The 72,089-nt window shown below is 39.4% G+C and overlaps 2 long non-coding RNA genes across 2 annotated transcripts; one reads left to right on the top strand and one right to left on the bottom strand.

Moving 5' to 3' along the window:
* Positions 1-14,313: 14,313 nt before the first annotated feature.
* On the bottom strand, positions 14,314-40,224 carry LOC118154520 (uncharacterized). Its single transcript, XR_004744511.3, has 7 exons — positions 39,643-40,224; positions 38,861-39,042; positions 32,124-32,205; positions 27,185-27,315; positions 18,311-18,439; positions 15,845-17,847; positions 14,314-14,697 (listed from the first exon to the last, which is right to left on the bottom strand). It is a non-coding gene; the product is annotated as an uncharacterized LOC118154520 (long non-coding RNA).
* Positions 40,225-40,325: 101 nt separating this feature from the next.
* LOC118154519 (uncharacterized) lies at positions 40,326-68,109 on the top strand. The gene is made up of 4 exons (XR_013519302.1): positions 40,326-40,448; positions 46,714-46,791; positions 60,392-60,558; positions 61,993-68,109. It is a non-coding gene; the product is annotated as an uncharacterized LOC118154519 (long non-coding RNA).
* Positions 68,110-72,089: the final 3,980 nt, after the last annotated feature.

Genomic DNA, 72,089 nt, shown 5'->3' with positions numbered 1-72,089 from the left:
CATGCACACAATCTAGAAAACCTAGGTGAAATTAAAAGTTTTCTAAAAAATATACAAGCTCTCAAGATTGAACCAGGAAGAAATTGAATCCCTGAACAGACCAAAAATGAGTTCTGGAATTAATTCTGTAATGAAAAGCCTACCAACAAGAAAAGGCCTAGGACCAGATAGTATCACTACTAAATTTTACCAGGTATATGAAGAAACGCTGGTATTATTCCTACTGAAACTAGTCCAAAAAATTGAGAAGAAGAAATTCTTCCCTAACTCATTCTATAAGGCCAGCATCACCCTGATACCAAAACTTGGCAGAGACACAACAAAAAAAGAAAACCTTGGGCCAGTATCCTTGATAAACATAGATACAAAAATCCTCAACAAAATACAATTTTATCATGTATTTATAGCATGCACACCCAGAATCAGATACTGAGCAGTTTTCCTATCACAAAGATCCTTCATGTTTCCTTTTTATAACCATAGTTACCCCACAGCTAATCCCAGTCAACCAATAACCTGTTGTCTATTTCAAAAAATGTTGTCATTTCAAAAGTTATATAAATAGAATCATACGATATTTAACTCTTTGGATTAGCTCATTTCACTTGGCATAACTTCCTGAAGATTCATCTAAATCTTAGTGTAAATCAATTGTTTAATTTCTTTTAATGCTTTTATTATATGGTATGTGTGTTCCATGATTTTTTGAACATTTACCTGCTGAGACGCTTCTGTACTGATATCAATGTTTTGCCTATTATAAATAAAGCTGCTATAAACATTCATATTCAGTTTTTTTGTGAATATAAATTTTCATTTATCTAGAAAATATCCAAAAGGGCAATTGTAGAGTGATATGGTAACTGCAAGTTTAGTTGAAATTTAAAAAACTCTAAACTTTTTCTAGAGTAGCTGTACAATTTTATATTCCAAGCAGCAAATATATGAGTAACCCAGATCTTTTATTTTCTCACCAGTATTTCTTGTTGCTGCTATTTTTTACTTTGGCTATGCTGATAGTTATTCAGTTATATCTTGTGATTTTTAACTTGAATTGCTGATCACTAAATGATGTTGAACACTTTTTCATGTGCTTATCTGTTATCTGTATACCCTATTTGGTGAAATGTTAGTTAATATATTTTACCGATTATCTAATTTGATTGCCTCTTTTGTTACATTTTGAGTTTTGAGTGTAATTTTTAATATATTCTAGATACCAGTTAATTACTGAGTATATGCTTTGAAAAATGTCTTCTCCCACTCTTTATTTTGATTTTTATACTTTTTAAATATGTTTCAAACACTGAAAGTTTATAATTTTAATGTGACAAATATACCTATTTTCTCTGTATGGATTGGGTTATGATATCAAGTCTACAAACTCTTTGTCTAGACCTAGATGTTAAATATTTACTATTCTTTTACCAAAAAAAATGTGTTTTATGTTTAATTATGTGATGGTCATATTTATGTGACAAATTGAATGGACTATGGAGTGTCCAGATATTTGATTAAACATTATTCTGCATATGTCTGTGGGAGTGTTTTTGTGTGAAATCAACATTTGAATCTGTAGCCTGAGTAAATCAGGGTGCCCTCCCTAATGTGTGTGAATCTAATTCAATCCACTAGAGACTTGAATAGAACAAAAACGTAGAAGAAGGAAAGATTCTCTTTCTCTGACTTTCTTTGAGCTGAGACATCAGTCTTCTCCTGCCCTCAGACTTCAACTCAGAGTGGAACTTACACCATTGATTCTTCTGTTTCTTGAACCTTCAGATTCAAACTGGAATTTATCACTGGCTTTGTACATCTGTATGTGTATGGAAAAGTATATATGTATGTATATATCTTATGTATCTATTATACATACATAAATACAATATTCTCCTGTTTGTTTTTGTGGAGAATACTGTCCAGTGTAAATTTCAAAATTCAATTTGAATTTACTTTTGTGTAAGGTGTGATATAGTTTAGATTGAGGTTTGTATGTTTCTTTATTATTTATTTATTTTGCTTACATATATCAATTGCTTAAGCACCACTTGTTGAAAAGGTAATTAATAATATTTGACATTGCTTACTCATCTTCGTTAAAAATCATTTGAAGTGACATCAAAGGTACTCCACAAAATGTGATTCTAAATAAAAGAAATGAGAACACTGGCCAAAAATAAGGTAAATATCAATATTTTAAGAACTCTGAAAATCATCCAAAAGCTTGCAAAAATCCAGGGACTGTTTATTCAAGGAAATATTTAAACTCAGTAAGAACATTAAGTTTTATGGCATTTTAACTTCTTATATTCCAAATACTCTGTCTCTAGCTCTGCAATTGCCTTCTAAATAACAGCTCTACAATCATGGGGAAAAAAATCAGCAACCTCTAAGCCATTGGAGGGGAAAAAATAAGTTCAGAGCTTCCCCAAAAGCAACATTCTCAAAAAATAGTCATAATTTGATCTTTCTGGAAGTTCTCTGAAAACTCTTCCTTACGGGTAGAGACTCAAATGGCCACAAATGACAGAGAATACAAACCTTACAAAATCAGTTCGATAAAGTCACTAAACAAACAGCAACAATAAAAACAACAACATCAAAGCCTGAGCAATAGAGGAATCTGAATTCTAGAACTGCCAAATGATTGTTTTTAAATATCCAGTTTTCAAAAACAAATTGCAACATATACAGAGAAACAAGAGCAGGAAAAAACAGTGAATGGAAAATATCCTTAAGGATGTAGACTTACTAGAGAGACATTAAATCAGCTGTTTTAAATATATTTAAGGAACTTTAAAAAAAGTATAAATATATTTAAACAGACTGTGATACCAATTTCCCAACAAATGAGAATATCAGTACACAAAAGTTATATTTTTTTAAAGAACCAAATATGAATTTTTGAGTTAAAAAGTACATCAATTGGATGGAAAAATTTACTGGAGTTGCTCAACCGTGAATTTGAGCTAAAAAAACATAGTGAATTTTAAGACAGATCCATTGAGATTTAGTAGAAATGACAGAAAAAAATAATAATGAAGACAAATTAATAGGGCCTCAGAGACCTGTCAGACATTAGCAAGCACATCGAGAAATATAAAATGAGAATCACAGAAGAAAAGAAGAGAAGGAAAAGGGAAGAAAAAAATTTAATGAAATAATGGATTGAAACTACACAAAGTTATGGTAAACATCCATCCACATATTCAAGAAGTTCAATAAACTCCCAACTAGGATAAAATTAAACTTTCACAGCTAGCCATATCAAAATCCAACTGTCAAGAAACAAAGACAAAGATTTCATCTTGAAAGTAGCAAGAGAAAAGCAGCTCATCACAAACACAGAACTTTAAATAAGATTAACGGCTGATATTTTCAGCAAAAATAATGTAAGCCAGAGGTCAGTGATATAACATATTCAAAGTGATGGAAGAAAATGAATGTTAACCAAGAATCCTAAATCTGAAATATTATCCTGAAAAAGTTAAGGAAAAGTTGAGATATTCCTAGATTAAATATAAGCCAACAAACTTATTGCTGTTAGAAGTGCCCCACAAGAGCTACTAATGGAAGTCCTTGGGATTTAAATGAAAGGACACCTGATAGTAACTCAAACCTACATACAGAAATAAAGAGCACCATTAAAGGTACCTACATAGGCAAATATAAAGAAAATAATTGTATAATTTTTAAAGTCTCTTTTTTCTGATTTAAAAGACAACTGCATAAAGAAGGCAGTGTAAAAATGTTTATGGGCATATAATGTATAAAGATGTAATTTGTATAAGCATCATAGCACAAAGTAATGAGGAAGAAATAAAAGCATAATAGCAAAGTCTATATTGATTAAATATATTATTTTAAATTCGTATCCAAATTGTGAATTTAATTTGTTATTGATTATATATATAACTTTAAATATATATAGTTTTAAGTTAAGATGTTGATTGGAATGCATAGGGAAAGTACTTTTTAAAAACCTCAAAAGTATATTAAAAAAAGAAGGTCCACCACATAACATCACAAAAGAAATAGCAATAAGTGAATAAAGAAAGGAAAAGCTATGACATATAGAAACAAATAATAAAATTGCTATTTACCTTAGTTATCAGTAATAACTTTACACTGAAAATGGATTAAACACACGATTAAAAAGAAGAGATTGACAATATGGATTAAAAACTGTGATCTAATAACATGTCTATAAGAAACACAGTTTAGACTTAAAGACACAATAGATTGAAAGGAAAAGAGTGATAATGATATACTATGTAAATGCTAAACAAAAGAGAGATGGAGTGGTGAACACTAATAAATAAAATACTCTTTAAACAAAAATTGTTACTAAAAACAAAGAAGGATCTTTTATAATGACAAAAAAGGTCAATCAACAAGAGTAAATAACATATATAAACATATATACACCTAAAAACAAAGCCCCCAAGCCCATGAAATAAAGACTGACCAAATTTTAAAAAGAAGTACACAATTCAACAATAGGTGGTGATATTGATATCCCATTTTAAATCCAAAACTGTACAGAAGATAAAGGGAAAGATTTGAGCAACACTCTAAACCAACTAGACTTGGCAGACATGTATAGAAAACTCCACCCAACAATAATAAAATACCCATATTTCTCAAGTCCACATGGAATGCTCTCAGAATGGACTGTATATTAGGAAATAAAACAAGTTCCCTATACATTTGAAAAAACATTGAAAGCATATAAATGTGCTCTCTGACCAGAGCAGAACAAATTAGAAATAAATAAAGAAGGACATTTGTAGAAACTAAGCAATATACTCTTTAATAGCTAATGGGACCAAGAAAGAAACCTCTAAGAAAATTAGAAAATGCTTTGAGATGAATGAAAACAAAAATACAACATGCCAAATTCTACTAGATGCAGCTAAAAAGCAGTGTTAAAGTGAAATTTTCAGTTGTAAATACCTACATTGAAAAATAAAATAGTGCCTCCAGTCAATAACCTAATTATCTATCTCAGAAAACTATAAAAGGAAACAAACAAAAGCAAGCTAAATGAGGGGAATTAAAAATGAAGAATAAGGATCTAATAAATGAAACAGAGAACAGGAAAACAGTAAAGAAACTCAATGAACACAAAAGTTGTGTTTTTTTTTAAAAGATTAACCAATATGACAAAACTTTACCTAGTAAAAAGGAAAAGAGCTAAAAAGAAAAAGTAGGGGAAAAAAAGAAGATTCAGTTACTAATACCAGGAAAGAAAGAGGAAACATGACTACTGACTTTATAGGAATAAAAAAGGATTATAAGGGAATACTGCAAAGAACCATATGTCAAATATTAAACAACCTAGATAAAATAGACAAATTTATAAAAATAAACTTTAAAAACTGACTCAAGAAGAAATAGAAAGTCTGAATATAACTACAGGAAATAAAGTTAATAATTTCAAAACTTCTCACAAAGGAAAGGCCAGGCCCAGGTAGCTTCACTGGTGAATTCTACCAAACACACAAAAAAGAATTATTATCAGTATATTACAATACCTTCCAAAAAAGAGAATAAGCAATATGTTTCAAAGTATTGTATGAGGCCAACATATACTGATACTAAAACCAAATTAAAAAGTTATAAGAAAAAAATAAATATTAATATCACTGAAGAATATAGATGCAAAACAATTCGATAAGACATTCATAAACTCCATCAATGGATATATGAAAAGTATTATAAACCTGAACCAGTGATATCTTTGTCAAGTATGCACAGTTTATTTAACATTTAAAAAGCAATGTAATCAAATACATAGTCATACTATAAACAGAGGTTTATATTCACATGTCTAAGGAATACATTTAAAGCTATTAGACTTAATAAAAGACTTTAGCATAGGGACATGAGCAAAATGGCACCCTAGGGATCTCCAAGCTCTCATTCCCTGAAAAAAAAAAATCAACAAAACAACCAGAAGCTGTTAGAACCAACATCATAAGAGCTCTTAAAAACAATCAGGGCTTAGAGCACCCAGGCAAACTCCCAATCAGGAAAAAGCTATGTCCAAAATGCCAAAAAAAAAATGTGTGTGGTGTCTTCACTGTCCCTTGTCTCACTATCTCCCCAGCAGCAGCAGCCACTAGGTTTCCAGTTCCCCTTGAAGTGGAGGGAACAGAGCAGACCTTATTTGCCAATTATTATGTACATCTGTTCAAACCTTGATGGCAGATACTTGAAGGACTGATTCATTCATCTCTGTCTCATTTAACTAGGAACACAGATGGGGAAAGTGGCAGGCACTACTTAAAAAGATACCAGGGGACAACAAAACACAGATGCCTGGGGCAAGAGATTCTGGGTAGAGATATACAGTAGACCATCTAAGGCATGAAGAATAAGCTGAGGTGATACTTTTTTGGGAACTTAGGACATTCAAAAGTAGCTGCATATGTGGGCTAATTTAGAAAGCCACATGTATGCCACAGCAAAAATGCATGGTCAGAAAATGCTGAGAAGCCTTCAGCCTTCACCTTAGGCTAATCGCTAGGAAGGAAGCTGAGCTAATTGGTGAAGAATTGACCCAGCACAGAGCCAGTGTGCAGTCTGGGAGGCAAAGTCTGGGAGAGATAGTTTTCGTGTGTGTGTGTGTGTGTGTGTGTGTTTCGGCTTCTGTTATCCAAGGAAATCTCTGTAAAAACATTAACTGAACATAAGCTAAAGAAGTGGAGATTTCAGTAAGCATGCATAACAAGAAATAGTCTTTGCATAAGTAGTTTAGAACAGTTTCAAAACAAACCACTACAGCCTTCAACGATTTCTAAAAATCTAGCAAATCCTGGGGTCATGAACTGAATGTTTGCAGCCGCCAAAATTCACATGTTAAAGCCCTACCCACAGTGTTATGTTGTTGGGAGATGGGACCTCTGGAAGGTGACTAGGTTTAGATAAGGTCATGACTTCATATGGGATTAGTGGCCTCAGAAAAAGAGAACAAGAGAGAGACACTGCTCAATGAGCATTCACCAAGTAAAGGCCGTGGGAGGACACAGCAAAAAAGCTGCTGTCTGCAACCCGAGGAAACAGACCCCTCCCTAGACTCTGATCCTTCTAGTACCTCGAACTTGGACTTCCTAGCTTCCAGAACTGAAATAAATTCCTGCTGTTTAAGGAACTCAGTCTATGATATTTTGTGGTGGCAGACCCAGCGACTAAGACACCTGGAAAAAGGGAAAATCTAATTGCCGTAATTGCCACATTACAATAACAAAATGCCTGATTTTGAAGAACAAAAGAATCACAGAGCATGCAAAGAAACGGGAAAATTTTAAATAAGGTAAATTGATAGGCAAAACCCCTAAAGCGCAGACACTGGATTTACTAGACCAAGAGTTTAAAGGGAAAACACAGAGTATTGTCCTCTGCTGCTCGGATATTTTTCTTAAACGCATATGCTGATAAATGCGCAGTTAAATACTCAGGGGACTTTTCTGGAGGGTTGTAGAGGTTGCTCTCTCTCTCTGTGGAGTCTCATATCCATTTTGGTGCTCTGCCCTGCTACTTCTCACCTCCTTGGACTCCCTGTAATTTTGACCCTGTCTCCTTAACTCAGGAAGGCCACTGGGCTTTCCCTGGCTTTCCCCTTCTTAAGCTGTGGCCTGAAAATGCCTGTCCGGGAAGTAAGCCCAAGCAACCCCAGTCATGCCGTGATTCCTGAGGTCTGCTAGACAAACACCCTTGTCCGTCTGGTTTGTGCTGTTTGTTCAAGTAGGAGAGTAAATCCAATCCTTATCTTTTTATCTTGACCAGAAGTGAAACTTTATGTCTTATCTTTTAATTTTATTTATGATACTTTATATGGAAAGTTTATCAATCTTTTACTCTATAGCTTTTTATGAGGCTTTATGTCAATTTAAGGATATGTATCTATTTAATTTAAGAAATGCATCTATTTAAGAAGACCTTCTCCAATGCTATGAATATATTTGCATATATTTTATTTAATAGCTTTAGAGTGCACATGGGCACAATATAAATAAAATAGTTTTGTTAGAGAGTTTTTTATCCTTCTTGGTTTTATTTTTTATAACTCTTTTGAGGTTATGAACCCCAAAATAGTCAATTGTCCTCAAATTTTGTGTTGTATAGATTTTTTCCCATTAATTTTAAATGCTACATTTGTTATAAACTGAATGTCCATATTTTTATTTTTGAAATGTTCTGTTTTGTTGAACTATTTGTCTAATCCAGTCATTCCTTTTTGTCTGTATTCAATAATTCTTGAGCATTATATTTTCCAGATCAATTCCATAAATATTTTCTTCAGTTGATCAAAGCTTTTTTAGAATTTTGATTGAGATAGCATTAAATTTATAGGCCAAGTTGGGTAGATTCAACATCTTTAAAATAGTGAATTTTTCCATCCAAGAATGTGCCATATGTCCATTTATTTGGGTCTTCTTTTATGCTTTTTAGAAATGTTTTATAGGCTTCTTATTAAGCATTGTGAGTTTCATGTGAAGTTTATTTCAGCTCTTTTTATAGATATTGTTGCTGCTATAATTGAGTTTTTTTCTATTTCATTTTCTAATTGTGTATTATTGGTAATAGTGTAGAAAAGTCATCACTTTTTCTACTCCTGGATTTTGTTGGATTGGTCATATTTTCTTTGTCCTACTTCCCCCTGTAGTGTGTGTGTGTGTGTGTGTGTGTGTGTGTGTGTGTGTGTTCGGAGGGCCTTAGCCATGTGCTCACCTGTGACTGTGAGGCTCCTTGCCAGCCTGTCTTCAAAGCACTTCTGTGTGCTGTCCCGTGCGCAGGAAGGGCAGGCTATGTCAGCAGCAGAGGTGGCACCTCAGGATGACAGCTTGATTCTGGGCAGGTCCACCCCTGGCTCCTGCCCCAAGATGAAAGCTCTAAGGATTCCGGTTGGCGTGAGAGAGAAGAGAAGTAGGTGAAAATGGCCTTTCAGTGGCAGAACCCCCTCATGTGTGCTGTAGGCACCCGTCACCCAGCACACACCCATCTCTGTGCTGGCAGCCCATGGGTTCTGGGCCACCTTTTCTATACATTTTTCTTCGTTCATGTTTTAGGAAGTGGCTTCTTCCTTCTGCGCTATTCCATCTATCTCTTGTTTGTCATGCATTCCTCATCATTTTTGATCCACAGAAAGTGCCCCTCTTGTTTTCTAGCATTACCAAATTCATTTTCTATTAATGGCATTTCTAGGGAATTGGAATGGGAGCAAGTAGGTAAAGGATGTTCTCAACCCCATTCACTGGATTACTTTTTAATAAGATCCCACCTGGTGCTCTGGCTCCAAATTTCATCCCATTGCCTACCTGTTCGTACCCACACCTGGGCCATGCTTACTGTCCACTCCACACCTCCTCTCCCACTCAAGTGCCCAGAGTTAGGAAAGAACATCCCCTGAGCTCAGAACCTTGTTCTCTCAAAGCTTCTCTGCCTTCTTTCCTTTTTGGCTCGGGCTTGTGATTTTCAACCTGCTGTGCATGTTATGTACTTTTTGAGGAGATGTGTAAAAGATGTTTCTAGCTGCTTAAATAAATCGAGATGGTGTCCTCTGTCCTGAGTGCTGTGCTCTGATCTACTTTCTACTACACAGTTAGATCCAAAAAAGGGCTAGTTCCAGATGACAGTTAAATTTTTTAATGAAAATCTTCACATTAAGTGTGTGTATTAGTCCATCTCACACTACTGCAAAGAAATACTTGAGGCTGAGCAATTTATAAAGAGATTTAATTGGCTCAGTGTTCCAGACACCATATAGGAAGCATAGCAGCATCTGCTTCTGGGGAGGCCTCAAGGAGCTTTTACTAATGGTGGAAGGCAAAGTGGGAGCAGGTCTCTTACATGGCAGGAGAGCTGGGAGGTGCCACATATTTTTAAACAACAAGATCTCATGAGAACTCACTCACTGTACAGTGCCAATTGGGAAGGTGCTAAACCCTTCATGAGAACTCCACTCCAGTGACCCGATCACCTCCCACCAGGCCCCACCTCCAACAGTGGGGATTACAGTTGGACATGAGATTTGGGTGGGGACACAGATCCAAACAATATCAGTGTTTTCGCCTGTTTTTGTTTTGCTGTAAAGGAATACCTGAGACTGGTAATTTATAAATAAAAGAGGTTGATTTTTCTCATGGTTCTATAGGCTTTACAGGAGGTATGGTGCCAGCATCTGCTAAGCTTCTGGTGAAGCCTCAGAAACCTTCCAATCATGGCAGAAGGCAAAGCAGGAGCAAGCACATCACATGGCAAGAGCAAGAGCAAGAGTCAGGGTACGGGGAGGTCCTGGGCTCTTTTAAACAACCAGAGCTTGCAAGAACTCAGAGCAGGAACTCACTCATTACCGCAAGGAGGGCAACAAGCTATTCATGAGGAATCTGCCCCCATGACACAAACACCTCCCACCAGGCCCCACCTTCAACACTGGGGATACATTTCAACATGAGATTTCGAGGGAACTCACATCTCAACCCTATCACTGAGAAATTAAACAAAATTGTATAATAAATCCTTATGTATTCATCACTCATCTTCATCAATTAACATTTTGCCTTTCTTATTTCATCTATACCCTCTCCCACTCCCATCTCTTCACTCAATGTGTTAATTATTATTACAGTTTTTTTTTACTTTATGTAAAATGGATATATATGTGCAAACCTTAGCCTTAAAATTTTGACACAGACATATACCTGTGTAACCCACACCCCTCACAATTTAGAACATTACATTCTTTATAGAAAGTTTTCTCCTGTCCCTCTGTACTTAATCCCCCAATCTCACAAGGCAATCACTGTTCCAATTATTAGTTTTGCCTGTTCTTGAGCTTCATATGCTTCTTTTGACCATCAGTCTGTGAGATTCATCTATGTCAGTGTGTCAGTAACTTGTTTCTCTTTGTTTCTGAGAAGTCTGTGTGAATATACTGTAATTTTTCTACCTTCCTTTAATGGACATGTTTTTTCCATGTTTTGGCTATTACATTTATCTACTCATCTTTGTATGGACACAAATTCTTATTTCTCTTAGATGAACATGCAGGAATGAGGTGACAAGGCCAAAGAGTGGGTGCATGTTTAAATGATATAAAGTGTAAGCCATTGTCTTACACTGTAGGATTTTCTTATAAATCATATCATTTCAGATTCCCATGAGGGAAAAGACTGACAGCACTAAATGTTGGCAAGAACGTGGAGTAGCCAGAACCCTTATGGTTCTTGCCAACATTTAGTGCTGTCAGTCTTTTTGGTTTTAGACATTCTAGTGCTTTAAACTGTGCTACCTTGAGGTTTTATTTTAAATTTCCCTGATGACTAATGAAGTTGAGAAACTTTCCATGTGTTTATTGATCATTCATATATCTTCATTTGTAGAGTGTCTGTTCAAATATTTTGCCATTTTTAATGTGACAGCTGTTATCTTACAGAATTGTTCGAGTTCCTTATATATTCTTGAATTCCTTGTCAGAGATATGTTTTGTGAATATTTTACCTCTTAGGCTTGTCATTTCATTTTCCTAATGGTATCATTTCTGTGAAGGCCAATTAATCGTCTTTTTTCTTTCATGGTTGTCAATTTCTAAGACTACTTAAAAAATCTTTGCTTATCCCAAGCCACCAAGATATCTTCTCTTGCTTTCTTCTAAAATCTTTATAGTTTTAGCTTTTATGTTTAGGCCTATGACCCCTCTTGATTTTTGTATATGTTATGGGGATGAAGGTGGAAATGTTTTTTCTCTTTCTTATATTCAGTTGTTATAGCACCAATTGTTTAAAAGATTTTACTTATTGACTTGCTTTCATGAATCTGTTGAAAATCAATTGACTCTATTGACATGGGTCTCTGGCCTTTGTATGCCCCACCGATCTTTTCATCTGTCCTTATCCCAATACCACACTGTATCTAATACTTCAGCTTTCTAAGAAGTCTTGAGGTCAGGTAACATCAGTTCTAACAACTTACATTTGAGGCTTACACCGTACTCCACCCTGCTGTCCATTTCCTAGTATCTATCATTCCTTCCTTCTTTTCTTCATTTACTTAACACTTATGGGGTGTCTAATATATGCAAGGAGTTTTGAATACATCCATAGTGAACAAAACAGATGAAATCTTCATCTTCTTGGAACTTACATTTCAACATCATCTTCTGTTGTTGCCTCACACTTACACTCAGGCTAAGCTGGGAGCAGTGACTGACAGTGCTCTTCTGCCTCACTCAACCTCTTTGGCAGGCCATAGTTTGTGTGTGCTGACAACCCCTCTGACATATACACGTACACATGCACACAGCCAGCTCTCCTCAGCCTGAACACACATAGGCTCTAGCAGACACCCAGTCCGGGCAGGGCCCCTGGTTTCCTCCAGCCCAGCATCATGACAACTATGCTCCATCTTAGCTGAGCCACCATTGCCTTCCCCCAGTGGCTGCTCTAGGCCCATTCACACTTCCAGAGCCCAACTTCAGCCTTCTTCACAGGACTCTTAGTACAAAAGCCGTCCTTATTGAGGAGCTCTGGCTCTCCCAGGTGAAATTTCTCAAGCTCTGCAGCTATGGACTTGGGTCAGCTGGAAAGAAACCACCAGAAAACTCTGCCAAATTAACAATTTTTCAACTGCCAGCCCTCACTGTGATCTCACCTGGGGTGTGAAACCTCCAGCCGAAGTGACATTGTCCGCACAGTAGGGAACTCTGATAGAGGCCTGACTGCGGGGTGGGGGACTCCACAGCTCTAAGGAATAAGACAGTCCCTCTCCTCATTTCCAAGTAGGACCACAGGAATCTTTGTGGCAGGGTTTTTAACACTTTTCAATTTTTTGCAGCATGAGCTCCAGCAATTCTTTTTGATACTAATCCCCAAACCTGGTATTACTGCTTAGATGCTTTTCTATTGCTTGGTATTTATTGGAATTAAGAAATATCATTTACTATCCTCCCTATAGAAAGCACTTAAAATTATATGAAGATCATTTTTGAAAAAATAATTATACATGCTTATTGTGAAAGGCATTTAAAATACATGAAAGTATAAGGAAGAAAAATGAAAATGTCCCCCAATTCCTCCCCTGCCTCCAGGATAAGCACTGTTGGCAGATAGAGAGAGTGTTTCCCCTGCTCTGCACCTGGCTGTATCTGGCACAGGTCTCAGGAGCCGCACCCTCATCTGTGCTATGCGGCTTACTGACCTGCCTGTGACGTCAGCTTTCTTCCACCAACACTCCCTGACAGATACATCAAGATGCAAGTACCACTTGGCAATTGGAGAAGGCTATTAAATCCTCCAATATGGGTTTTATTCTAACATACTTTTATGCCTGAAGGTGTCTTATAGAGAGAATTACCCAATGCTGAGCTTTTTATGATTCCATTTTCAATCTGGTCCTCAGGTTTGTTTTATACCAAGAATATCCTTTGAACTAACTGTAGGTTACCAATTAGGGGTATGTCAGAAAGCTGCAACTCAAGATCTTATATCAGACATGCCTGCCAATGAAAATAAGACAAGTGGTTTTTTGTTTGTTTGTTTGTTTTCATTTTGCCTCCTCAACCTCAAAGCCTGTGCAGAAAGCACAGATAAAAGGAAGGAAGGAGAGGGGAGAGAGAAAGGGAGAGAGAGAAAATGTGTGAGTCCCCAGAGTCTTGCAAAGACTCACCCTTCTGATTCCCCACAGTGCTTTATTGTGCACAGGAGCATCTGTAACAGGGCTGGGACTGTAATGACACAAGTAAATTCCTAGCCTGGGGAAGACACCCAAAAATTAATGAATAGTATTCTCATGTAATATTTTTTAAAATCAAGAATAGTACAAAATCCACAATGAACAAAATATCAAAATCTTAAGTAACAAAACCAGAAACAATGTTATGCCAAGCCCTATGAAACTTGAGGCAAAGGGGGAAAAAAGTTATACCACTTTTTATTTATTCTGATTTTCTGAATACTAAATTATGTGGTATTTATCTCAATTACTGAGTTTTTGGTGTCCCCTTCAATGTTGCACCCAAGCAAGTCTGTCCCTCCCCTCACCAGATCTCACCTTGTCTGTAACTCAGGTTAAAAGCATTGCCTGCTTGAACCCAGGGATCCATTTTCTCCAGGCTCAGAGCCTGACCCCTGAGAGATCTGAAAGAGGCCTTGGAGAGCAGTGATGGGCAGGGTTGGAGGACAGTTACATCTCCTCCAGCTGAATCACTGACTCTCTACAGCCACAAGAACCTTCTCTGGGACCACGTCTGCAAACAGCCATGCACAGAGCAAAAGTTCACTTTGTTTTAAATGAACAGTGTGGTATGGAAGCCTTATGCAATACTCTCAATATTTATTTAAAGAGTCAGAAATTAAAGCCTTCTCACAATATAATCTGCACTCTTGCTTTTGCTCAATGTTGGGGATAATTCCAGAAACCTGAGAATTTGGTGTTACTAGCATCATATCATGTTGTTTGCAATTATTCGGGTGTGCCGCACACACAAGCACTTCAGGGCCCCTTTATGGCACGTCGAAGGTGGCAATAACGGCAGCTCCCAGGTGCCTGCAAAGGTCCTTCCAGCTTCCACAGTTTGCTCTTCTTGCATCCTCTGGGGGCTGCCCACACCTGCGCTGGCCCTTGGCTGCCCAAAGGTGCAGGAGTCAGCGTCGTCTTTGAAAGATTCTCAGCGGCAAATTGCAGCACTATTGTTTCCTGATGAACACAGGTGTGTTTCAGAGTTAAAGTAGTAAAGTTTGTCAATTATTTTTATCACTCAGAGTTGAGGATTCAGTGTTATCCTTATAACATGAACATGACAAAACCAATTCCCTTTTTTTATTAGTGTTTTTTTCTGAATAATGGCATAAAAGGCTGAGGCAAGGTTTATGCACAGTCCTGGAGGCCAGTGAAGAGCTGAGGCTGTGGCCAATTACTGTGCCACATCCCTTCCTAGAAAGCATTTCCCCAACTCTGGCCCCACCTCTGGGAGTGCTACTTCTCAGGCTGCCCAAACTTGCACCCCCAGGTCATAGAGAAAATAGGTTGGAGCTGAGGGGAATATTTGCTTTATTACTGGAAGTCAGCAGGTATGAAAAAGAGTCTATAGTCAGAATAATCCTGCCTCTGCCACATTGAGGCATCAAACAATCATTGCATTTTTCTTTAGAAAACATAAATGGATAAACTAATGCTGCATATGGGAGTTCATATTTAGCAGGATCAGCGAAGAAGGCAGGACTGTAAGCTGGGAGGAAACAATGGCCTCACCAGCTGAGGAAGTTAAGAATGGGGAGAAACAAAGGAGTACATTTGCAGGGCAAGAAGTGTTTTTGGGACTGTGGAAATGCAGTTGACCGTGGAACAGTGGATCACGCTGCCTCTTCTTCCTCCTATCCTCCCTGAAATCTGCCATACCAACATTCTAGAGCCTAAAGCCTCCCCTGGCTCCCCACCAACCTGGGAACGTTGTTCCATCTCCGCATCTGACAGGGACCTCCCTCTCTCCAGCTGTCTGCTCTGCACTAGCTACAGCTACAGTGGCCTGCACTGCAGTCAGTCTAGATAATTTCAAAACTTCTGGACTTGCCATCCTCTTTTTAACAGTTATTTTGAATTTTGATTAACATACCACACAACTTACCTATTTAAACTGTATAATTCAGTGGGTTCTAACATACTCACAGATGTGTGCAATCATCACCCCAGGCAATTACAGAATATTTTTCTCAAAACCCTGTGCTTTTAGCTATTGTTTCCTTAGGTGGTCTGCACTCCACTGCCGGCCCTGTGCAACCACTAATCTACTCTCTGTCCCTATACATTTCCCTGTTCTGTACATTTTGTAAAAATAGAATAGTACCTTATGTGGTCTCTGGTGACTGGCTGTTTCCATTTAGCAAGTTTCAAGGTTCATTCATGTAGCATGTATCAGAGTTACATTCCTTTTTATAGAGAAATAATATTCCATTGTATGAATATACCAAATTTTGTCTCTTCATCCATCAGTCGATGGATTGCTTCTGACTTTTGGCTATTATGAATAACGTTACTATGAACAGTCATGTACAAGGCTTTGTGTGAACATATTTTCTCTCTGTTGGATATATACCTAAAAGTGGAATTTCTGGGCTCCATGGTAATTCTATGCTTACTCATTTGAGGGACTGCAAAACCATTTTCCAAGTTGACCGCACAATTTTTATCTTTGTGCTAGCAGGATATGAGGGTTCTGATTTTTCCACATCATCGCCAACACTTATTACTATCTAATTTGTTCTAGTCATGCCAGTGGATGAAGTGGTATCTCACTGTAACTTTTTTTTTTTAATGTTCATTTCTCTGATGACTAATGAAGCTGAGCAACTTCTAATGTGCTCACTAGTCGTTTGTACATATTCCCTGCAGAAATGTCTACTCAGATCCTTTGCCCATTCCTTAATTAGATTACTTGTTGCTTTATTACTGAGAACTGAACTGCCAAATCCAAGGTCATAAAGATTTAATCCTTTTTTTTCCTTCCAAGATTTCTATGGCTTTGCTTTTTTATTTAGGCCTTTTCTCCTTTTAAAGTTAACTTTTGAATGGAGTGAGGTCAGGATTCTACTTCATTCTTTTGTGTCTGGCTGTGTACATTTGTCCCAGTACCATTTGTTGAAAAGATTATTCTTTACTCACTGAGTGGTCTTGACACCATTGTCAAAAATCAGTTGACTATTAAATGTGTGGATTTATTTTTGGATGCTTTTCATGACATTTCATTGATCTCTATGCCTGTTCTTAATGCCAGTATCACATTGTCTTGATTTCTGTTGCTTTGTAGTGAGTTGTGAAATCAGGAAGTATGAGTACACTACTTTATTTTTTGTTTCAAGAATACATTGCCTCTTCTGGGTCCCTTGCAAGTTCATTTGAATTTTAGAATTGGCTTCTCAATCTCTATATAGAATTTAGCTGAGATTCTCATGGGGACCGACTTGAATCTGTAGGTCAGTTGAAAAGCATTGTAATCTAAACAACACTAGTCTCCTGATCCATGAACATAGACTGCTTCTCCAGCTATTTTAATGTCCTCTAATGATGTACTACACTTACAGTTCTCAGTGGAGGTCTCACCATTTCCTGCTTGTGCTGCTTGAGAGTATAAAGAAGCTTCCCCAGCCTGGCTGCCTGTTGCCTCTCAGTGAGGAGAATGCAGTCTCTGAGGAGCAGAGACAAAGATTCCTTCCCAGGCACATGTCTTGATGAGATTCCCCCACAGGGCACCCCAGGTCTATGTCTGAGTGAGGAAGAGGAATCTCAAGCTGGGGAAGTAGGGCTCTTCCTGGGTAGGATCCACTGGTTGTGGCAGGACCCTCTTCCTCATCCACTTTTGCAATCCTGAGGTGGTTGACAGTAAAAGACCATTTAAGTCCTTTATGGCTGGCATTAAAACTCAAACATTTCCTTCCAAAAATTTGCTTTCTCTCTTAATCCCATCTTCGTGAAGACTCAGAGACAGCGTCTCCTCCTGGACATATGACAAAAGCGAGAGGGGCTCAGTTTTCCTTAACCAATGCCCATCTTGGTCCTGCCCTGTTCCTCACAGGCATTCACAAAGAATTCTATTGGCTGGGCTTTTTTGTGAGTCGGTTATTAGGAAAACTGGCTCTGTTTCCAAGCAGCTTCCCATCTGCCTAGGGTGCCAGGATTAACCACACAGTACCCCGAAGCACCATGGGGGCAGGGCACCTCAGGGGTTCAGTGCAGACAGCTTCTTGGAGCAGGCAGAGTTGCAGCAGCTGCAGGGGCTGGGGAGACTCTGCTCTCAGGGGCTGGGGAGATAAGGATGAAAGCCATGCTTGTTGCCTTCCAGGAGTGCACAGTCTAGTGAGGGAGAAAGACAAAGCAAGTGCTTATAAGACAGCGTGGTCAGAACCTTGAGAGAAATGAACACAGATGACAGGGATCATGATGGAGAAGCCGACTGAGGGTAATCAGACGGTTCCCAAAAGAAGTGCTGTTCCAAGTGAGACTGAAAGACAAGATGCTCTTGTCCTGCAATGACTGGGTGGGGCCTGCAGCATCCCAGCTGAAAGGGCAGCCTGAGGTGAAGCCTGGAGAGACCTGCAGGCTGAGGTGGGAGGGGAGGAGAGGATAAACTGCACTAAATATTGGATGTCGATTGAGCTGGGAGTTTCCACAAGGTCAGGATTGAACCAGAAAAGAGGGGCAACCACCCCACTTTCAGGTACCAAATGTTGTGGGCTTAAATATGGTTCCTCCTGCAGCTGCAACAGAGGTCCCTGGAGAATGCTATTATGAAAACAACAGGAAACCTCTTTCTTACCTCAGACATGCTTCCAATTTTCCCTTCTCTCCATTTTAATTCACGTTTCTTTGTAAGTTCTCATCCTCCTTCAGACCACAGATCTTCTTAGAACCACAGACTCTGTGTATCCAGAACCACAGACTCTCTCTAAGGAGAATTACATAGCATGTAAATATATACGCAAGTTTCATAAAATTTCAGTAGTTTAATGGCTTTGCTGAAATGCATCTGTAGACACCAGAGTCAGCTATTGTGATCCAAAAACTAGACTCTGGAAAGTTTTTGTGCTCAGTGATCCTCTCAGTGGGCCTTGGAAAGGCAGAAAGGCACAGAGATGGTAGAGAAATAGGCGTCCCATTAGATGAAGTGTTCTAGGTGCTACGACCTACATGTAACTCGAGTCATGATGACATCTGAATGAAAAGGAAAATTCAGAAGGCAGAACTTTGATGACCATATTCCTTGCTTTCCATCCAGATGCTTGGTCTATGCACATAAGCGTTTATGTTCTGAAAGCACCATTTGTGAACAAAACCCAATGGGTGTCTCCGCTGAGTGAAGAGTGGTAATGTCTCCTCTAGCTAGCTGGAGTAAGTGTGGTCTCTTGCACAATGTTATTTTACAATTGACTCAGTGCCTGGAATGAAATCAACCTGGAAACAGCTACACTGGTGTGACAACAGGAATATGCATACTTTATTAGTTATCCTAATATCACGGCAGCGGAGGCAGATGATGTCTAAATGGCTCTACATCAAGGCACCTTCTTTCCTATGTTTTAACAAATCTTTTATGTGTCTTGGGAACCTGAGGTTGGGGAGAGCAAATGATTCATTTTTAGATTCAACATGCAGTGAGCATTATTTACATCTACTGCTTTTCTGCTTTGGTATATATCAATATTTATTGCTAATTCAATGTCAAATTTTGACCTTACTTTTTATACTCAATATATGCTTCTTGGAGCAATAAATCTTTATAATTGCTACAGTTTAAATCAATAACTGTTTATTATCTATTTGTTATCTATGAGTCAACCTTTCTACACTTTGGATACTTAGCAACCTGGTCATGAGATTTCTAAGGATGGAGCTCCACTGAAATGACTATCGAAGTACAAAGGATTCATAATATCTGCTTTTAAAGTTGGTTAGAAGAGCTGCAATAAGAGCAATTACAATAAGGAAGACTCAAAAAGTGGTTTGCTGGGCCAAAACAACTGTTGAGTTATAAAATATTTACAATGGAAGAGATCTGTGAATTCATACAAGTATATCCAAGCAGTATATCTTTAGTACTGGGGTAGAATTCTATCTTTCCATGGAAAGCAAGTGACCTAAAAACATACTTAGCAGCAGACAGCACTAAAGCTGGCTTTTCCCATCACAGTGCTCTCAGTTTAGTTGCAGGAGTGAATTTAAAGATAGACTCATGAACCAAATCAGGTAACACCACCTGCCAAGGCCTTCTTCAGGGAGTTGGTTGATGGGGTCAGTGATGGGGCTCAGACCAGTGTCTGTGTTGGGGAAGCCGTGGGTCACCTTGAGGAGGAATGAGTCAGCAGTGGCATCAGGCTGCTGGCTGCAATAGCTCCTCAGTCCTCCCAAGTCTGCTCGGTGCATGCATCCTCCAGAGGACTCTCAGGAGGGACTCACATCAGCTGGAAGTCAGAACGTGCATTACAGCCCAGCTCTGCTTCAGTTCTTGGCTCTCCTCTCCTTACTGGTCAAGAGATAGTACCAGCACCCTCTCACAGCTGCAGAATCCTATAGTTTAGAGAGCCCTTTGTCATCTACAGAGGGGATGAATCCACACATCTGGGTTACGTGCAGGTCCCTCTGGTGCTCTGGATGTTGACACTATGGGACAATGTCACTGGGTAGCCTTTGAACACACCCTTTTTATCACTTGCAGTTCTCAAGAATAACTGTAGAATGTGCTGATAACGCAACGTCCTGAGATGAGGAGAGACTGGCTGGAACAGTACAAGCTCTGTCCCTATTTCTCCTAGAATAGAATGTCCTGCTATGCTTCAGCCCAGTGAGTCCCATTTCCTTAGGGTATAAAACCCAGTATGGGCTGCTTTCCAGGGTCCCTTAGCTGTGGTGTGGGGGGGCACAAGTAGGAAGACTCCATCTGAGCAGCTTTCTTGAGCCTTGGGGGCCCTTGTCATAAATGCTAGGCTTCTGTTACACATTGCTGCCTATGGGTGAGTGATGAACCCACTTCATGTAACTTGTATGTGGATGTTCTATCTCACTGGACTCAGACAGTTGGCAACCAGTGCCCAGTAAACCTGTTACACAGACATCAGGTGCCATGACTGCCCTGAGCAAAGTGCTGGAGGGTAGATATTGTCCTAGACACTCAGAGAGCATTAGCAATCCAAAAACCTAAGGTCTCTACCCATTTTTCTGCAGTAGTTAGAGGTCAGGCAGAGTTTGGCCTGCCTCATGTGGCTAATGGTGAGAGGGTTCTGGTGCCAGAATGGCACACCTCAGCAGCACTTCCTGACCACCCTGCACTCTTCCCTCTTTCTGCCATCTGCCCAACTTGCCCTGGCCAGTGGGTGGTCCTCATTCCTTTAGAACATGAATTATAAACTTGGCAGCAAATACATCCTGGGTACCTATAATGGATGGCAAAAGTGGAGTTCAGAGGTTAAGCACAAGACTTTTGAGTGAGAAAGGGTTCGATCAATCTACTGGAGTGACCCTTGGCAAGTTCACTACTCAGGAGGTGGCGACCTAACTCGTGCAATTGGGATTATAGGTTTCAAGGGTTGGTGAGGTACTGCATGTTAAGTCATTTGCCCAGAATCCAGAGTGGAGTATATCCACAATAAATGTGAATTGTCATTCTTCTCCCACTCCTCCTCCTCTCCCTCCTCCTCCTCCTCCTCTCCCTCCTCCTCTCCCTCCTCCTCCTCCTCCTCCTCCTCCCCCTCCTCCTCCCCCTCCTCCCCCTCCTCCTCTACCTCCTCCTCCCCCTCCTTCTCTGCCTCCTCCTCCCCCTCCTCTTCCTTCACCTCCTCCTCGTCCTCCTTCTCCTGCTTTCCCCTGACCATGTTATGGTTAACACGGTTTTTCACAATTTCATAGCCTTATGCTAGGTACCCAGGGAATGCAATAGGAATTGGTCCCTATCCCTTTAAGGTTTAGTTGGGGAGGTGAAACTAACTTATGTGAAAGAAATGAGGCATAGGTACGTGGTAAACTAGTGATCATGCTGAACAGTCTTGAGAAGGACAGAAGAGGGTACTGCTGTCTGCTGAACACCTGCTCTGGATTAAAAGTGTTACAGTATCTCATGCAAGTTCCCACCAGCTCTCCAAATCAAGTGTCCTTCTCTCCTTTTACAGAGGAGTGAATTGAGCCCTGCTGAGATGAATCACTTGGCCAAGCTGCTAAGTAAATAGGTTCTAGAATTAGGATCTATAATCCTAATTAGGATCTACAGTTGGGAGGGGGTGCCAGGCTGCCTTACTTCTAAGTCAGGGTTTTTTCTTTCCTGCCATGTTTCTCTATGGGAAACAAGGAGATCCAAGCAGGCTGCAGTAATCAAAAAGGTAATTAGAAAATGGAATTTGAATGAGGCCCTAAAATATTACAGAATTTGGCAGTCCCACAGGGACTGGTAAGCTTAGCTCTATCACAAAGCATGTGGTCCCTTTGGTAAATATTTAGGATAATGAAATCTCTTGACCATAATGTGTACTCTGAAGTTGTTGGTAGAATGCTCTACCGGCTGAGCTGCTTCAAGTTCACTAATTGTGTTGTTTAAATATTCTACATTTTTACCACTTTTGTTTATGCATCAAATCAGCAGAGACGTTTGCCAAAATCTTCAAGGATGGTTATTGATTTGCCTACCTGTCCCTTTATTGCTGTAAATTTTTGCTTTGTATCTTTGAGGCTGTGCTCTTAGATCAATACAGATACAAAATGTTTACATATTCCAATTAAATTGCTGCATTTATCATTATGGAATGTCCCTCTTTATCATTATTAATACTTCTTGCTCTAGAGTCTGCTTTGTCTGATATTAGTGTAGGGATAACATCATTGTTTTGGTGTTTGTATGGAATATGCTTTTCCTTCCTTTTACTTTCAGTCTTTCCTTGTCTTTATAGTTAAGGTGTGGCTTTGAATGCAGCCAATAATTGGGTTTTATTTTTTAATTTCTCTGACAATGTTCATCTTTTAAAAAATACTAAAATAGGGTACAAAGTGGCTCCCGCCGGAGGTCATGGCGCTCGCGAAGGCGAGGTCATCAGTTCAAGGCTAACCTGAGCAACCTCATAAGCTCAAACTGATTGGCAAAAAAAAAAAAAAAAAAAAAAAAACTAAAATATAGTTTAGGAATGGGTGTGTATCTTAAACCACTCAGTAAATTTTCATTAAATGAACATCACTGTATAATGAGCACACAGATCAAGAAATAGAATATTTTGGTGATCCAAAATCTCTCACGCCCCTTCCTAGACACTGCCTCTCTGCAGGACCTCTCACTATTCTTACTTTTAACACCATAAACTAGTTTTGCTGGCCTTTGAAATTTATAGAAATGAAATAATGCAATATTCAGTCTTCTGTGACTCTCTCCTTTCACTCAACATATGTTCGTGATATTCATTCACATTATTGCTATATAAGTAGTTTGCTTTTTGTCTTTCTGATAGTGTTCTGTCATATGGTATACAGCAATCTTTATGCATCTTTCTATTCAACTTTTCGTAACATGCAGTTTGAATTTTTACAAATAGGATTGCAATTAAAATTTTTCTACAGATTTATAAACACATGTACACATTTTGTCTCTGTATATATCTCAGAATAAAATTGCTGGGAGTTAAGCTACATTGATGTTCATCTTTGGTAGATAGTACCAAACCATTAGCCACAATGACTGTGTCAATCACCAATCCCACCAGTGGCAGAACAGAGTTCTCGTACCTTCACTTGGCATTGTCTGTCTATTTCACTTTATTCAGAGCAATGGGGCTTCATAGATTTAATCTACATTCGTCTAATGACTAATGAAGTGATGCACCTTACTTTGGCTTGTTTATTATTTGGTTATACTATGCGCCTATTCAAATACTTTTTGCTCATTTTCAGTTAAGATGTCTAACGTTTTCTAATTGGCTTGCAGGAGTTCTGCTTCGTGTGCCGAATGTGTGTTCTTTGTCAGCAGTATCTATTGCAGATCCCTTCCCCACTGTGTAGTTTGTGTTTCTGCATTCACTTAATGATGCCTTTTGATGAGCAAACTATTTTTAACTTTAATAGATTACAGCCTATTGGGTTTTTTTCTTTGTAGCTGGTGCTTTCTGTGCTTGTTTCAGAAATTTTTGCCTACACCAAGATCACAAAGTTATTATTCCATATTGTCTTCTAAAGACTTATTTATTTTTATATACTTACTTCACCTTTCACATTCAGATGACATTACATCTGGAATCATTTCTGAGTATGGTTCAGGGTTAAGTCTTGTTCCATATCAATACCCATTTGATTCAATAGCTCATGTTGAAAAGCTAATCTTTCTTCACTGTGCAGTATTATCACCTTTGTTATAAATCTGTGTTTATATGTGTGAAGATCTTTGACTTTTAATTGGATTAATTTAATTGAATCATTGACACATACAAAATTTATATTTAATGAATATATTTGCATTTAAATTTCCCTTTTTTATTTGTTTCATTCTTTTCTTTATTCTGTATAACGTTTCTGTAATCTTTTCTTAACTCTGTATTAATCAGTATGATATTATTCCATTTTTCTCTTTATTAAGTTTTCCCATTATGTATATGTGTTGACATTTATGAAGTAATATGTTCTTGATTTATTACAGCCTGTCTTAAACCACTGCTTCAATGCCTCCAGAACAATGCAAGAATGTAAAAACAATTTGGTATCATTTGCCTATCTCACACGTGTTGTGTTAATATTGTTGTGTAGTTCTACATACACTTTAACCCCATAAGACATTAGAATTCTTGTTTCAAAAAGTCAATATTCATTTGAAGTTATCCATTTATTTATCATTTCCTGTGCACCTCATTTTTTTCTCTCTACCAGACTTCCATCAGGAGAAATTTCCCTTCTTTGTGAAAAACTCAGACTTAAATTCTAATTTATTTAATGAAGGTCAGCAAAGTCAGTTTTTCGGTTTTTGTTTGTGTGTAAATTCTTTGTTTTTGCCTTCCTTTTTTGAGGAATAACACCAGTAACATGTATTTTGGGTATTTCACCATGTTATATATGTCTCCTAAGCTCTTACTTTAAAAAATATGAAATTCCTCCATGATAAAATCCAGGTCAATAGTCCAATTCATTTTCATCCATTTTCTTGTGCCCAATCTGCTAATATACTAAAAACAGATTTGCCCTTTTAAAAAAAAATTCTAATTTCAGTTATGAGCATTTCATTTTTCAATAAAGCCTAGGTCTCTGGTGGAATTATCCATGATTTTCTCTATTTCCTTGACCACATTAATCATAAAATCCAATATCTGATAACTAGAGTACCTGGACTGTTTCCATTGTCCATCTTTTTCTGTGACTCTTAGTCATTTGGTCTTTTTTCGACGTGCCTAGTAAGTTTTTATGAAAAACCCATATATCACATAAGAAACAAATGTAGGGCCTGTCTTTCCCCAGAGAGGATGTCTCTTTCTTCTGAGAGATAGATGGCAGGTCGTCTCTGGCAGATCATCCTGACCATGTTGAGGCTGTGTTTCGGGCATGGTTGCCTTCCCCGTTGGCCTTATTACTATGGCATAGTTCTCACTCCTAAGGCGTAGTCTTCCCTGCTTCCAATGGGAGTCTTCTGTGTTCACCAGGCCCCTCCACATTCCCTGTTCCCAGGACCATGAGCCTGTGGGAATCTCTGCTCAGGCGTTCATCTCTGCACTGCTCCTTTCATCTTGGACTCTCAGTGTCTTGTTTCATGAACACACAGTTTGGGAGGTAGCCAATACCTCAAAGGGAAGTTGCAAGCAGGAGTTCTGCCTCAATCCTGTATTTCCTACCTCTCCAAGACCTTACCTTCTTAATCCATGCCACTGTGTGGTCTCAGAGTCTGCATAAGCCTTAGGCAGCTGCAGACCCAGCCCTACCTCCCATGCTGTGAATCAGCAGGTGCCCCGAGGTGAGTAGCAAGGCATTTACATGAACTTTCCTGCTTTCATAGACTGCGGTCCCTTAAGTCCTGGCTGCCTTGCTCTGACTCCAATACTTTCACGTTCCATTTTATTTTTAATCCAGATTTTATAGCTGTCTTCAGTGAAAGAGTTACTCCAATCTATGCTACTTGATTACAGCTGGACGTGTAATCCCACTTTCTCTTTCAACATGACACTTTCATTATGGTTGGTCTCATGCTGGGTATTTTCTTAGATGTGTTCTCATTTAATTCTCACCCTTTGAAGTCAACTGTATTCCCATTTTTAAGGATAAAAACATGGGTAATAAATTGCAAAGCTGGGGCTTAAGCCCAGTTCAGAGTGATCTGAAACCCCATTTACTTTCAAATAAACTGGAGTATCTCATAAAACAGTCATACCAAACCCTGCAAATGCAGTCTCATTATTTTGTTTATGGGAATGTCACTTGAGTCTAGTCCCTTTTGATGAAACCCCTGGCAGACAACCTAAGAATTCGTTTTTCACCCTAATGCCCTGTGTCTGTCAAGAAGGAAACCAGAAAGATTTTTTTACTTCCCAGAATATGACACCAAATTTTAAAATGTGTCAGACAGCTCAAGCTGACAAAATTGCCAGGGGGAAAAAACAATGGGGTACTGCCTTTCCTCAAGAACTTTAAGGTGATTTGAAATTATCTTGTGTGAAAAGTACAAAAGAAGTGATGAAAATTACTTAGAACAGCTGTACTTGCCTTCAAGCTCTGAGGATGCTGGAAATTTCAGTGAGTGACTTTTCTGTGTTAATGTGAAGGTGGGAAACAGTGCATTTAATATTGGATGACTTCCAGGGGAATCATCACTTCCAGGTGAATTCAGGAGAATAAGGTAAATCAAGTACAGTGGGTGCACAGCACACCTATTAAACATTTCTTTTTTTTCCAGTGGTCTCCTGATACTCTGTGCATTTCAGCAGCTCCTGAGACTTGTTTACTGTAGGGTTTAAGAATCTTCCAGAGTCACTTCTTAAAGCATGGCAAAATCAGCAAATGTGGGCATCCTATCTTCTATAAGCAGAACTGCTGGATAAAATATACTTTAGAAATAGTATAAATTGAAAGAAATAGAAATCCTCAGGCAGCATTAAGCAGGGAGGGCTACATAACTACCAGTCTAAGCAGGTGAACTAATGCCTCTGAGACCCAGACAACTATAAGTGAGTACAGGCACTAAGGGCAAGGGCCAGGATTTGACCAACCAAAAGAGAATAGAAGAGGCAGCCTTGGGCCGGTGCTAGGCAGGAGCTAACACTAAGAACTCTGCATACAACTGGTACTAGTGCATTATCCATAATGATTATTAACCCTTTATTATGTTCCAGTCATTGTACTAAGTATTTCACATGTATTAACTCATTTAACTCTTATAATAATGATACATGTATAGGCAGGCTGGCCCTATTTCAAAGAGGCCAAATTTTTGTATATATTGTATTATATCATATATTGTGTTATATATATTATATACATTATGCATAAAGGTTCCACCATTGCAGAAGCTGGTTTCTGTCTCCCGTGACAGCATTGGATTGGACAGGTATCTAGGTAAACAGGGTGGTCCTTCTTGCAGTCATCCAGGGACTCTGATGGAAGCTCTGCTGTCCTCAAACTTGTTTTCCAAGATTACTTTGTAAAATTAGACTCTGTTTTAGCCATCAGGATGGAGAAAGGAGGTAGAAAATACCTGAGTAAGGTTTTTAGGGGCCAGGCTGGTGTGGTTCACATCACTTACACCCGTACTCCATTGGCTAAGCTCAGTCATGTGGCTACAACAGACATCAAAGGAAGCTGGGAAGTGTATGCTAGCTGTGTGCCCTAGAAGAAGAAGAAGAAACAGGTTTAGTGAACAACCAGCAGTCTCTGCTATAAACCTACGAGAGGGGTCACATTATTTTCATTATTTTACATATGGGAAATCTGAGTACAGAGCAGATGACTTCTTGAGGTTACAGAAAAATTGGGATTAAAACTCCAGTTGTCTGGCCCCCAAGAGGAAATCAGAACTACAATCACTAGGACCAGGAAAGGGGAAGAAAAATACATAACTGCTCTGGTAGAAAAAGATTCCTATGGGAAAAAAAAATTGAACAATGGACTGTGCCATATGCTACTGACTCATGTGTAAGATTCCAAGCTGATTCCCTAGCATATGATGCGTGATTCTAAGCTAAGAAATTAATGAGCAAACTGGCTCCTGACTCAAGAAGACTCTCAGATGCTCAGCAGAAGCAAACCTAAAATGACTTTGAAGGGCCATGTCCACAACGAAGGCTAATGTAAATAACAAATGGGGAAAGGAAACACCAAGGAGGTATTCACTTGACGCTGCACTTAGACCCACGAATTCATCAGGAGTTACACAATGGTAGCATTCTGATGTTATATGGCTTCTGCATTTATAAGCCAAAATGTTTTATAAAGAGAAATGTTGCTTATCAAGTGGCACACATCACATGAGAAAGTCAGAGGAAATGCTGGGTTCCCTTTCTTTACTCATTTTCTACCAACAAGCTGATTCACTTGCCTTCTCCAATATTAAACAAATGCATGTTTTTTCAATGAGATTTTAAATGCATGGCTTTAATCCCATTTGATGTGTTTAATCCGTTATAGCCAATATCTCCCCTCTTGCTAACGGGACCTATTCAAGATGGCTCCTGGGTTTTTTGCCGTGGCCCTCCTGCTACCCACATGCCTTGACTGACAGCACTCCTTCTTCTAGTTTTCAGGGGCTCTTGTGTTCCCCCAAAGAAGCAAAAAAAAAAAACTAAAACAGAGTAAAATAGGATGGGATGAAATTAGGAGCTCCAGTGATCAGACAAAAGGGAAAGATTAAAGGAGAGTAAGAAGGGTGAGCAGGGGAAGTCTGCTCTGTGAATGTTAAGCAGTGAACCAACATATGGCACCTATTTCATGCATATTTATGCATATGGATTTATGGTAATGGTATGGCCCATATGGAGTAAGCTGTCCACCTGCCAATAGGTGTACTCATCCGAAATGGCCAGATGTCTCTACCTAAACCCAGAGAGCAATTTCAGAGTCATGAAAAGCCAACTCAGGTGGAAGGACACTTGCAAAGAAAGCCATTATAAATACAATTTCAATTTCCTTCTAATTTTATCTTAAAAATACAAAACAATGAGATCAGGAGGTGTTCCAGAAAACACTATGTCATTCTGAAGGCCAGATGCCTACAAGGGCATGAGTGAGCAATTCCTTAACCCCTCATAAAATATTTTTCTACATTTTTAATTTTGAAAAAATTTCAAACATATAGGAATACAAAAAGAATATCATAATGTCCCTCTTGTCCCCACCTCTGGGGGTCAGCAATTACCCAACCCATTTCTCCATTTTCCCCAAATTATTTTGAAGAAAATCCAGGGCATGGTATCATTTTATTCACAAATGTTTCAATATATGTCTTTGGAATATTAGGATTGTTTTAACTTACTGTGCCTAAAAAATTAACAGTAATTTTTTATATCATCATATTGCCAGCCAGTGTTCCTACCTCTAATTGTTCATAAATTTTATTTTCTCAGTGATTTGTTTATATCACTATACAAATCAAGTCCACGTATTGTGATTGGATGATATATTTCTTAAATCTCTTTTGCCTATAGGTATTTTGCCTCCATCTCTTCTTGTTCCATGCAACTTATTCATCAAAGAAATAGGTTGTTTGTCCTACAGATATTTCACAATTTGGAGTTACCTGATTGTATCCCCAGGGTGTTGTTTTATGTGCTTTTTGTCCTCTGTATTTTTCATATATTTGTATCCGAATCTGAAGTTCTGACTAAATTAGTGTTCTTTTTTCCCCTCCTCCTTCTCCTCTGCAAGACTGCTCGAGCAGGAACGTGTGTTCTTCCATTAGGATATTCAGAATGTGTTTGTCTCTCTTTTTGTGATGACAGCAGCCATTGATGATCAGCACTTAGACCCATGAATTTATTAGGAGCTACACAATGGTAGTATTCTGATGACATATGGATTCTTCATTTATAAGCCAAAATGTTTTATAAAGAGAAATGTTGCTTATCAAATGGCACACATCACATGAGAAAGTCAGCAGAAATGCTGGGTTCCCTTTCTTTACTCATTTTCTCCCAACAAGTTGATTCACTTGCCTTCTCCAAGATTAAACATATGTGTGTTTTTTCAATGAGATTGTAAATGGGTTTAAGCCCATTTGATGTGTTTAATCCATTGTAGCCAATATCTCCCTTCTGGCTAACAGGACCCATTCAAGATGGCTGCTGGGTTTTTTGCCATGACTTTGGTAGTACTGGTTAGCATCTGTGCTATCTGCCATAACAAGACATTTCATGCTTATTTTTCATATTCCTTCCCTCAAGCCTGGAATCAGTCATTTCTCCCAGGGGATCTGGTTTCTCTTAATAAGATACAGTATTTCAGGATCACAATCTCAGCTCTAGAGCTCCTCCTCACTTTTGAGTTCATCATTATTTTCCGAGGACACTTTAGTTCACAAAACTAGGAAATATGTGTATTTCTGTGTTTTTAGAAGAACTATAACATATCATGAGTTTATACTAATACTAATTCAAATTCATAATTATAAGGCTTTTATTTATCCTTTTCAGTCTTACATCTGTATCTTTTTTTCTCATACAGTGAATCCCAGCTCTCAATAATACACAAACTGATAGAATTGGAGAATCACATAATTATTCTCAGACTCTGTTTTTGTAGCCACAGTATAACCACAACAGTTTAGAATAGCAATGCCAGCACTCCTCCAACAATATGATTACTGTAAAGAATTTAAGTTTTACTTTTTGTTTTGCAAATAGACTTTATCTAAGAATATATTCCATTATGGATATACAAATTACTGTGTTTTTAAGTAACTTGGAATATTTATGTGTGGTTATGCAACCAAATGGATACATATTTAAAAGCCTCTTTGATTCATTTAATTTTTGAGTTTTAAAGACCATTTTAATTTAAATTTACTTTATAATTGTGTAAAATATGTTTGTGGTGCTAAAATAAAATCTACAAAATCAAGTTCTTAAAAAAGTATAGCTTTTACCCTTGTCCTCTCTATTTCTAAGCCTTCCATAGATAAGCTAACCTCCCATCACTTGTTGTTTGTGTAATACAGATAGAGAGGTGTATAGAACCATATCTCCCCTTCTCAGCTAAATGGCAGCACAGTATACCAGCTTTTCTCCAGCTTGCTTTATTGTTATTTCATACACATATCAGACATAACCAAGTAGAGGTCAATAGAGATATCTCTCATTACTTTTTTGCAGCTACATCATATGCCAGTGTGGAGATATACTACAGTATAGTCAACCTTTTGTATAGATGTTTAGGTAGTTGCTAGTTTTTGCTATTACAGTGTCCTGCATAAATAGCCTTTTGTCTATGTCTTTGTTTTCTTCTGAGACAGGGTCTGGCTCTGTCACCCAAGCTGGTACGCAGTCACATGATCTTGGCTCACTGCAACCTCCACCTCCTGGGCTCAAACCATCCTCCCACCTCTACCTCCCAAGTAGCTGGGACCACAGGCATGCACCACCACACCTGGCTAATTTTTGTGTTTTTTGTAGATATGGGGTTTCACCATGTTGTCCAGGCTGATCTCAAATTCCTGAGCTCAAGTGGACCACCTGCCTTGGCCTCCCAAAGTGCTGAAATTACTGGCATGAGCCACCATGCCCAGCCATCTGTGTCTTTTAGAACCAGTGTAAGTGTGGGATACATTCATATAATCCAATTGTTGCAGAGAAGGATAAAGGCATGTACAATTTTTTTAGGCATTGCTGAATTCCACTCGGGAAATCTGATCTGAAAAATGGATTCTATTTTATCTTTTCCTCACTGATTTGTGGTGGTACACATCGATTATTGCTACTAACAATACACAGGAGTGTCTGTCTCCTCATAGCCTGGCCAAAAGAGTATACTGTTATAATTAGGACTTTGCCAATCTGGTATGTTAAAACTGGAATCTTAATGTAACTTTCATATGGATTTCTTTTATGTCAGCAGCTATGAGCATCTTTTCATGTGGTTTAGAATCATTTGCACTTATTTTTTCTGTGAATGAAACATTACTCTTATATTTCCATAAAGCTCTAAGTTATTTTCTTCTGTAGTATTAGAAGCTCTTTGGATATTCAGAATATAAACCCTTTCTTTGTAATATAAGTTGCAAATATATTTTCCTGGTTTGTCATTTGTCATTAATTTATGGTGTTGCCCTGAAAAGTACTTTTTAAAGTATTTATTAAAACATATCAAATTTTATTCTTATTGTTTCTGAATTTCAAATTGGTTCCAAATTATATAGGGATTTCATGTGTTTTCTTTTACTGTATATGTGATTCCATTTTTTTACATTAAAATCTCTCATCTTTTTGTAATTGATCTGATATGTGAAAACCAATCCAATATCATTTTTTCCCATTGGGTCACTCGGTTATTCAATTTTCCTTTTTAGTTTTTCTTTTCCCCTGTTGATTTGAAATCTCGCCTTCCTATTATAGTAAACTTTTAAATGTAATTGTATCTATTTCTGGATATTCTGTTCTATCAATGTGTCTGCTCTTCATAGACCAATATCACACTGCTTTACTTACAGGCTTTATTGCATATTGAATGTCTCTTAGAACCCCACATCCTTGCTCCTCCAAACAATCTTTATAGGCAAATTGTCTTGATCTAGAAAAAAAATCATGGCTATTATTGTGTTGGGATTTTAAAAGTTAGGATAATGTTAGCTTATCTATTCAAGAATATGATGCCTTTCCATGTCTTCAAATCTATTTTCATGTCCTTTAAAAGTATGTATAGTTTTTCCCCATATGAATTTTGATCTTTTCTTGCTACATTTATGTCTTTGTATTTTTGTTATGTCTATTTTTGTAAATGGGTTCTTCTCTTCCATTATATCTTCACATATATGTGTGTATCAGAATATATATATATAATTGTTTATCAGCCTTTAGGCTAAGATCAAGTACAGCATATATATATTTATTCATATATGTATATTAATAGATATTAGAATATATATTTATATGAATTAATATTAATGTTAATATATAAACAATATGTGTGTGTGTAGAAGCATGCACATATATATATATATACACACACACATTTGTATACATGTGGGTATACACTCATTTTATAAACTGATATTTTCTTTGTATAAACTTAAGAAGTACAAGTGCAGTTTTGTTATATGAATATATTACTGTATTAGGATATTGTTGCATTGCTATAAAGAAATACCTGAGGCTGGGTAATTTATAAAGAAACGAAGTTTAAGTGGCTCACAGTTCTGCCAGCTGTACAAGAAGCATGGGTCTGGTATCTGCTGCTGCTGAGAGCCTCAATAGGCTTCCAATTATGACAGAAGGAAAAGGAGCAGGTGCATCACAGGGCAAAAGTAGGAGCAAGAGAGAGGGGGAGGAGGCGCCATGCTCTTTTACACAACCAGATTTCATATGAATTACCAGTGTTAGAACTCTCTCATTACCAAGAGGAGAGTGCTAAGCCATTCAAGAGGGATCCGTCCCATAACTCAAACACCTCCTACCAGGCCCCACTTCCAACACTGGGGACTACATGTCAACGTGAGTTTGAAGATAACAAATGTACAAACTATCATTCAGCCCCAGGTCCCCCAAATTTCACATCCTTCTGACATTGCAAAACATAATCAATCCTTCACAACAGTCATCAAAAACATTAACTCAAAAATCCCAGTTCCCAAATCCCAAATCCAAAGTACCTGAGCATGAGTTCCTGCCACCTATGACCCTGTAAAATCAAAACATGTTATTTACTTCCAGGATACAATGGTGGCACAGGCATTGAGTAGACATTCCCATTCCAAAAGGTAGAAACTACCCAAAACAAAGGGGCTATAGACCCCACACAAGTCTGACAGTCATTATATCTCAAAGTTCCAAAATAATCTCCTTTGACTCCCTGTCTTGTATCCAGGACACACTGGTGCAACGGATGGGCTCCCAAGGCCTTAGGCAGCACCTCTCAACATGGCTTTGCAGGGTACAGCTGTTCTCACAAGTTGGAATTAAGTGCCTGCAGCTTTTCTAGATGTAGGGGGCAAGCTGCCAGTGAATCACCATTCTAGGGTATGGAAGGCAGAAGCCCCTTCCCACAGATCCACTAGGCAGTGCCCTGGTGGAGACTCTGTGTGAGGGCTCCAGCCCCATATTTCCCCTTGGCACTGCCCTAATAGGGGCTTTCTGTAGGGACCCTGACCCTGTAGCAGGCTTCTGCCTGGGCACCCAGACTTTTCTATACATCCTCTGAATTCTAGGGGCAAGCTGCCAGGCATACTTCACTCTTGCATTCCTCACATCTGCAGACTTAATACCATATGGAAGCCACCAAGGTTATGGCTTGTGACCTCCAGAGTATCCTGAGCTGTGTCTGGGGCCTTTTCAGCCAAGGCTGGAGGCAGAGCTGCTGGAATGCAAGGAACAATGTCTCAAGACTGGGCCCGAGCCTGGCTCTCAAAACCATTCTTTCCTTTTAGGCGTCTGAGGCAGGGATGGAAGGAGCTGTTCCAGAGACTTCCAAAATGCCTTTGAAGCCTTTTTTTCATTGTCTTGAATACTAGCCTTCCTTTTAGTTAGGCTACTCCCTAGCAAGTGACTGTTCCACAGCCTGCCCGAATTTCTTTCTTGAAAATGCTTTCTCTTTCTCTGACACATGGCTAGGCTCCAAATCTTCCAAACTTTTATGCTCTGCTTTTCCTTTTAACAGCAAGTTCCAATGTTAAGTCATTTCTTTGCTCTTGTACCCAATCATAAGCTATTAGAAGCAGCCAGGCTACATTCTAAATGTTTTACTTCTTATAAATTTCTTCCACCAGATACCCTAAGTCATCACTCTTAAGTTCAAATTTCCACAGATCTAGAACATGAACACAACACAGTCAAATTTTCTGCCAGGTTGTAACATGGGTGACTTTTATGCCAGTTCCCAATAACTTCCTCATTTCTATCTGAGACTTCATCAGCCTGGCCTTCACTGTCCATATTTCTATCAGCATTTTGCTTACAACTATTTAACCAGTCTCTAAGATGTTCCAGACTTTCCTCATCTTCCTGTCTTCATCTAAGCCTTCCAAATTCTTCCAACGTCCTCCTGCTATGCAGTTCCAAAGCTGATTCCACATTTTCAAGTATCTTTATAGCAATGCCCCATATTTTGTGCTGATTTTTTATATTAGGCTATGCTTTCATTGCTATGAAGAAAAACCTGAGGCTAACTAATTTGTAAAGAGGTCCAACTAGCCCATAATTCTGCAGGAAAAATGGTGCTGATATCTGCTGCTGATGAGGGCTTCAGGAAGCTTCCAATCATTGCAAAGTGAGTGCAGTTGCATCACATGCTGAGAGCAGAAGCATGAAAGAGACAGAGGAGAGGCTGGGCACAGTGGCTCACACCTGTAATCCCAGCACTTTGGGATACCAAGGCAGGTGGATCACCTGAGGTCAGGAGTTTGAGACCAGCCTGGCCAGCATGGCAAAACTCAGTCTCTACTAAAAATACAAAAATTAGCTGGATGTGGTGGCATGCACCCATAGTCCCAGCTGCTCAGGAGGCTGAGGCAGGAGAATTGCTTGAACCTAGGAGACGGAGGTTGCACTGAGCTGAGATCACACTACTGCACTCCAGCTTGGGTGACAGAGTGAGACTTTCTCTCAAAAAAAGAAAAAGAGAGAGAGAGACAGGGGAGGTGCCGCACTCTTTTAAAGAACCAGATCTTGCATAAACTACCAGAGCAAGAACTCACTCATCATCAAGGGGATGGTGCTAAGCCATTCATGACAAATCCACCCTTATGACCCAAACACCTCCCCATCAGGCCCCACCTCCAACAGTGGGGATTATATTCCAACACAAGATTTGGAGAGTACAAACATCCAAACTGTATTAATTGCATGGTAGCAAAATCTGAGTTTTTAGTGTATCCATTATCCAAATAATGCACCTTACACCCATTAAGTAATTCTTTTATCCCCATCCCTCTTCCACTGCTCCACCCTTCTGAGTCTCCAATGTCTATCAGTCCATACTCTGTATATGTGTATACATTATTTAAATTTCACTTATAAATAAAAACATGCAGTATTTGTTTTCCTGTTTCTGAGTTGTTTGACTTAAGATACATTTTACTCAATTGTCATGTTATTTGCAGTTTTTCCACTGATTTGGTTGAGGAAGGACTTGTAGATATATGATCATGTTATTTGCAAAGAAAAATGGCATTACTTCTTGCTTTGCATTATTGTGCCTCTAGTTTTTTTCTCTTATCTACTAGCTTTGATTAATATCTGTAATACAATATTCAACAGTACTGCAGGTGGTGGGCATCCCGCATTAGTGACACAGTCTCTAGTTTTCCCATTAAGCAAATCAACTTTTGGGCTGGCACATGCACAGATGCATGCTCGTGTATATATTCACGTTAAGAACATACCTATATATTTAAATTTCACTTCTGTTTTTAAGGATTTTTTCAAATACTTTTATGCATCTATGGAGATTCACATGTTTTTCTTATCTCTATAAATATGATGGATTGTATTAATGAATTACCTAATATTGAATAACCTTTATATTCCTGGAATAAATTCAGCTTGATGATAATGCATTATTTTTAAAGTGTTATTAAATTTTGCTTGCTAATATTATAATTTATTTGAAATAATATATTTCAATTAATATAATAATATATATTTACTACAATTATTTGTCAGCTTTAGTTTTGATGTAATACTTGCTTCATAAACCAATTTATAAGGTTCTTTTCTTTCTCCATGCTCAGAAACTTTATAAGTACTTTTAGAATTTACCTGATTGGTAGAATTCCTGTCACTCCATCTGGGATTGATGCCTTCATTATGAAGGAACTCTTCAACTACATTCTTTATTTCTTCTATTATAATTGGTCTGTCAGACTTTGACTATGGTAAATTTTGGCAAATTCTATTTTTCTTAATAATTATCTATTACATCTAGAATTAAAGTGCATCTGCAAATACATGATCTGAATAGGCCTATACCTATTAAATAAATTTAATCAATAATAACTTTCCAAAGAAAGCACCGGGCCTCTATGGATTCACTTGCAAACATTTCCAAAGATAGAAGCAGAAGAAATAATTCCTAACTCATTCTATCAGGCCAGTAATATCAAAGCCAGACAAGAATATAACAAGAAAATAAAACTACAGAACAGCATTTCTCATGAATATTGATGCAAAAATTCTCTACAAAACATTAGCAAATGAAATCCAACAATGTATAAACAAACTTATACACCATAACCAAATGGGACTTATCACAGGTATACAAACCTGATTCAATATTAGAAAATCAATGTAATCCACCACATTAACAGGCAATGAAAAAAATCACACATTCATATTAATTCATACAGTTAAAGCATTTAACAAGACCCAACACCCATTCATGATAAAACCTCTCAGTCAACTAGGGATAGAAAAAAATTTCCTCAACTTCATGAAGAACATGTATGAAAAAAATCCACAACTAAAATCACACTTAAGTAAGAAACTTGAAGCTTTCTTAATAAGATCAAGAACAAGGCAAGGATGTCCCCTTTCCCCACTGATCTTCAACATTGTATTGGGAGTACTAGTAATTCAATAAGACAAGAAAAGGAGATAAAACATATACTTATTTGGAAGAAATACATAAAACTGTCTTTGCTTCCAGATAACATGATTGTTTATGTAGAAAAACAAAACAAATCAACAAAAAAAATTTCTGGGAACTAATAAGTGATTATAACAAGGTTGCATTATACAAAAAAAAAAAAAGGTTGACATACAAAAATCAATCACTTTCCTATACACTAGCAATGAAAAAGTAGAATTTGAAATTAAAAACACATTACCATTGACATTGGCACTCCAAAAATAAAATAGATATAAATTCAACAACATACACATATGATCTATATAAAGAAAACTATAAAACTGTAGAAAAAGACACCAAATAACTAAATAAATGGAAAGATACTCCATGCTAATGGATAGGAAGACTCAATATTGTCAAAATGGCAGTTTTTCCTACTGATTCTATAGATTCAACACAATTCCCATAAAATCCTAGCACATTATTTTATGGGTATTAACAAATTGATTCTAAAGTTTATAATGGAGAGACAAAAGACCCAAAATAGCCAATTTAATATTAAATGAGAAGAACAAAGTTGAAGGTCTGACACTACCCAGCTTCAAGACTTACTATAAAACTACAGTAATCAAGAAAGCAAGGTATTGGCAAAAGAATTGACAAATAGATCAATGGAACAGAATAGACAGCCCAGAAAAAGACTCAAATAGATACAGCAGATATTTGACAAATGAGTAAAGAAAACACAAAAGCACAAAAGTAAGTGTCTTCAACAAGTAGTGCTAGAACAACTGGATGGACACATGTAAAAAAAAATGAACTTAGATAAGATCTTATACCCTTCACAAAAAATTAACTCAAATTGGATCACAGACCTAAACATAAAATGTAAGACTATGCAACTCCTAGAAGATGACAAAAGACAATGCCTTTTTAGATACACCACCAAAATTTAAAACTTCTGCTCTGCAAAAGACTGTCAAAAGAATGAGAAGACAAGCCACAGACTAGCAGAAAATATTTATAAAAGACATGTCTGATAAAAGACTGCTGTCAAAAACATACAAATAGCTCTTAAAATTCAACAATGAGAAAACAAGCCATCTAACTGAAAATGGGTAAAAGCCCTGAACAGACACCTAGCCAAAAAAGCCATGTATGTGGCAACTAAGCATATGAAAAGATGCACAACATCATACATCATTACTGAATTGCAAATTAAAACAATAAGAAGATACCACTATACATCTAATAGAATGGCCAAAATCTAAACAACATCAAATGCTGGCAAGGATGTGAAGCAACAAGAACAGGACATGAAAGAAGCTAATCTGAAAAGTCTACATACTGTGTGACTCCAACTATAAGACATATGGGGAAAAGCAAAACCATAGAGATAGTAAAAAGATTAGTGATTGCATAGGCAGCTGGGAGAGAGGTATAAACAGACAATGCATAGAGGATCTTTAGGGCAATGAAACTGTTCTGTACAATATTGTAAGGGTGTATAGATGTCATTCTACCTTTGTCAAAACCCATGGAATATATCACACCAAGAGTGAACACTTCTTTAAACTCTTTGCAATCACCTGTGAATAAAAATAAAAAATGTTTTTCCTATTTTATCTGTTGTTTACAAATAAGCCCACTATTGTCCAGTACTTACCTAGAAGTGCTTTGAGTCTTCTGTTCTCAGATCCATAAAATATTGTGTTGCTGGTGCCACATGGACCTAGCTATAGGGGATTTGTCCCCAGTGGCATTTATCTTGAGACTTGTGAATAAAACATATTACCTAGTTTTATTACAGATGTTGTCCATTTTGCTCTACCTGTTTGTATGGAGTACCTGAAGAGATTAAAAAATTACACTTAAAAATTACACTCAGACTATTACAGTCATCCTAGAATTAATTACCCCTTCTCATTTTTATTCAAGCAAACAAACATTCTAGAATATTGAAAATATTTGAGCCCACTTGCCTGGGCTCAAATGGACTCCCTGCCCCTCTCTTAGAGTACATACATAAAGTTTCTGTTTGTTTATTGAGTGCTTGTCCACTTCTTTTCTCATTTTTAATTTAAATTCTCAGACTCCATCCTCACAATCGTTTTTTAAGATAGACATTGATGGCCCTGAATAGATCCTTTGCTCTTCCTCAAGTCGCTTTAATGACACAGTGTCGCACTGTTGCCCAGGCTGGAGTGAGGTAGCCTGACCATAGCTCACTGCAGCCTGCACCTCCCAGGCTCAAGGGATCCTCCCACCTCAGGCTCCCGAGTAGCTGGGACCACAGGCCTGTGCCACACTGGCTAATGTTTGTATTATTTGTAGAGATGGGGTCTCACTTTGTTCCCTGGGCTGTCTGTGCTATTCTTACATCCATCCCTGGCTACAGATGTTTCTTTCCACTTTATGAATGTTTACTCTTCCATGGCGGGGATTTACCTTCAAGCACTGACTAACCAGAGTGCTTTCTGGGACTCCCCTGCCCCTCTGCTCCCTCACTGGCAAGTCAGGCCTGTGTTTTCCTCCACAGTTCCCCCATGGAAGTGTGCAGGCCCTCTTCCGAGGCTGTTCCAGCCTCAGGGGAGACGCCACGAGCTGAGATCTGGACAGGTGGAGGTGCGTGATTGCAGCTGGGTGTCTTCCTTCCGCAGGGATGGATGAAACTCCGGCCAGGGAATATAGAGGGGCAGTCTGTTGCTGACTCCCACTCCTCTGCCTCTGCACAGGCTACTTTCTGCCACTCCTGCTCACTTGCAGGGCTCCTGGAAAGGGGACAGTGCATTCCTGAAAACGCAAAGCCTCCTCTATACCGGTTACTCTGTTCTTCCCTGGGCTCCACACAGGCCGGCGTGCGCTCTGCTCGGTGCCTGCGGCTGGGGCTGGCCCCTGTGAGCCGCGCCTCTGCGGTTTCGCTGGCCCTGCAGATAGGGGGCGCGAAAGGGAGACCCCGGGTCTGGAGGAGGGCGGGCTTGCTCCGGTCTCCGCCCCGTGAGCTTCCCGGCGCCTTCGCATCCCTAGCCCGCGCTGCTGAGACCTGCAAGTGCGGAAGCGACCTCTTTGTGACGTCAGCGTGACGGAAGCGACCTTTTTGTGACGTTGGCCTCTCTGGTGCCCCGCACAGTAGTCAGCACCTCCCAGTTCAGGCAGGAGGTGGGGCACCGTCCTCTCCGCGGTTTTCTGAGGCCTAAGAGCTCCAAGCCCTGCCCTTCATGCCCTCTGCGCTAGACGTGTGGCCGCAGCCCACAGTGAGTACCTCGTGGCGACTCAAAGTCCTGTCTTTACCCTCTCGGCTGCATTCTTCACATGACGTTTTCTGGGTAAAATAAGCAGTGTGGCTCCCCTCTCCTGACCGGGCTGTATCCCGGGGCAGAGCTGGCTGGAAATGCCCCACTTGACTGGGGACCATTGCCGTGGCTGTAGCCGGAGCCCCTTTCACGGGAGCTGATGGTTAAAACAAAAATTATATGACTACCTGGTATGGTTCTCTATGTAGTGAAGACAGTTAAGATCACTGTAAAAAAGTGGGAAGAATAAAAAGACCTGAATGGCAGTAAGGTTTCTAAACTTCACTCAAAGTGGCAGACATTGATACCAATAGACTATGAAAGGTTGCATACATGTATTGTAAAACCTAAAGCAACAACTAAGAAAACTATGCAATCAACACTACAAATAAGATGGAATCCTTAAAAAACATGTAAATTACCCACAACTAGGTAAGGAAAGAGAAACAGAATAAAAAATCGAGAAAACAGAAAGCAAACAATAAAATGTCAGATGTATGTTCTAACATATTACTTAAATGTAAACAGTCTAAATATGACAATTAAAAGATGGAGACTGGCAGAGTAGATAAAAACACAGACTCCAACAATATGCTATCCATAAGAAACTCACTTTGAATTCAACACCACAGGTAAGATGAAAGTAGAAGGAAGGAAAAAGATGTATTGTGCAGACATTGATTAAAATAGGAATGGCTATTTTAATATCAAATAGACTTCAGAGGAAAGAAAACTGTAAGTCAAAGGCAACATTAAATAATGTAAAAGAATCAATCCATGAGGAAAAAGCATTGTGATCCTAAACGTGCATGCTGCAGACAACAGAACCCTAAAATATATGAAGCAAAAACAGAGTTGATAGAAGAGAGAAACAATTCCACAGTTATACGTGGGAACTTTAGCATCTGACTCTCACAGCTGCTAGAACTACTAGACAATCAGCAAGAATACAGAAGACCGAGCAAGGCCTTCTTGCTACTGAGAGAACACTCACACTAACAGCAACAGAGTACACATTTTCCAAGTGCCATGGAACATTCACCAAGCCATATCCTCAGTGATTAAACAAACCTCAAGCAGTTTAAAATAATTGAAACCATACAGAGTGAATTCTCTAACCATAATGAAATCAAATTAGAAATTAATAACATAAAAGCAACAGAAAATGTCCAAAATACTTGAAAATTAAAAGACTTCTAAATAATTTATATATCAAAGAGGAAGTCTCAAAGGAAATTTTTAAAATGCACAGAATGGGAAGAAAATGAAATATAATGTCTCAAAATATGTGGTGGGGGGGAACTAGTGCTGTGAGGAAATTTATAGCACTAAAAACAGAATTTTTCTCAAGTCAGTAACCTAAGTAACTATTTCAAGTAACTAGAAGTAAAAAGAGCAAAGGAAGGAAATCATAAAGATTAAAACAGAAATTATTTTTTAAAATGAAAAGATAACCAAGCAGCTTAACTCCATAGTGATTTTAAAACATTTTTTCCTCTTTATCTTTAGTCTCAAGATGTAACCTTGAATCAAACTGCAAAAGCCTTTTCCCTTAACCTTAAAATAGACTGCATGTCTCTTCAGTTCACGGTATACTCCCTTCACATTTACCTAACTATGCCAGTATCTAAGTATGTGCTTACTTAGAACTTCAAGGCTAATCTTCAGACAGACAGACTGAGCCTGGAAACTAAGCAGAATTCCAGAGATAACCTCAAGGCAGCTAGTTAACAACCTGGCCATTGTTCAGATGATGCCAGCCCACACTCCAGGTGTATGGAGACCCAAGATAGTCAGGGAATAACGACACATATGTCTTGCACTCAGCACAACTGCATGTGTCCCATACCAAGTTTCTGTTTATAAACCCTTGCCTTCACCCTACAAATTCAATGTGATTGCTTTGCATGGGAATACAGCCACTTCACTATTGCTAGTTTTGGTTAATGAAGTCGCTTTCTTTCTACCAGACCTCATTCTTCTTAATAAGATTCTGCAAGCAGCAAACGGCTGGACCATTTATTTTAAAAAAATAGAAAAAAAGCGAATGAGGCAAAACACTGTCTGTTTGAAAGAAAATCAATAAAATGCATAAATCTCTAGCAACATTGACAAAAAAAGACACATAAAAATTAGGAATGAAAAAGAGGAAATCACTCTGAACGCTTTGGCCATTTAGAAGAAAAATAAAGGATACAATAAATAGCTTTACACTAATATAGTCAACAACTTAAACAAGTTCTTAAAAATCAAAAACTACCAAAACCTCAATCAAGATAAAACAGACAATCTGGACAGTTCTGTACTCTTCAAAGAAATTGAATTTGTAAATAAAAGTTTCTACAGAAGGAGCTCTCCAGGTCCAGATGGTTGCATTGAGGATTTCTATCATAAATTTAAAGAATTAACACTAATTTTACACATTCTCCTACAGAAATAGAAGAAGCAAAAACACTTCCCTACTAATTTTTTGAGGTTAGTATTACCCTTATAACAAATCTAGAAAACACAATACAATTATTTATATCACTCATGAGTTTAGAAGCAAATATTCTCAACAAAACATTAGGAAATTGAATTCAGCAATGTATACAACGAATTGTACACCATAACCGAGTGGAGTTTATTCCAGGTATGTAAAGCTTGTTCAGCATTTGAAATCAATCAATGTGATCTATCATAGGTTAATTTAAAAATTTGTATGATCTTAACAATTGACACACAAAGTATTTGCAAAGATCCATGATTAAAAAAAAAAAAGAAGAAGAAGAGTAGAAAGGAACTTCCTTGGCTTAATAAAGAGCATCTACAAAAAAACCCAGCTAATATACTTAGTGTTAAAGGAATGCTTGCTTTTCCTTTAAGATTGGGAGCAAAGCAACAATGTCCACTGTTATTACTTTATTCATCATATTACTGGAAGTTTTAGCCACTGCAATATGCAAGGAAAATAAATAACACCTGCAGATCAAAAAGGAAGAACTAAAACTGGACCTGCTTCTAGGTAGATAGCATTATTGTCTACATAGATGTAGGAAAATAAAAAAAAAATCCTAGAATTAGTAAGCATGAGGGAGTTCTCAAATTCAGATCAATGTATAAAAATCAACTTTAATTCTGTATACTGACAATGAACGTGTAGAAACCAAATCAACCATTTACAGTTATTTCAAATAACATGAAATACTTAGGGATACATCTAACAAATTGTGTACAGAATCTGTATGCTGAAAACTTTGCAATGCTGATGAAAGGAATTTTTTAAAAACCTAAATAAATGGGGAAACATACTGTGTCCATGAGTTGAGTGACTCAACATAGAGAAGTTGTCAGTTCTTCCCAAATTGATCTACAGATATAATTCAGTTTATATCAAAATCCCAGCAAGGGTTTTTATAGACATAGAAAACTGTATCCCAAAATGTATCTGGAAAGTACCAGGCCCTAGAATAGCAAAGAAAGAGAAGGAGAAGGAGGAGGGGGAGGGGGAGGAGGAGGAAGGGGAGGGGGAGGGGGAGAGGGAGAGGGAGAGGGAGGGGGGAGAGGAAGAAGAAAAAAATCTGGACTAAGAATAGAATGGGAGGAATTATTCTACCTGGTATTAAATTTACTATGTAATTGTAGCAATCAAGACAGTGCAACATTGACAATCAAATAGACATTGATAAATGGAATAAGATAGAGAACCCAGAAATAGACCTACACAAATATGGCCAACTGAGTTTTTTATAAAGATACAAAAGCAATTCAATGGAAGAAGGAAATCTTTTCAACAACAGTGCTGGAGAAATTGAACAGCGATAGGCACAAAAATGATCACAACCTAAGTCTTATAGCTCATAAAAAATTAATCAAAATAAATACAAACATAAATGTGAGCCATAAACTTTAAAACTTTTAGAGAAAAATAGAAAAAAAAAATCTTCAGGATCTAAGATTTCTTAAACTACACCAAAAGTATAATCCATAAGAAGAAACACTAATAAATTTAACTATCAAAATTTTTAAAATGTACTTAAAGATTCCATTATGAAAATGAAAGGACTAGCTATAGACTGGGGAAAATGCTTGCAAATGCCACTATCAATGAAGAATTAGTATCTAGAATTTAAAAAAAAAGTCTTAAAATTTAACAGTAAAAGCAAATCTGGGTTACGTGAGCAAAAGACATCCACAGAAATTTCGCTGACGAGGAGATACAGATGATGGAAAATAAACACATGAAAAAATGTTCAACACCACTAGCTATTAGAAAAATGAAAATTAAAATCATAATGAGATATCACTACACATCAGTCAACATGACTAAAATTTATAGATAGCAACATCACCAAATGCAGTCATGAATATGAAAAATATGGATCATTTATATGTCACTGGTGGAAATAAAAAATGGTACAGCCAGGCTGGAAAACAGTTTGACAGTCTCTTAGAAAATTATGTATGCCATTACTATACAACTTAGGAATTGTACCCTTTAGTATTAATTCCAAAGAAAGAAAAACCCATATCTACACAAAATCTGTACAGGAATGTTCACAGCAGCTTCACTTGTAATAGGCAAAGACTGTAATCAGTTCAGTCATCCTTCAACAGGTAGATAATTAAACAAAACTATGAATTATCCATTCCCTGGAAAACTAACCTGCAACAGAAAAGAACAAAATGTTGATAGATACAACTTAGATAAATACCTAGGGAATTCTGCTAATTGTTAAGCCAATTTTGACTGAGCATGGTGGCTCATGCCTGTAATCCCAGCACTTTAAGAGTCCAAGGCAGGTAGATCATGAGGTCAGGAGTTCAAGACCAGCCTGACTAAGATGGTGAAACCCTGTATCTACTAAAAATACAAAAATTAGCCAGCATGGTGGCATACGCCTGTAATCTCAGCTACTCAGGAGGCTGAGGCAGGAGAATCACTTGAACCCAAGAGGTGGAGGTTGCAGTGAGTGGATATGGTGCCATTGCACTCCAGCCTAGGTGACAGAGCAAGACCATCTCAAAAAAAAAAACGAAAGCCAATTTCAAAAGGTTCTGTATTCTATTATTTCCTGTATATAATATTTTTGAAAGGATGAAACATTAAAAATTGAGAAATTATTGGATGGTTTCCAAGAACTATGGATGATGTGGGAAGAGGGACGTGGAAGAAAGGAAAGGACTGTGAATGTGCTTATAAGAGTGCAACATGGACCAGGTGCGGTGGCTTATGCCTGCAATCTTAGCACTTTGGGAGGCCATGGCAGGCAGATCACTTGAGGTCAGAAATTTGAGACCAGCCTGGCCAATACAATGAAATCCCATCTCTACTAAAAGTACAAAAATTAGCCAAATGTGCTGGTGCACACATGCAGTCCTAGGTACAAGGAGGCTGAGGCAGAGGGATTACTTGAACCCAGGAGGCAGAAGGATTACTTGAACCCAGGAGGCAGAAGTTGCAGTGAGCCTAGATCATGCCATTGCATTCCAGCCTGGGCAATAGAGCAAGAAACCACCCCAAAAAAAAGTGTAACACAGAATCCTTGTAATGATGAGGGGTGGAATTGTCCTATTATCTTTGCTACAGTGAAGTAAATATACATCAACAGGCATATATATACATGAATCTACACATGTGATAAATTGTATAGAACCAAATACCCAAACACACAAGAAATGAATGTAATAAAATGAGTGGAAACTAAGAAGAAAAGTATATTGTCTCAATGCCACTTTCCTGGCTATAATATTGTGCTGTAACTTCGTAAGACGTCATCATTGGACAAACGGGGTAAAGAGTGCATGGGATCTCTGTATTATTTCTCCTTTATATTTATTTAACTTATTATAATTTATTTTAATTTTTGATCCAGAGTTTCACTCTATCACCCAGGCTGGAAGGCAGTGGTGTGATCATAGCTCACTATGTCTTTGGCTTTCTGAGCTCAAACAATGCTCCTGCTTCAACCTCCCAAGTAGCTGGAATTACAGGTGAACACCACCACATTTGGCAGTTTGTTTTTTTTTTTTTTTTTCATAGAGACGGGGTTGCCTAAGATGGTCTCTTAACTCCTGGGCCCAAGTGATCCTCCTGCTTCCATGCCCCGCCCAGGTTGCACTCTTCCCACATCATCCATAGTTCTTGGAAACCATCCAATCAAGATGATGGGGGGGGCGTGCATAATGAAAACCCACAACTTGCAACATTGGAAACAATGAAAGATTGAAAACTTTTTCCCCTTAGGGAAGGAATAAGACAAAGATGCCTGCTTTTGCCACTTCTACTTAGAATCATTCTAGAAATTCTAGCCAGACCAATGAGGTAAGAATAATAAATAGAATAATACAAGTTGGGAAAAAAGAAGTAAAATTATCTCTGTTCACAGATGACATGATCTGTATTATTTCTTACAACTTCATGTGAATTTATAATTATTTCAAAATAAAAAATTGTGTTTTTAAAAGGTCTATGGGGCCATGTGAGCCTCCAGTAAAAACAGAAACAGGCTTTTCTGTTAAAAATAAAATTAAAGAGGACTATGGCTTGAAAATGGCAAGGTCTAATTATCCATGGGTCAAACCAGCAAGGATTGAGGGGTGGATAAGAATGTCTATCAGGTTAGAGAGGTCTGCTTTAAATTACAAACAAAACAAACCAGTGCACCTTTGCCCTTTCTACTGTATGCTGGTTGTTTTTTCTGATAACAATAATCCTAATCCTATCCTATTAATATGTTATTTTCTTGATAACATATTAATGTTTGTTTTCTTTGTTTGTTTTCATTTGGGAGCCAGCTAAGCCAAAGGATCCTTGCCACACCCACCACCCTTTTCCAACCCCCTATATCCCACTTGTTATTAGGGGAAGCCGGGCCAATAGATCCCCAGCATCCAGCCTTCTGGTTTTGATTTATGTATAGGTTTGAGTTTTTCTAGACTGGTTGTATTTCTATTAAACTCTGGTTTATAGTTTAAACAATGATACAAAGAGCTGGGCATGGTGGCCCTTGCCTGTAATCCCATCTACTTGAGACAAGCCAGAGGCAGTAGCCCCTTTAATGCTTTGCTTAAATCTCTGAAGTAGCCCTGGGCTCCTTTGTTGTCAGCCCACAGGAGAAACCTGAAGGCAGGGAGGCTCACCTGAAGGGGCTGTCCCTGGGACCCACTTGTCATGCATTGCCAAATATTGTAGCCTGTGTTCAATCATGAGTTTACAAGTTTTAGGTAAAGTAGTGCCCCCCAAAATGGACACGAATTTCATAACAATAACTACAAGAAACTTTATCGCACTTTAAAATAGTGATATGCAAGGCCAAATATGCCATACCTTGTTTTCAGAGCTGACATTTTTCTACTCCAAATACAGACTCTGTCAACCAAATCATACTAAATAATAAGTAAAAACAACGGCAAATTAATCACACCTGGCACAAAGTAGCTCAAGTTAGAAATTGTCATAAAGACTATATTATATAGAAAATTATGTCCATTTTTGAGGGTGACAAACTTTTTAAATATATGCTCTGCCTTTGGATATTATCTAAGAATATTGGTGCATGCATATATATTTATAAAAATAAATATGTGTGTATTTGGAAGTGTTGACAATTTTTCACTGATGAAGTAAATGATCAAAGTAATCTCAAAACTTCCAATTTTTAAAATACTTTGTTGATCTCTTCCAAGAGTCCTACTATTTGAGTTTACCAAATAATTATTGATTAAAAATCAGAATTTAGTTTAGCAGGACATCATTTCTCATTGTTCCTTGCCACACCCACCACCCTTATCCCATCCCCTATCTCTCACGTGTTATTAGGGGAAGCCAGGACAATAGGTCTATGAGCCATGATTCCAACATGGCTTCTTTGGAATGACTAAAGGGAGAAGGCCCAGCAGAATTGTTCTGTGATTCATATTCAGAACACATCACACACTCATTTATGCGACCTGGGAGCTGAAGAAAATCACAAAGTGCTATCACTTGTTTTTTTCTTCCTTTATTGGCTTTTTTTCCTTTTAGTTTTTGTTTATATTTTAGTTTTGGGGTTTGTGTTAGTGTATGTTTCAACTATAAGTTCTAGGATACATGTGCATATTGTGCAGATTTGTTACACAGATATACATGTGCCATGATGGTTTGCTGCACTTACCAATTCATCATGTAGGTTTTAAGCCCCAAGTGCATTAAGTATTTGTCCTAATGCTCTCCCTCCCTTGCAAGGGACATTATCTCATTTCTTCATGGCTGCATAGTATTCCATGGTGTATATGTACCACATTTTCTTTATCCAATCTATCATTGATGGGCATTTGGGTTGGTTCCATGTCTTTGCTATTGTAAATAGTGCTGCAGTAAACATAAGTGTGCATGTGTCTTTGTAGTAGAATGATTTATATTCCTTTGGGTATATACCTAGCAATGTGATTGCTGGGTCAAAATGATATTTCATTTATTCCTTGAGGAATCGCCACACTGTCTTTCACAATGGTTGAATTAATTTACAATCCCATCAACAGTGTAAAAGTGTTCCTATTTCTCCATGGCCTTGCCAACATTTATTGTTTCCTGACTTTTTAATACTTGCCATTCTTACTGATGTGAGATGAAATCTCATTGTGGTTTAGATTTGCATTTCTCTAATGATCAGTAATGATGAGCCTTTTCTCATATGTTTATTGGCTGCATAAATGTCTTCTTTTGAAAAGTGTCTGTTCATATCCTTTGCCACTTTTTGATGAGGTTGTTTTCTTCTTATAAATTTAAGTTCCTTGTAAATTCTAGATATTAAACCTTTGTCAGATGGGTAGATTGGAAAAATTCTCTCCCGTTTTGTTGGTTGCCTGTTCACTCTGATGCCAGTTTCTTTTACAGTGCTGAAAAAGAAGCTGTTTGGTTTAATCAAATCTCATTTGTCAATTTTGGCTTTTGTTGCAATTGCTTTTGGTCATAAAGACTTTGCCCATGCCTATATCCTGAATGGTATTGCATAGATTTTCTTCTAAGGTTTTTATGGTTTTGGGTTTTATGTTTAAGTCTTAAATCCATCTGGAGATAATTTTTGTATAAAATGAAAGGAAAGGGTCCAGTTTCAGTTTTCTTCATATGGCTAGCCAGTTTTCCTAGCACCATTTACTAAATAGGATTTCCTTTCCCCATTACTTGTTTTTGTCAGGTTTGTCAAAGATCAGATGGTTGTAGATGTGTGGTGTTATTTCTGAGGTCTCTGATCTGTTTCATTGGTCTATATGTCTGTTTTGGTACCAGTGCCATACTGTTTCTGTTACTGTAGCTTTTTGTATAATTTAAAGTCAGGTAGCATGATACCTCCAGCTCAGTTCTTTTTGCTTAAGATTGTCTTGGCTATACAGGCTCTTTCTTGGTTCCATATGAAATTTAAAGTAGTTTTTTCTAATTCTGTGAAGAAATTCAGTGGCAGTTTAATGGGAATAGCATTGAATCTATAAATTACTTTGGGAAGTATGGCCATTTTCACAATATTGATTCTTCCTATCCATGAGCATGGAATGTTTTTCCATTTGTTTGTGTCTTCACTTACTTCCTTGAGCAGTGGTTTGTACTTCTCCTTGAAGAGGTCCTTCACGCTCCTTGGAAGCTGTATTCCTAGGCATTTTATTCTCTTTGTAGCAATTGTGAATGGGAGTTCATTCATGATTTGGCTCTGTGCTTGTCTATTGTTGGTGTATAAGAATGCTTATGATTTTGCACATTGATTTTGTTTCCTGAGACTTTGCTGAAGTTGCTTATCAGCTTAAGGAGTTTTGGGGCTGAGACACTGGGGTTTTCTAAATATATAATCATGTCATCTGCAAATAGAGACAATTTGACCTTCTCTCTTCCTATTCGAATACGCTTTATTTCTTTCTCTTGCCTGATTGCCCTGGCCAGTACTTCCAATACTATGTTGAATAGGAGGGGTGAGAGAGGATATTTTTGTCTTGTGCCAATTTCCAAAGAGAATGCTTCCAGTTTTAGTCAATTCAGTATGAAATTGACTATGGGTTTGTCATAAATAGCTCTTATTATTTTGAGATATGTTTCATAAATACCTAGTTTATTGAGAGTATTAACATGAAGAGATGTTGAATTTTCTTGAAGGCCTTTTCTGCATCTATTGAGATAATCATGTGATTTTTGTCATTGGTAGTATTTACGTGATGGATTACGTTTATTAATTTGCATATGTCGAACCAGCCTTGCATCCCAGGGATAAAGCTGACTTGATTGTGGCAGATAAGCTTTTTGATGTGCTGCTGGATTCAGTTTCTCAGTATTTAATTGAGGGGTTTTGCATCATCAGGGATATGGCCTGACATTTTTCTTTTTTTGTTCTCTCTGCCAGATTTTTATATGAGGATGATGCTGGCCTCATAAGATGAGTTAGGGAGAAGTCCCTCTTTTTCAGTTGTTTGGAATAGTTTCAGAAGGAATGGTACAAGTTCTTCTTTGTACCTCTGGTAAAATTTGACTGTGAATCCTTCTGGCCCTGGGCTTTTTTTGGTTGATAGGCTATTAGTGCCTCAATTTCAGTACTTATTATTGGTCTATTCACAGATTTGACTTCTTCATGGTTTAGTCTTGGGAGGGTGTAGATGTCCAGGAATTTATCCATTTCTTCTAGATTCTCTAGTTTATTTCTGCGGAGCTGTTTATAATATTCTCTGATGACATTTTGTGTTTCTGTGGGATCAGTGGTGATATCTCCTTTATCATTTTTTATTGTGTCTATTTGATTTTTCTCCCTTTTCTTCTTTATTAGTCTACCTAGCTGTCTATCTATTTTGTTAACTTTTTCAAGGGACCAGCTCCTGGATTCACTGATTTTTTTTTGAAGGGTCTTTCATGTATCTATTTCCTTCAGTTCTGCTCTGATAGCAGTTATTTCCTGTCTTCTGTTAGATGCTGAATTTGTTTGCTCTAGTTCTTTTTTTTTTTTTTTTTTTTTTTGAGATAGAGTTTTGCTCTTGTTACCCAGGTTGAAGTGCAATGGCACAATCTCGGTTCACTGCAACCTCCGCCTCCTGGGTTCAGGCAATTCTCCTTCCTCAGCCTCCTGAGTAGCTGGGATTACAGGCACGCGCCACCGTGCCCAGCTAATTTTTTGTATTTTTAGGAGAGACGGGGTTTCACCATGTTGACCAGGATGGTCTTGATCTCCTGACCTCGTGACCCACCCGCCTCGGCCTCCCAGAGTCCTCTAGTTCTTTTAATTGTGATGTTAGGGTGTCAATTTGAGATCTTTCCAGCTTTCTGATGTGGGCATTTAGTGCTATAAATGTCCCTCTTAGTACTGATTTAGCTGTGGTCCAGAGATTCTGGTACCTTGTCTGTCTGTTTTCATTAGAACTTCCTGATTTCTGCCTTAATTTTGTTATTTAATGACCCAGAAGTCATTAAGGAGCAGGTTGTTCAATTTTCATGTAGTTGTGTGGTTTTCAGTGAGTTTCTTAATCCTGAGTTCTAATTTGATTGCACTGTGGTCTGAGACACTGTTTGTTATGGTTACAGTTCTTTTGCATTTGCTGAGGAGTGTTTTACTTCTAATTATGTGGTCAATTTTAGAATAAGTACCATGTGGCAATGAGAAGAATGTATATTCTGTTGATTTAGGGGTGGAGATTTCTGTAGATGTCTAGTAGGTCCACTTGATCCAGAGCTGAGTTCAAGTTCTGAATATACCTTGTTGATTTCCTGTCTCATTGATCTGTCTAATATTGACAGTGGGATGTTAAAGTCTCCCACTATTATTGCTTGGGAATCTACGTCTCTTTTTAGGTCTCTAAGAACTTGTTTTATGAATCTGGGTGCTCCTGTATTGGTTGCATATATACTTAGGATAGTTAGCTCTTGTTGTTGAGTTGTTCTCTTTATTATTATGTAATGCCCTTTTTAAAATTCTTTGTTGGATTAAAGTCAGTTTTAGCAAAGACTAGGATTGCAAGCCTCACTTTTTTCACTTTCCATTTGCTTGATAAATTTTCCTCCATCCTTTTATTTTGAGCCTATGTGTGTCATTGCACATCAAATGGGTCTCCTGAATACAGCACACTGATGGGCTTTGACATTTTATCCAATATGCCAGTCTGTGTCTTTCAATTGGGGCACTCTGCTCATTTATATTTAAGGTTAATATTGTTATGTGTGAATTTGGTCCTGTCATCATGATGCTAGCTGGTTATTTTGCACATTAGTAGATGCAGTTACTTCATAATGTCATTGGTCTTTATATTTCAGTGTATTTTGCAGTGGCTGGTAGCAGTTTTTCCTTCACATATTTAGTGCTTCCTTCAGGAGTTCTTGCAAGGCAGGCCTGGTGGTGACAAAATCCCTCAGCATTTGCTTGTCTGGAAAGGATTTTATTTCTCCTTCACTTATGAACCTTAGTATGGCTGGATATGAAATTTTGGGTTGAAAATTCTTTTCTTTAAGAATATTGAGCATTGGCTCCCTACTCTCTTCTAGCTTGTAAGGTTGCTGCTGAGAGATCCACTGCCAATCTGATGGGCTTCTCTTTATAAGTGACCTAACCTTTCTGTCTGACTGCTCTTAATATTTTTTCCTTCATTACAACTTTGGAGAATCTGATGATTATTTTTTGGGTTTGATCTTCTCATGGATTATCTTGGTGGTGTTCTCCACAATTCCTGAATTTGAATGTTGTACTGTCTTGCTAGGTTGAGGAAGTTCTCCTGGAAAATATCCTGAAGTGTGTTTTCCAACTTCGTTCCAGTCTCCCTGTCACTTTCAGGTACACAATCAGTCAGGGTTTGGTCTTTTCACATAGTCTTATATTTCTTGAAGGCTTTGTCGATTCTTTTTCACTCTTTTTTCTCTAATCTTATCTGCATGCCTTATTTCAGCAAAAGGGTCTTCAATCTCTGATACGCTTTCTTCTGCTTAACTGATTAGGTTATTGATACTTGTGTATGCTTCACAAAGTTCTCATGCTGTGTTTTTCAGCTCCATCAGATCACTTATGTTCCTCTCTAAACTGGTTATTCTAGTTACCAGTTCCTGTAACCTTTTATCAAGATTCTTAGCTTCCTTGCATTGGGTGAGAACATGCTCCTTTAGCTAGCTCAGAGGAGTTCGTTATCCACCTTCCGAAGCCCACTTCTGTCAATTCATAAATCTCATTCTCCATCAAGTTTTGTGCTTTTGTTGGAGAGGTTTTGCAATCATTTAAAAGAGAAGAGTCATCCTGGTTTCTGAATTTTCAGTGTTTTTGAGCTGGTGTTTCCTCATCATGGATCTATCTGCCTTTAATATTTGGTTTTTTTTTAATTGCTTTTTAGGTTTTGGGTTACATATGCAGAACATGCAAAATAAATTTGCTGCCTTCCTCCCCTTCACCCACATCTGGCATTTCTCCCCATGCTATCCCTCCCCAGCTCATCCCCCCGCTGTCCCTCCCCTATTCCCCCAATAGACCCCAGTGTGTAGTGCTCCCCTCCCTGTGTCCATGTGTTCTCATTTTTCTTCACCCACCTATGAGTGAGAACATGTGGTATTTCATTTTCTGTTCTTGTGTCAGTTTGCTGAGAATAATATTCTCCAGATTCATCCATGTCCCTACAAAGGACACAAACTCATCATTTTTGAATGCTGCATAATATTCCATGGTGTATATGTGCCACGTTTTCCCAGTCCAGTCTATCATCGATGGGCATTTGGGTTGGTTCCAGGTCTTTACTATTGTAAACAGTGCTGCAATGAACATTCATGCACATGTCTCCTTATAGTAGAACGATTTATAGTCCTTTGGATATATACCCAGTAATGGGATTGCTGGGTCAAATGGAATTTCTATTTCTAGGTCCCTGAGGAATCACCACACTGTCTTCCACAATGGTTGAACTAATTTACACTCCCACCAGCAGTGTAAAAGTGATCATATTTCTCCACATCCTCTCCAGCATCTGCTACCTCCAGATTTTTTAAAGATCGCAATTTTAACTGGCATGAGATGGTATCTCAATGCAGTTTTGATTTGCATTTCTCTAATGACCAGTGATGATGAGCATTTTTTTCGTATGTTTATTGGCCTCATGTATGTCTTCTTTTATAAAGTGTCTGTTCATATTCTTTGCCCATTTTCGAATGGGCTTGTTTGTTTTGTTCTTGTAAATCTGTTTTATTTCTTTGTAAATTCTGGATATCAGCTCTTTGTCAGATGAGTAAACTGCAAAAATTTTTTCCGATTCTGTTGGTTGCCAATTCATTCTAATGACTGTTCTTTTGCTGTGCAGAAGCTGTAGAGTTTGATTAGGTCCATTTGTCTATTTTGGCTTTTGTTGCCAATGCTTTTGGTGTTTTGGTCATGAAGTCGTTGCCTACTCCTATGTCCTGAATGGTTTTGCCTAGATGTTCTTCTAGGGTTTTTATGGTGCCAGGTCTTATGTTTAAGTCTTTAATCCATCTGGAGTTAATTTTAGTGTAAGGTGTCCAGAAGGGGTCCAGTTTCTGCTTTCTGCACATGGCTAGACAGTTTTCCCAACACCATTTATTAAACAGGGAATTCTTTCCCCATTGCTTGTTTTTGTCAGGTATATCAAAGATTGTATGGTAATACATATGTTGTGTTGCCTCCAATGCCTCTGTGCTGTTCCATTTGTCTATATCTCTGTTTTGGTACAAGTACCATGCTGTTTTGATTACTGTAGCCTTGTAGTATAGTTTGAAGTCTGGTAGTGTGATGCCTCATGCTGTGTTCTTTTTGCTTAGAATTGACTTGGCTATGCGGGCTCACTTTTGGTTCCATATGAAGTTTAAGGTGGTTTTTTCCAGTTTTGTGAAGAAGGTCATTGGTTGCTTGATGGGGATAGCGTTTAGTCTGTAAATTACATTGGGCAGTATGCCATTTTCACGATACTGATTCTTCCTAACCATGAACATGGAATGTTTCTCCATCCGTTTGTGTCCTCTCTTATTTCATTGAGCAGTGGTTTGTAGTTCTCCTTGAAGAGGTCCTCTACGTTTCTTGTTAGTTGTATTCCTACGTATCTTATTCTTTTTGTACCAATTGTGAATGGCAGTTTGTTCTTGATTTGGCTCTTTTTAAGTCTGTTATTGGTGTATAGGAATGCTTGTGATTTTTGCACAATGATTTTGTACCCTGAGAGTTTGCTGAAGTTGCTTATCAGTTTCAGAAGATTTTGGGCTAAGACAATGGGGTCTTCTAGGTATACTATCATGTCGTCTGCATATACAGACAATTTGACTTCCTCCTTTTCTATTTGAATACCCTTTATTTCTTTTTCTTGCCTGATTGCTCTGGCTAGAACTTCCAGTACTATATTGAATAGGAGGGGTGAGAGAGGGCATCCTTGTCTGGTGCCGGATTTCAAAGGGAATGCTTCCAGTTTTTGCCCATTCGGTATGATATTGGCTGTTGGTCTGTCATAAATACCTTTTATTATTTTGAGATACGTTCCATCAATACCGAGTTTATTGAGGGTTTTTAGCATAAAGGCTGTTGAATTTTGTCAAAGGCCTTCTCTGCGTCAATTGAGATAATCATGTGGTTTTTGATTTGGGTTCTGTTTATGTGGTGAATTACGTTTATAGACTTGCGTATGTTGAACCAGCCTTGCATCTCCAGGATGAATCCTACTTGACCATGGTGGAAAAGCTTTTTGATTTGCTGTTGCAATCGGCTTGCCAGTATTTTATTGAAGATTTTTGCTTCTGTGTTCATCATGGATATTGGTCTGAAGTATTCTTTTCTTGTTGAGTTTCTGCTGGGTTTTGGTATCAGAATGATGTTCGACTCATAAAATGATTTGGGAAGGATTCCCTCTTTTTGAATTATTTGGAATAGCTTCAGAAGGAATGGAAACAGTTCCTCTTTGTGTGTCTGGTAGAATTTGGCTATGAACCCATCTGGCCCTGGGCTTTGTTTGTGTGGTAGGCTCTTAATTGCTGCCTCAACTTCAGACTTTCTTATTGGTCTATTCATAGTTTTGGCTTCCTCCTGGTTTAGGCTTGGGGGGACACGAGTGTCCAGGAATTTATCCATTTCTTCCAGGTTTACTGGTTTATGTGCATAGAGTTGTTTGTAATATTCTCTGATGATGGTTTGAATTTCTGTGGAATCTGTGGTGATTTCTCGTTTATCGTTTTTTATTGCATCTATTTGATTATTATCTCTTTTCTTTTTTTATCAATCTGGCTAGTGGTCTATTTTGTTGATCTTTTCAAAAAACCAGCTCTTGGATTTATTGATTTTTCTGAAGGGTTTTTTGTGTCTCTATCTTCTTCAGTTCTGCTCTGATCTTAGGTATTTCTTGTCTTCTGTGAGGTTTTGAGTTTTTTTAATCTTGCTCCTCTAGCTCTTTCAATTTTGACGATAGGGTGTCAATTTTGGATCTCTCCACTCTTCTCATGTGGGAACTTATAGCTATATATTTTCCTCTAAAGACTGCTTGAAATGTGTCCCAGAGATTCTGGTATGTCGTGTCTTCGTTCTCATTGGTTTCGAAGAACTTCTTTATTTCTGGTTCATTTCATTGTTTATCCAGTCAACATTCAAGAGCCAGTTGTTCAGTTTCCATGAAGCTGTGCCTTTCTGAGTTAGTTTCTGAATTCTGAGTTCTAACTTGATTGCACTGTGGTCTGAGACTGTTTGTTACGATTTCAGTTGATTTGCATTTGCTGAGGAGTGATTTACTTCCAATTATGTGGTCAATTTTAGAGTAGGTGTGATGTGGTGCTGAGAAGAATGTATAATCTGTGGATTTGGGGTGGAGAGTTCTGTAAATGTCTATCAGGTTTGCTTGTTCCAGGTCTGAGTTCAAGTCCTGGATATCTTTGTTAATTTTCTGTCTTGTTGATCTGTCTAATATTGACAGTGGAGAGTTAAAGTCTCCCAGTATTATTGTGTGGGAGTCTAAGTCTCTTTGTAAGTCATTAAGAACTTGCCTTATATATCTGAGTGCTCCTGTATTGGGTCCATATATATTTAGGATCGTTAGCTCTTCTTGTTGTATCGATCCTTTTACCCTTATGTAATGTCCTTCTTTGTCTCTTTTGATCTTTGTTGATTTAAAGTCTATTTTATCAGAGACGAGAATTGCAACTCCTGTTTTTTTTTTTTTTTTTTTTTTTTTTTGCTCTCCATTTACTTGGTAAATTTTCCTCCATCTTTTTATTTTGAGCCTTTGTGTATCCTTGCATGTGAGATGGGTTTCCTGGATACAGCACACTGATGGGTTTTGGCTTTTTATCCAATTTGCCTGTCTGTGTGTTTTGATTGGTGCATTTAGCCCATTTACATTTAGGGTTAATATTGTTATGTGTCAATTTGATACTGCCATTTTGATGCTAGTTGGTTGTTTTACCCGTTAGTTGATGCAGATTCTTCACTTTGTTGATGCTCTTTAGCATTTGGTTTGTTTTTGGAATGGCTGGCACTGGTTGTTCCTTTCGATGTGTAGTGCCTCTTTCAGGAGCTCTTGTAAAGCAGGTCTGGTAATGACAAAATCTCTGCGTACTTGCTTGTCCGCAAAGGATTTTATTTTTCCTTCACTTATGAAGCTCTGTTTGGCTGGATATGAAATTCTGGGTTGAAAGTTCTTTTCCTTAAGGATGTTGAATATTGGCCCCCACTCTCTTCTGGCTTGTAGGGTTTCTGCCAAGAGATTGGCTATGAGTCTGATGGGCTTCCATTTGTGGATGATCTGACCTTTCTCTCTGGCTGCCCTTAGCATTTTCTCCTTCATTTCAACCCTGGTGAATCTGAAGATTATGTGCCTTGGGGTGGTTCTTCTTGTGGAATATCTTTGTGGTGTTCTCTGTATTTCCTGGACTTGAATATTGACCTGCCTTGCTAGGTTGGGGGAAGTTTTCCTGGATAATATCCTGAAGAGTATTTTCCAGCTTGGATTCATTCTCTTCGTCACATTCAGGTACACCTATCAAACGTAGATTAGGTCTCTTCACATAGTCCCACATTTCTTGGAGACTTTGTTCATTCCTTTTTGCGCTTTTTTCTCTAATCTTGGCTTCTCGTTTTGTTTCACTGAGTTGATCTTCGACCTCTGATATCCTCTCTTCTGTTTGGTCAATTTGGCTGTTGAGACTTGTGCATGCTTTGCAAAGTTCTCGTGTGGTGTTTTTCAGCTCCATCAATTCACTCATATTCGTCTCTAAGTTGTCCATTCTTGTTATCATTTCCTCAGATCTTTTTTCAAGGTTCTTAGTTTCTTAGCATTGAGTTAGAACATGTTCTTTTAGCTCACGGAAGTTTCTCATTACCCACCTTCTGAAGTCTGATTCTGTCATTTCATCACACTCATTCTCCATCCAGCTTTGTTCCCTTGCTGGTGAGGGGTTGTGGTCCCTTGTAGGACGTGAGGTGTTCCAGTTTCAGGTGTTTTCCTCCTTTTTGCACTGGTTTCTTCCCATTTTTGTGGACTTATCCACCTGTCATCTGAGTAGTTGCTGACTTTCCAATTGGGTCTCTGAGTGGATGTCCAGATTGTTGATGAAATATTTCTGTTTCTTAGTTTTCCTTCTAACAGTCTAGCCCCTCTGCTGTAGGACTGCTGAGGTCCACTCCAGGTCCTGCTTGCCTGGGGAACACCTGTAGCAGCTGCGGAATAGTGAGGGTTGCTACCAGTTTCTTCTTCTGCTATCTTTGTCCCAGAATGATGCCCACCAAATGTCAGTCTGATTAGTCCTTTGTTAGGTGACTCTTTGGATATATGGGGGTCAGGGAGCTGCTTGAGGAGACTGTCTGTACTTTATAGGAGCTCAAGTGCTGAGTTGTGAGCTTTGTTGTTCATTCAGGGCTGCTAGGCAGGTACATTTATGTCTGCTGCAACAGAACTCATAGAGCCCCTTTTTTTCCTCAGGTGCTCTGTCCCAGGGAGTTAGGGCTTTATTTATGAGTATCCATTGCACTCTCCTGCCCAGAAAGGAGGCAGTCTAGTCACTGCCTGCCTGCTGAGGCTATGCTGAGCTGCTCTGGGTTCTGCCCTGCTGCCGTGTGTAATTCCCTGTAGTCCTGTTTATATGGGTGTAGTTAGAACTGCCGTGGCGATGGTGGCCTACCTCTGTAATGGTGGACTCTCTCTGTTATGGCGGGTTGCCTCAGCAATGACAGGCTGCCTCAGCAATGGCAGAGTACCTCCGTAGGGGTGGAGTGCCTCGGTAATGGTGAATGCCCCTCCCCCACCGGGCTGCACCATCCTGAGTTCAGCTGTGCTTGCCATGAAACTCTCAACCCCAAGTGTTTCCAATTGCTGTTTTGTTGGTTTTTGTGGGGGTGGGACCCGCCGAGCCTGATCACCTGGCTCCCTGCCTCAGATCCCTTTTTTTTTAAGATGAACGGTTGACTCTCTACCAGGTGTTTCAGTCACCTGCTAAAAGGGTGCCGGGATCTGTGTGATTTCCCATGCAGCGACCCACTGCACTGGCTGAAACAACATCACTGCCCATCAATTTCCTGGCCTGGCTTACTATTTAAGTCCCGTTTAATCAGATGAATGTGCTAATCTGCCTTTCCAAATCTCAAATTGCTGGTTTAACAGGGCAACCAGACCAGTGTATTTTGTACGGAGTGCCACTGCACTGCAGCACTGGCTGAAATAGCCATGCTGGCTGAAACCGCTGTGCCAGCCAAAACAGCTGCGCTGGCAGTCTATGGGGCTCCTACCCCTGGGAATCTCCTGGTCTGTGGGCAATAAAGATTTGTCTGGAAACGTGGCATCCACTCACCCTCTGGGCTTTCACTGGGAGCTGCAATCCTGAATTGCTCCTATAGCGCCATCTTCTCCTCCCACTGCCTTTGATCTTTGAAGCTGATGACTTTTGGATGGAGATGTGTTGGGCAGGGGGATTCTTTTTGTTGATGTTGTTATTATCATTGATATCTGTTTATTTTTCTTCTAATGCTCAGGTCCCCCTTCTCCAGGGCTACTGCAGTTTGCTGGAGGTTCACTCCAGACCCTGTTCACCTGAGTATCACCCATGGAGACTGCAGAACAGCAAAGATTGCTTGTTCCTCTGGAAGCTTTATCCCAGAGGGGCACCCGCCTGATGCCAGCTGGAGTTCTTCTGTATGAGGTGTCTGTCAATTCCTGTTGTACAGTCTCTCCCAGTCAGGAGGCAAAAGGGTCAGGGACTCACTTGAAGAGGCAGCCTGTCCTTTAGCAGAGCTGGTGCACTGTGCTGGGAGAATCCCACTTGTCAGAATCCACTGCTGTCTTTAGAGCCAGCAGATAGGAAAGATTAGGTCCACTTAAGCTCCAACCACAGGTGCTCTGTCCCAGGGAGATGAGAGTTTTATTTATGAGCCCCTGACAGGGGCTGCTGCATTTCCTGTGAAGGTGTCCTGTGCAGTGAGGAAGAATCTAGAGAAGCAGTCTGGCCATAGCAACTTTGCTCCACTGTGGTGAATTCCATTCAATCCAGTCCTCTCAGTTGCCTTAGCACTGTGAAGGGAAAACTGCCTATTAAAGCCTCAATAATGGCAGATGCCCCTCCCCCATCAAGTTCAGTTGTCTTAGGTTGCCTACAGACTGCTTTGCTGGCAGTGAGAATTTCAAGCCAGTGGTTCTTAGCTTGTTGGGCTCCGTGGGAGTGGGACCCAATGAGCTTCAGCTTGGTTCCCTGGCTTCAGCTCCCTTTCCAGGGGACTGGATGGTTCTCCTGTCTTGCTGGAGTTCCAGGCACTGATGAAGTATGAATAAAATCTTGCAGGTAGCTCAGTGCTTGCCCAAACAACTGCTCAATAATGTGCTTGAAACCCAGGGTCCTGCTGGTGTAGGGTCATGAGGGAGTCTCCTGATCTGCAGATTGCAAAAATTCATGGGAAAATCATAATACCTGGAGCAGGTAACAGTCCCTCACCACTTCCCTTGGCTGCAGGGAGGACGGTTCCCCAGTTCCTTGCACTTCCTGAGTAAAGCAATGCCCTACCCTGCTTCTTCTCGCCCTCTGTGGGCTGCACCCACCATCTAACCAGTCTCAATGATATGAACTGGGTAGCTCAGTTGGAAACAAAGAAATCACCCACCTTCTGTGTTGGTCTTGCTGGGAGCTGCAGACCTGAGCTGTTCCTATTCAGCCATCTTGGCCCCTTCTCTGTTTTTTAGTTTTTAATAAACTTTTCATTTTAAAGTAGTTTTATATTTACAGAAAAGCTTTGAAAACAGTACAGAGTTCCCACATACCTCACACTCAGTTTTCCCTATAATTAACATTTTATATTAGTATAGTACATTTTGCACAATTAATGAGTGAATTCAGTTAGGTTTTATTAACTAAAATACATGCTGTATTCATGTATTCTTGGTTTTCACTGCATGTCCTTTTTCTGTCCCAGGACCCCACATTATATTTTGCCATCATGTCGCCTTAGGCATGTCTTGGCTGTGACAGTGTTGCAGTCTTTCTCTGCTTTTGATGACTTGGAGACTTGTAAGGAGTACTGATCAGGTATTTTCTTGAGCATCCCTCAGTTGGGATTTATCTGCCATTCTTCTCGTGATCAAACAGGTTGCAGGTTTTGCAGAGAAAGACCACAGAGGAAAAGTATCATTCTCATCATGTGACGTCAAGGGTGTACTCTGCCAGTTTTACTCACAACTGTTGATGTTGACCTTGATCACCTGGATTTGGCAGCTTCTGTCAAGTTTCCCCACTGTAAAGGTATCCTGTGTTCTCCTTTTCCTTAGGATACTCTTTGGAAGGAAGCCACAATGCACAGCCCACACATACAGGGCTGGGAGTTACCTTCCACCTACTCGAAGGTGGATTCTTCTGCCTGGAAGAGCTGTCTATTGCCTCCCATTGGTTTATTTATAAATTATTTGTTTATTTCAGAATGGACACATAGTTAATTAGTTTATACTTTGAGTCATAATTCAATACTTTCTTATTTATTTTTCTTCTCAGTTTTCTCCAGCTTTGTCCATTGGAGCTCTTTCAGTTAGCTCTTGTGTGTTTTGACATTTTTCGATCATTGTTGGGGTAATTCAACTATTGCTTTCATTAAGCTTCTGTCTATAATGGAGTCATTGTGTTCCAACATTAGGCAACAAGAGCATATGTTTCTTCTCAAACCGTGAGAGTTTAAACTCTTCTTGCAAGCAGTGATGGAATCAGACTGCACAGCTGTGAGTCATCCAGCAGCAGGTGAATGCAGAGAGCACCATCATTTCTTTAGTGGTATTAAAGATCAGCTGTCAGACGTGAATCTCTCCCCCAAATCAGGCTGGATGTGCAAAGCACAATGACAATGTCCTATGCCCAGGGACACCTGCACAGCAGAGGAGCAATTGCAACATGATGCATTTGCTGCTGGAACCTCTACTGAGGAAAGTATCTGAGCCGTGGCCTTGGAGAATGAAACGTGTCAACTGGTTCACAGAGACAATTACAGACCACTGGATTTCTGGAAACTTGGCTACTCTCACTGCCTCAGTCAAACAGAGGAAGTGGGTGTGAAGCAAATTTGAAAATCCCACCCCATCCCTGCAGAACCACAAATGTTTCTCCATACACTGAATACAAGCAGTGTTTTAGGTAGGGTCAGGAGTTTTCTCTTGGCCTGTGCAGATGAGGAGAGGGTGAGCAGGAGAATGAGAGACTCAGAGTCTTAGGTTGAGAGAGTGCTTTTGAGATTGCTCTGGGACAAAAAGGAAATTTCACTAGGTCTTCCAATACTTTTGAAGGCATCCCATTCACTTGGTTAATCTTCAACACAGTATTCACTGACCACCATTTCTGCCAGGCATGCATGAGAATGCAGACTGCCCAGCCTGTGGGGATGGCTACCACAGTGCCCTCCACAGAAGGCCTCACTGTGCTTGAAAATGAACAGATGGACTGCTGTGGAAAACAGCACGCAGTTCCTCAAAAAGCTAAAAATAGAACTAGCATATGATCTAGCAATCCCACTTCTGGTATATTTTCAAAAGAATTAAAAGCAAAGTGTCTAAGAGATTTGCACATCCACGTTCATGGCAGCATTATTCACAGTAGCCGAGGCATGGAAGCAACCCAAGTGTCCATCCACGGAGGAATGGACAAGCAAAGTATGGCTTGTGGTTCCCTGCAGATGAAGCTCCTGCTGGGGTTGCCACAAAACAGGTGGCAGGGGAATTCCCATGAGTGACTACCCCAAGCCATCCCGAGATGGGGATGGTTGGAATTTGGAAACAGGAAAAAAAAGCACTAAGTGTCAGCATTTATAAGGGGGACATGCATACAGAGGGCTTCGACATCCTCAGGATGGAGAGTAAGAAAAACGATGTTCTACCAGGTATGTCTGAAAACAGGTGTTTTTGCACACCAGCCTCAACAGCTTTATCATCAATGCCTGAGAACAGTCAAGGCACCAGCCTGGGTACAAGCCTGCAAGGGAAACCTGCAGCTGCCCAGGCTTCAGAGGGGTCAAGGCCCCCAGTGTTTCTCAGGCAGGACAGAGAAAGAAGTGGAAAAAGTTGGGGGAGCCCACATGCATTCATGCAATAGCATATCATTCAGCCTTAAAAAGGAAGGAGATTCTGATACACACCACGGCACGGATGAACCTTGAAGGCATCATGCTGAGAGAAAGAAGCCAGACACAAAAACACAAATACTGTTTGATCCTTAGATGAGATACCTCCAGGAGTCACATTCACAGAGACAAAATGTACAATGGTGGGTGCCAGTGGCTGGGGGGAGGAGGGATAGGGAGCTATCATTTAGTGGGTTCAGAGTTTAAGTTTGGGAATATTAAAAAGTTTTGGAGATGGAGAATGGTGATGGTTGCACAACCCTGTGAATGTACTTCATGCCCTGAATTGCATACTTGGAAATGGCTAAGATGGGAAATGTCCTGTTACATGTAGTTCACCACAAGAAAGATGAAGGGAGGAATGGGTGGATGGATGGCTGAATGAGCACCACTCAGCCCCTGTGCCTTCCTGTGGGGCATGCACTGGTCCTGGAAACACCTTCGTTTCTTTTGTGGAAGATCCTGGGGAGTTTACTGGAGTGCCAGAGGTAGAGGAACTCAACTACGGAGAAGATGAGGCCTAAGCTAATGAAGAAGGTTGCCAGGAAGAGGAAAGCAGCCACAAACGGAGCCCCTGCAAGCAGACGACAGCTGAACAGGCCAAGGAGGATGGTAGCCCAGATTCCTCACCTGACCTCAGGTGTCAAAATTGGGTGGATGGACGGCTGAGTGAATACATCCACACATGACTGAATAAACAGGAGAATGAATAACATGGCATGGGAGAAAGTCTACAGTCTGCAGATTGATGTGTCCCAGGGCAGTGAGAACAGGAGGTCCCAGGAAACCCCAGGGTGCACCCAGCCTGAGATTTTCAAAAGAAAGAATAAGGTTCAGTCCATCTGATTTTGATCCCATTCCAAGCAACTCCTCCAAACCAGGTAGAAATCAGCAGTACATTACAAGTGACCATGCTCTCAATCATAGCATTACCCACAACTGACCCAGGAGTTGTAACCCAACCTGAGAACTCAGGTGGCCATCCACTTGGAGACCTGCACCCCAACCAGCTATCTCCTCTGGACCTCTCCTGGCTTCACAGCAAGCAAATGGGTTGCAGTAGCATCACAGGGAAAAGGGAGTTTTATGAGACACAAATGATATGGTAAGTGTGAGAATACTTTGTAAAAGATCCAACATTCTTAATCATGTAAACCATCATGTGTCATAATCATTTTATTAATAATTAAGTCAGTTGTCATGCAATTGGTTGAACTCCTCTCTGCCGATTTTTTCCCATTGGTTTGTATTGAGGCTGGGATAAAGAAACGAAGTAAAATGTGTATGAATCCCAGAACTAGAAGCGCACACATGACAGCCACCCTAAACAAGAGGATGCTGTGAAAAATGACTACTGTACATTAGCAGTCAGCGCCAATTCCTGGGAAATAACTTATGGAAAAATAAGTGCTGGAATGGAGTATGCAGTAAAGTCTCCTGAAATGAGATAATTCATGCAAAGTACTCAGAACAGTGCTTGGCACATAGTAAGTGTCCAATAAATGTTCAATATTATTGTCGTAAATATTAAAGCCACTTTTATACTCTAGAGGGATCCTCTATTTCCTTATATGACACTGATCATTCCTTTGGACATTAAGTAACACTTTGGAGTGGCTTAGACTTGGTGTCTTTCACTTTTTTCAGCTGGTCTGGGTTTTTGCGTTAGGCCAGAGCTGAATTCTAAACCCAGCTCCCAGGCTCACAAGCCCTGCCACTCTAGGGGAGTCGCTTAACACCAATGAGCATTTACTCCTGTGTGAAAGGAGAGTAAATGCAGGCAGCTCTTCTCCAGAGCCCAAGGCTGCAGTCCACCATCTGCTTCCTCTGCACATCCACTGTGGACTCTTCTCTGCCAACCCATCTTCCCAGCTTACCCCTTGTTACCACTTCCCAGGATTTCCAGCCCATCTAGGTTCTCAGCTCACCCCCATCAGCACTTCCTGACCATCACTCCTGAGACAGTTTCTCCCTCTGCCTCTGTGCATGTGTTAGAGATTCCTTCTGAGCCTCTGTGTAAGTGCTCTTGGATCATTGACTCCCCTGGATACCAGCTGGACTTAACTGGGCACACAGGTGGCGTTTGGCATGAACATGGCCATCCAGGGAAGAAAGGCTGCAGCCACAAGACAGAGAACTACATCTACCTCACTCTTCACAGCCACGTCACTTCTGTTTCTCCTTCCCTTGGTGCCCTTCCCTGAATTTCTGCCTTGGAGACTCCTACTTTTCTCTCAAAGCCCAGCTCTGATGTGCCTTTTTCTTTGAAATCTCCCGTGAATTCCCCTCTCTGGTTGGATGAATGGATGCATCACCCTCTCTGTCACTCTCCAATTCCTCCCACAAGACACGTGTGCTTGTGGTACCACAATCGCGGGGAGGGGGAAACCACATATGTGTCTATCGTGTAATAAGTGATTCCTGTCACTCGCGGGCTCCAGGCCACCCTGTGGAGGTCCCTGTCTTGCATCACACAGCACTCCTGAGGGGCCATGAAGCTTTAGGAGAGAAGATAAAAACCCCAAAAACTCCAAGAGCGTGAACAGGAAGGAAATAGCATGAGAGTGCTGGCAACACGGAGAGAGAGAAACCCAAGAGAATGAGGAATGCTCAACACTAAATTACCAGCTCTCCAGCTAATAGCTAATGCAGGCTACAAATCAGGCAGCATGCCAGGTACATGGAATTTTTCAAATTGCTTTGTTCTGAAGGTACACAAAATATGAAATAGGCCATTTCCTCAAGGGCTCATATAGTCTAATATATGAAGACCAAAAGAGAGTTTTGGCAATAATGTTGTTGAGGGCTGAAGGGACTGGGGTGAGCTACCCTGAGGGTCCAGGACCTAGCACACAGAGCTCTCTCTAACCTGCAGCACACATTTGGCATTGCTCCCTGAGCTTCTATTTCTCTTCTGACACATTGGGAGGAGACACTGAGTTCCCTGTCATTATCAAGCTTTGCCCAGCTCCTTGAATGATTAGAATAGAGCTGGACAGAGAGGTGGGTTTCTGTGCCTCCCTTTTTAGTACTGTGAGGATCTTCTTGATCTGGCCTTTGGTGAGGCAGTGGGCAGTGTTCCCAGATCCAGGAGTGAGAGTGCACATGAAAGTCCACCTGGAGCTTTCCCAGGGTGTTGCCCACCCCAACCCAGCAAAGACCACAGGCCACCCAGTGAGAAGCCTGGGGACAAACACGGGGTCATTTCCCCTACTTTGTTGGTTATGGTCCCCAACAATTACTGTGGGGTGTGAATTACTATGGTGATAAACTGAACACTTGGAAACTGAGTTTAAAAGTCATTGTAAGTTGACAAGCTCTTTAGTGGGACAACTAAAGTGCTTCTGCACAGTAAGGAAACTATCAGCAGAAGAAACAGACAACCCACAGAATGGAAGAAAAGATTCAGAAACTCTGCATCCAACAAAGGCCTAGTATCCAGAATCTATAAGGAACTTAGATAAATCAACAAGCAAAAAATCAAGTTGGCAAAAGGACATGAACAGACATTTCTCAAGACATCCAAGTAGTCAAGAAATGTGAAAAAATGCTCAATATCACCAATCACCAGAGAAATGCAAATCAAAACCACAATGAGATACCATCTCAAACCAGTCAGCACTGTTTTATATATATATATATGTTGGTGAGGTTGAGAAGGAGGGAAGCTTGAACACTTTTTATACACTCGATAGGTATGTAAATTAGTTTAGCCACTGTGAAGAGCAATTTGGAGCTTTCAAAGAACTATGAGTTTCAACCAAGCAATACCTTTACTAGGTGTGTATCCAAAGGAAAATAAGTTGTTCTACCAAAAGACCCATGCACCTATATGTTCACCACAACAGTATTCACAATAGCAAAAACATGAAATCAACCTAGGTGCCCATCAAGGGTGGACTGTATAAAGAAAATGTGGTCCATATACACCATGGAATATTATGGCACCATAACAAAGAACAAAATCATATCCTTTGCAACAACATGGATATAGTTAGAGGCCATTATCCTAAGCCAACTAATGCAGGAAAAGAAAGCCAAATACCACATGTTCTCACTTATAAGTGGGAGCTAAACATTGAGTACACATAGACACAAAGAACAACAGACAAGAGGAATACAAGGGGAGGGAAGGGAGGGGAAAAGTGTTGAAAAACTACCTGTTGGGTACTGTGCTCACTTATTGGATAATGAGCTTAATGGTACCTGAAACCCCAGCATCACACAATATACCTTTGCAACAAACCTGCACATGTACCCCTGGAATCTGGAATAAAAATTGAAAAATACAAAACTCTAAAAAATGGCAGTGTAAAAAGTGCCATAATATGAGGATGCGTAGGTGAAGGCAGAGTGATCAAAGCCTTACCTCTCTAAGCTGGGCTCAGCTGGCACATTAGTCACACTCATTAAACATTGTGAACCAACAACGCCCGGGGAGTGTTGATAAGCCAGATCTGTCTCTGGCTTTCATGGCCATGACTTCCAGGATGGCTTCTGATGTCACTAATAGTAAAGAGCATAGGAAGGTGACCCTGGGGTAGAGGATGCACAAAGAGCTGAGGAAGCACAAAGTAGGGACCATCCAACCAAGCAGAAGAAAAGAGCAAAGAATCACACCTTGGAGACAGGAGCTGGGCTGAGTCAAGATTGATGAATAATCCAGATAAATCAATAGTCACAAGATTTTCTAGGACAACTGCAGGACCCATGTGAAAACATTGCAAAGGGATGGAGCATGGTGAATTGGGTATCTGCAAGAGCTTTTGTATGGACATTGTTTGTAGGGGTTTAGGGGTGATGAGGAGTGAAGGTAAAAAAAAAAAAAAGGATCCAGTGATGGAGACATGAGCTGGATCTTAGAGGGCCTCCCAGGCCATACCCAGGAATTTAGGTTTCTTCTAAGGCATTAGAGGATCATTGGAATGTTAAATGCAGAAAGTAACAATACTCAGTTTACCTTTGGCGTAGACTATTATTTTGGATTCTTCTGCTGAAAGCTATAGAAAATCCTGATTCATTTGGTTTAGCTATAAAGACAACATTATCTCACCTAACAAGAAGTCTGAAGTTAGTAACTGGTTAACTCAACAGCTCAAAATATCACCAGAAACCAAGATTTATTTTATCCCACTCCACCACATAGATTCACATTAGTGTTATCTTTTTACTCTTCATTGCTGGATTTTCTTGTGAGATAATTCCTCTTGATTGCAAGATGGCTGCAACAGTTCCTGCCTTTGCAAACTTTCATTCAACATCCAGTCATGTTTATTCCTCAGTTCTTTTTGTTGGTGGAAAGAAAACCTTCTCAAGCACACTGTACCACCACCCCCAACACAGTACACTACCTCTGTGTCTCCTGGCTGGATTTGCAGCCTACTTTCATGCCTAAATGTATAATTGGAAAAAAGCATAAGGTCACTGGGTTGATTTATACTAATCCAGATGAGCTCTCTGAGACTGGACAGCTCAGGGCTTCACAGAAGAGAATGAATACCTTAAAAAGTGGAATTATGTTGAAAAGGAGGAAAGGATGGGGTGCATTTTGAAAAGACAGCTAGCTGGGTCTGCTGTAATCACTCAGGGTGAAGGTGAAGACCCAAAGCAAGAAATCCTTGCTCCTGTTAAAGGGCCTCATATGTGGTGATGATGAGTGTAGAAAAAGCAAATTAGAGTGACTTTAGGGATAAAATAAAAGCAGCTTCGTGCCAGGATTGTGATGATGTTCCACCAAGCAGCAGTTGCCTCCACTGGATCTGCTTTAGCATTCACCAGCCCCATGTATTTCCAGAAAACTCAGGAAGAGAGAAATCTGGCCAGAAGCTACATCAGCATGATACTTCTGGCAGCTTGGAACTGGAAGCTACTGTGAAGGCTGAAAGGTGCTCAACCTGGGTGGTGCTAAATTGCTGTTTGCTTGATTTTGCATTTTGACAATAAGAATCTTGGAGGAACCACAGCTAAATGACTTCCAGAATGGAGTGCATATAGCTTCAAAATCTGAATGTGTTCGTAATGACTGCATGCCCTGTGAATTCAGGCAAACACTGTTTACATACACATTGGAAAACAGAGTTTTCACTGCATGCAATTTACATTAGTGAATATAATTTTACTAATATGGTCAAACTCTAATATTTACAACTGCAAATAGTTTAACCAAGGTCAGGTGCATCTGCCTCCAAACTGTTTGAATAAAGAAATATTTGGAATATCCAACTCTCACTCAAACCAAAATATTTTTTAAGATACCTTTTTTTGCCACTTTTTTTTCAGTTAGAAGTGTAAATATGGCTGACCTTCCTCGTGACAGGAAGCATGGACTTTCTTTATTGGAACTGTGAGAACCTTGAATCCAGAGGAGGCAGTCGAGGGTGCTGGAGAGGTCAGAATTCTAGGCAGCATCAAGGAAACCCAGAGTTAGGGTTAAGGGACACCTTCAGCTTGGAATGGAAATTAGCCTCCAGGCTCCTGGTGTCATGAAGACTGAAATCAGTCCGCACAGGTTAAAGCAACAGAAGCTGAGACATTTCTAGCATAATTCTCTTCACCTTTGCTTTCACTGCAGAAAAGCCATAGCTCCTGGTTCTAACAGGAACACTTTTACTTCAAAAATTCTGTTTTGCTTGTGGATCCAAGCGAAGATGAGCAATGACACGCGTTTGCCCTCACCCAGGGTGGATGTACATCCCACCACCATCTGTGAAGCCCTCCTCAAGACATCATCTGCAGCCCTGCCAGAAAACTATAATTAGCTCCTCTCCACCCTGGGCAATAACATTTTGTCAGGACAGTATGTTTCTCCAAAATTTCATCTCATTTCTTCAGCCATGCTCAGATACAGTTGTTAAAAGCTCTGCTTTCAGTGGAAGCAATGGCTTATTTTTGGTGTTAGTACTTGCTATGAAATAGAGAACATCCATTAGGAATAAATGCTTATTGTTATAACACACCATCAAGAATGAGAACATTTTAGCCCTGAACAATAAAGAAAAAGGGAGGCTAAATTCACTCTATCAAGAACGTTTCTTAATAAAAGCACAAGAAAGATTCTGGGACAGGGTTAGAGGTAGGGGCACCTCCTCAACTCTAGAAAAATACACCTGATGACACCCATGTCTCAGTGTGCCCCCAATGCCAAGGGCACACTGCAGAGAGGCAGGGTGCAGGGGCACCATTCAGACATGGGGTAGAGATTATTTGCTTCTTTTATTCTTCAGGTGCAGAGTTCTGTGGGGAAATATGATCCCCCATGCATGGGAACTTGTGGCTAGAAAATGATGATTGCCCATTGCCCCTGGGTCTTCCGCAAGGACTGGAATCCCTCTGTTATTCCTGGTCATGATTCCACTCAACCTCTTCTACAAGCTCCACACCCTCAGTCAGGCATATCACATGACCCGCCTCAGCACAGGCCCCACGTGTGATCTTTTGCTGTTCCCACCAGATGCACATCTGTGTCTCTGTGAGAAAGCTGAGTCTCCCTTGCAAAGTCAGTCTAACCTGCGGCCTACACCCATCCCTCTCCAACTGCTCCATGTATTGCCCTGATTTCTTCTGCTTCTTCATGTACTGCCTTCGGTGCCTCCTGTCCTGTCTATATATACACTCAACTGTCCCTTCATAAAAAGGGAACTTTCCCTTTACTTTGGGTTTCTTCCAATTGCGCATCTGTTTCATCACTCATTAAATCCACATTATTCATTTCTTTTCTCATTCAATAAATAATTATTGAGCACCTCCTGTATGTTAGGGATTTTTCTGGATTTGGGGAATACAGAGAGAACCACCTGCCCTGTGCAACTTACATTCCAGAAAGGAGACAGACGCCACACCTACTCTCAACTACCAATGAGGGTAATAACTTCATAGATATATCCAAAGCACAAACAGCAAAAGAAAAAAAAAGATACATTGAGATTGATCAAAATTTAAAACTTTGTACTTCAAAGAACAAAATCAAGGAAGGGAAAGGCAAGAGGGAGAGATAAAGTGGGGATGGTTGATGGGTACAAAACTTAGGTAGAATGAACAAGATCTAGTGTTCAGCAGCACAGTAGGGAGACCACAGCTAACAATAATTTAT

Source organism: Callithrix jacchus, chromosome 6 (genome assembly GCF_049354715.1).
Source record: "Callithrix jacchus isolate 240 chromosome 6, calJac240_pri, whole genome shotgun sequence".
Taxonomy (NCBI): Eukaryota; Metazoa; Chordata; class Mammalia; order Primates; family Cebidae; genus Callithrix; species Callithrix jacchus.
Note: the sequence above shows the minus strand (reverse complement) of the source record. Positions and strands in the feature narration are given on the sequence as shown.